General features: G+C 40.9%; 1 long non-coding RNA gene across 1 annotated transcript; it reads right to left on the bottom strand.

Moving 5' to 3' along the window:
• Positions 1–19,861: 19,861 nt before the first annotated feature.
• Positions 19,862–53,171, bottom strand: LOC126184129 (uncharacterized). Its single transcript, XR_007536826.1, has 3 exons — positions 52,969–53,171; positions 45,569–45,792; positions 19,862–21,219 (listed from the first exon to the last, which is right to left on the bottom strand). It is a non-coding gene; the product is annotated as an uncharacterized LOC126184129 (long non-coding RNA).
• Between the last annotated feature and the right edge of the window lie 18,918 nt (positions 53,172–72,089).

Raw genomic sequence — 72,089 nt, 5'->3', positions numbered from 1 at the left:
ATATTCATGACAGTGGAAACTGAAATGTCCTGTGGTGCCTCTCCTGCTCCCAGTCGGCCGGTTCGACAGCCTGCCCCTACGTAAATAAAAAATCTCGCAATTAGTAGCGGATGGGATTATTTGTAATCAGGAGAACAAGAACTCTTCAAAAAATGTGAACTCTTTATTGCCTATTAGCTAACAACTTGCTGTTTTGTGTGATAGGATACATAAAACCAATAAAGACGAGACTTAAGCAACAAATCACACATTTCTTCAATCCTTAGCTCATAGCATTTTTTTTCTCTCTAATCTTGCTACAGCTTTACATAGACTGCTTTCCTTTCTGCGAAAGAATCTATTACCTCATCAAAGCTACTCAAACGTTCTGCTACATGAAAAATCTAAACGTCGTTATCAAATACTGAAAAAGTTGTTAACCCAAATTATACCCAAGACTGGTGTGGTTTCTCGATCTGATTACGTCTATTTTGTCACTGTCTGCTAGATAAAACAAAATAGACCTTTCTAATATGGCAACAATTTTGTAACACACGCCAAATAAACGAGACTCTTTTGGCACATATTGCCATTTTTATAACACAACAGAATATAAATTCATGAAACGCAAACAGCAAATGCCTATTAGGCCTACTACAAGCAAAAAGCTTTGTTAGGAAATAGTTTCAAATTCCATTCATACGCACCAGTTTCTCGAGCATGAGATCGAAAAGTAGTATTACATATTTATATACACTACTGGCCATTAAAATTGCTACACCACGAAGATGACGTGCTACAGACGCGAAATTTAACAGACAGGAAGAAGATGCTGTGATAGGCAAATGATTAGCTTTTCAGAGCATTCACACAAGGTTGGCGCCCGTGGCAACACGTACAACGTGGTGACATGAGGAAAGTTTCCAACCGATTTCTCATACACAAACAGCAGTTGACTGGAGTTGCCTGGTGAAACGTTGTTGTGATGCTTCGTGTAAGGAGAAGAAATGCGTACCATCACGTTTCCGATTTTGATAAATGTCGTATTGTAGCCTATCGCGATTGCGGTTTATTGTTTCGCGACATTGCTGCTCGCGTTGGTCGAGATCCAATGACTATTAACAGAATATGGAATTGGTTGGTTCAGGAGGGGAATACGGAATGCCGTGCTGGATCCCAACAGCCTCGTATCACTAGCAGTCGAGTTGACAGGCATCTTGTCCGCATGGCTGTAACGGATCGTGCAGCCACGTCTCGATCCCTGAGTCAACAGATGGGGACCTTTGCAAGACGACAACCATCTGCACGAACAGTTCGACGACGTTTGCAGCAGCGTGGACTAACACCTCGGAGACCATGGTGCTGATACCCTTGACGCTGCATCACAGACAGGAGCGCCTGCGATGGTGTACTCAATGACGAACCTGGGTGCACGAATTGCAAAACGTCATTTTTGGATGAATCCAGGTTCTGTTTACAGCATCACGATGGTCGCATCCGTGTTTCGCGACATCGCGGTGAACGCATGTTGGAAGTGTGTATTCGTCATCGCCATACTGGCGTATCACCCGGCGTGATGGTATGGTGTGCCATTGGTTACACGTTTCGGTCACCTCTTATTTGCATTGAGAGCACTTTGAACAGTGGACGTTACATTTCAGATGTGTTATGACCTGTGGCTCTACGCTTCATTCGATCCCTTCGAAACCCTACATTTCAGCAGGATAACGCACGACCGCATGTTACAGGTCCTGTACAGGCCTTTCGGGTACAGAAAATGTTCGACTGCTGCCCTGGCCAGCACATTCTCCAGATCTCTCACCAACTGAAAACGTCCAGTCAATGGTGGCCAAGCAACTGACTCGTCAAAATACACCAGTCACTACTCTTGAAGTGTATCCTGTTGAAGCTGCATGAGCAGCTGTACCTGTACACGCCATCCAAGCTATGTTTGAATCAATGCCCAGGCGTATCAAGGCCGTTATTATGGCCAGAGGTGGTTGTTCTGGGTACTGATTTCTCAGGACCTATGCACCCAAATTGTGTGAAAATGTAATCACATGTCAGTTCTAGTATAATACATTTGTCGAATCAATACCCGTTTATCATCTGCATTTCTTCTTGGTGTAGCAATTTTAATGGCCAGTAGTGTAAATTTGGAATTGTCTTATTCCTCCATAATTTGTGTGATGTCCCCATTTCTTCTCCTTCCTCGTTGTGACACAATATTGTCATCAATTCTGTGGCTATTCCTGACATTGTCAAAATTTGGTTCAAATGGCTCTGAGCACTATGGGACTTAACTGCTGAGGTCATCATTCCCCTAGAACTTAGAACTAATTAAACCTAACCAACCTAAGGACATCACACACATCCATGCCCGAGGCAGGATTCGAACCTGCGACCGTAGCGGTCGCACGGCTGCAGACTGTAGCACCCAGAACTGCTCGGCCACTACGGCTGGCGTCAAAATTTGTTCGCCGATTAACTTCACTAACCCTGCCAAAACCACAGGTTTAGTTATCCCGTGATTATTTGCCGGTTAGGCGTTATTTCATGTTCGTACAATACGTTTTCCACATTACTTCCAGAACAGAACTTAAGCGGCTGCTAGTTGGGGACTGTACTACTGGTCCTCACTAGTGTACCAATCTGGCCAAAAATATGTCAAAATTTTATTTTCTTGGATACACCAAGAAGATAATACGTAATCTTTCTCACCTGTTATTCCTGTCAGTCGTTTATTTCCATTCTGGTAGTCTGTTGTTGTTATTAATAGCGAAATCCATACATTCACTGATCATTCGCAACCCGAATCAACCGTATAATCGGACAGTGATTGGCATTCATCCATTCGGCTTTACTCTGCTCAGCTCCAGCTTATATAGCCCCGTCCCATTTTGTCTGCAGAAAGTTTATTTCTAGCTGCAACGAGGATTCTCGTGACAGTGACATCACGTACACTATGCATGCATTCAAAAATTAACTTACGATTCGTTCAGAAATCAACTTAAAATGTGTTCAAAATTGTTTATAAACCAACAGAGAAGCGTTTCAAAATCATATGAATAATCGATACACCAACGAGCGCTGGATGCTAGGCGCTTTGCGAAACAAGTTTTTTCCTCAAGAACATGAATTTGGAGCCCCTTTTCCCGGTAGCATCTAGCTGCTTGCTGCGACTGCTTGCACAGCCAACAGCGACTTCCTGTAGCCAGAAGTGGGAGAACCTACTACTCATACGCGACTCAACTGCGCATGCGCATGCGCATGAGACCTCTCGTAACTGCTAAAGCAAATCTAATGTAAACAGTTGTGACTTCACGCTCATCGGAGGCAATTTGTTGTTATGAAGCATTGCATAGTCTTCCTAAAGCCTTTGACACATTTTGCAGTTGGCAGACGCTTACGAGCACTGTGTAGTCGTCGTATATGGTGCATTTCCTTTGCAATTTAAGTTTTCGTTTTTTCTCTCGTTTATGTTTTATTGTTGAAGTATTATTCTGCGGCAGCAGTGTACAGTAATATCCTGAGTATCGGTTCTTACGAGCCAAAATTACAAAAATTTAACTGAAAACTAAATTTTAAAAAATCCTGGGTTTTTCCCGGTTTTCTCCCGGGTCGTATACACCTTGTTATTTTACAGGTACTGTGTGATTTTTTTTTTTCAAGAAATGCATAAGTACATACATAGCATACAAACTGCCAGAGATTGCCACAATGTTCTTACAGTTTTGCTTTGCTTTGCTTTGCTTTGCTTTAGGGCGCAAAAAGCAACTGGGGTCACACATGACCAAGTCAAAACTATAGAACACGAACACAGAGAGGAGTTAAACGACTATATGTCAGTCATATTGGAAAGAATAGGAGACAATTAAAAACAGGGATGTGGAAAAAGTCTAAAAAAAACACCATACGGAAATGGAGGTCCAAAACTAAAAGTTAAATGGTCTTCGCCATATTGCTTTGGCAGATCAAAAGTAAAACGCAGTCGACAACTCGCGTGTCATTCACTAAAACAAACCTTAGTTGGAACCTAAATGGGTAAAAAAAGGGCATTCCAGCAGGAAGTGGCTAACAGTTAAAATTTGGGCACAATGTGTACAAAGTGGTGGGGTAGCGCCAGTCAGCAAATGACAATAACTAAAAAGGCAGTGCCCAATACGCAGCTGAGTTAAAATAACCTCCTCCCGGCGGGAGGGCGGAGAGGACGTCATCTGAGGTGCCGGGAGAGGTTGAATACACCAAAGCTTATTCCCGCGAAGGGAGGACCATAGGCGATGCCGAAGGGACAACACCTCCTGACAGATGGTAACACAGACATTGGAGGGAACATAGGTAATCGTGGGCTGAGGTACTAGGACTGAAGCCTTGGCAGCAGTGTCAGCAGCCTCGTTTCCTGGTAGACCAAAATAACCAGGGACCCACAGGAACATCACACAGGGTCCACCGAGAGTGAGCACTTGACAGTTTTCCTGGACCCACTTCACTAAGGGATGAGCAGTGTACAATGCACAGACTTTGGAGAGCTCCGAGTGAGTCTGAACTGAGGATACAAAAGAGAACACTGTCGCCAGATGTACTCTGTAGACTGATACAGGGTGAAGAGCTCTGATGTATATATTCTGATGAGTGTGCCACAAGCCAATATCAGAAGACATGGGTGCCAATGATGAAGGCACACGTGACCCCACAGTCAGTCTGAGAGCCATCACTGTATACAAAGGTACTATCGTGAAGTTCCATGAGAAGGTCATGAAACTGAAGGTGATAGACTGAGGCTGCAGTAGTGTCCTTAGGAAGTAAATGAAGGCCAAGGTTAACATGTGCCGTTTCACAAACCCAAGGTGGTGAAGGGTTCACACCCACCAGGAAAGGTGCAGGTAGCGCGTAGTTAAGCCACTGTAGTGAGTGATGAAAATGGACTCCAGGTGGTGACAGAAGGGGGATGAGTCCCCATACTGATAATCAAAGGAAGCATCAAAGAATGAGGCATAAGAGTGGCCACACATGGCAGACAAATGGCACGCATACCTGCTGAGGAGAAAGTCACAGCATTAGGACAGTGGTAGTTCAGCAGCTTCAGCATACAGACTCTCAACCGGGCTTGTGTAAAAGTCGCCTGTGGCTGAATGGATGACATGATAGTGGACAGTGTTGAGACAGCTTAAGAGGGATGGCCGTGCAGACACATGAACAAAGCACCCATAGTCAAGTTTCGAACAGACAAGGGACTGGTACTTTCCTATCGAGTGTGAGCCCCAGAAATTTTGTAGTTTCACCGAATGGGAGGGCAAAAGGCCCAGGATGAGATGGTGGCAGAAACCACTTGCGTCAGCAGAAATTCATATAGACTGTTCTGTCAGTGAGACAGGTCCATTGAGAACTGCAATAGGTGGCAAAATCATCAACAAAAAAAGTCGGAGATGCCCGGCGGGAGACAGGCCATTATAGGGTTAACGGCAATAGCAAGGACGGCGACACTCAGGATGGAATCCTGAGAAGTGTGTCCAACAAGGCAAAACTCACATGCACCATGAAATCTTATAAAAATGGCTGAAGGAAACAAGGCAAGAAGCCACGGAAGCCCCACATGTAAAGAGTATGGAGGATAACAGTTCTCTAGTAGGTGTTGTAGGCCTCATCCAAATCGAAAAACACAGCCATAGTCTGGGATTTCCACAGAAAACCATTCATTCATGCCATGCATGCACAAAGTAATGAGAGGGTAACGACAGAACACCGCACTCGAAATCCACATTATGCATTCATGAGTAAATGGCGAGACTCTAGCCACCTCACCAGCTGAACATGAATCATACGTTCCATCACCATGCAAATGCAGCTGGTAAGAGAGATGGGGCAGTAGCTAGAAGAAAGGGTTTTGTCCTTACCGGGCTTAGGTATGGGTACGACAGTGGCTTCACGCTAGCTTCTGGGAAATGTGCCCTCTGCCCAGATGTGGTTGTACATGTTAAGCAGAAACTGCTCACCCACAAGAGAAAGATGCTGCAACATCTGAATGTGGATGGCGTCTGGTCCTGGGGAGGAGGATCAGGATGAACTGAAAGCATGATCTAGTTCCCTCATAGTATAGGCGGCATTGTAGCACTCACGATTTGGAGAAGAGAAGGGTATCGTCTGATCCTCATTTCCGATGGAGGAAAGCAGGGTGATAGTGGGAAGAGCTCAAAACTTCCGTAAAATGGCTGCCCAAGGTGTTGGAGATATCAATAGGGTCCACAATGACATCGTCTGCTACTGTCAGGCCGAAATTGGGGAATGGATCTTTGATCCAGAGAGCCGTCTGAGATTGGCTCACACAACAGAGAAAGGGCTGGAACTGTTAAAAGATCTAGTAAATGAAATCCAGCTAGCTCTTCTGCTATCCAAAAGAACGTGACAGCACTTTGCATGCATCTGTTTATAATGAATGCAGTTTGCTAGCATAGGGTGGTGGTTAAAAATGCGGAGAGTATGCCTATGTGTGCAAATTGTGTCACAGCATTCCTCAGTCCACCAAGGGACTGGGACATGACAGGGTAGAAAGGAAGTGCAGGGGATGGATCGTTCTGCAGTGGCATGGATAACTTTGGTGACATAGTCCACCTCGTTATCACAACTGGGGAAATATTTTTCTTTGAAGGTCGCCAGGGAGGAGTAAAGCTGCCAGTCAGCCTTAGTAAGCTGCCATTTGGGTGCGCATGCAGATGGGGTAGGGATTAGCACACAGAGAGCACACAGGAAATGGTCGCTTGAGTATGTGTCAGAAAGAACGGACCACTCAAGACTAGGGGCAAGATGGGCAGTGCAGAAGGATAGGTCCAAATGGGAATTGGTGTGAGAGGAGTAAGAAAAGAAAGTGGGTGCTCCAGTGTTAAGGCAGAAGAGGTTAAGTTGGATAAGGGATAAGGTCAGCCAAGAGGGCACCTCTCTGACAGGCCCTGGGAGAACCCCAAAGGGGATGATGCACATTAAAGTCACTGAGTAGCAAAAATGGGGGAGGTACCTGCCTAATAAGCTGAATGAAGTCTGCCCTGGTGACATCGAATGACGGAGGTACATAAATGGTACCGAGGGAAAAAGTCCGGAGGGGAAGGAAAACATGAACTGAAACAGCTTAAAAATGGGTAGTCAGGGAGATGGATTGACAGTGTCATCCTGTATGAGCAGCTTGACACCCCCATCAGATAGAATGCTGACTTCAGGGGGAGTGTCAAAACGAATCGGTAAGAAATGTGAAAGCTCAAAGCGGTTGAGGGGGCGCAATTTTGTTTCATGAAGGCAGAGTACAAGGGGACGATGCAATGCTAAAAGCAGTCACAAATCCTCTTTGTGGGACTGAAGGCCGCAAACATTCCAATGGAGGAGAGTTATGATGAGGAAGAGATGTAGGGGTGTCATTCGGCAGCTGCCGAGAGACAACTGGGGAATAAGTGCTTCTACAGGGCACAAAAGCTGGAGGATCCTGCTCCATGGAGTCCACAGAAGCATCAGCTTGCTTGTGCGGTTGGTCTGTGGAGTCCAACGCTGAAAAACGGTTGTTAGTGTGCACCAGCAACATTGTGGCTGGCTGGCCGGCCAGCCTAAGGTATCACGTGCCGACACCATTGAAGATGATCTTTGAGGTGGTGAAAGAGAAGGCCGTTTGCCTTTGGTGGACTTCTTTAAGCCTTTCCAGTTAGATGAAGACTCAGGTGTTGTTTGGTTGGATGGATAGACGAAGTCTTCACAGGAGTACTACTCCTGCCCTTTCCGGCGTATCGGTTGTGTAGCTGGTGGTTTCGTCCCTTGAGGCGAGAGTTTGATGGCTTGTTGCACAGCTGGATGGGGGTATGGCGATCCTACCTTGACACTGGGCGATTTCACAACCTCTAAGCTGAACTGGAGGTCGCATGTCTGTGTGGCCATGTCCTTCATGGAGTGAGGGGTAAGAAGAATTTAACTATAGGTACCATATGGAAGAACACAGGTTTTGTGACTAGCCAGTAACTTGCAAGCAACTGGATAAGGCACCTTTTCCTTTACCTTGATCTCTTTAACAGCCCTCTCGTCAAGTTAACATGGGACACTCCCGAGAGGAGGCGTCATTGCCACTACTGCAGTTGATACAGCGGGGAGGAGGAGGAGGTGGAAAATCGCCCTTGTGTGCATCGTTACCACAGATGACATTTGGCTGTGTCGACAAGACGTTCTAGTGTGGTTGAAACAATGATACTAGTACCAGCACATTGGGTTTGGAAGGTAAAGTCAGACGGTAATACACTCCTGGAAATGGAAAAAAGAACACATTGACACCGGTGTGTCAGACCCACCATACTTGCTCCGGACACTGCGAGAGGGCTGTACAAGCAATGATCACACGCACGGCACAGCGGACACACCAGGAACCGCGGTGTTGGCCGTCGAATGGCGCTAGCTGCGCAGCATTTGTGCACCGCCGCCGTCAGTGTCAGCCAGTTTGCCGTGGCATACGGAGCTCCATCGCAGTCTTTAACACTGGTAGCATGCTGTGACAGTGTGGACGTGAACCGTATGTGCAGTTGACGGACTTTGAGCGAGGGCGTATAGTGGGCATGCGGGAGGCCGGGTGGACGTACCGCCGAATTGCTCAACACGTGGGGCGTGAGGTCTCCACAGTACATCGATGTTGTCGCCAGTGGTCGGCGGAAGGTGCACGTGCCCGTCGACCTGGGACCGGACCGCAGCGACGCACGGATGCACGCCAAGACCGTAGGATCCTACGCAGTGCTGTAGGGGACCGCACCGCCACTTCCCAGCAAATTAGGGACACTGTTGCTCCTGGGGTATCGGCGAGGACCATTCGCAACCGTCTCCATGAAGCTGGGCTACGGTCCCGCACACCGTTAGGCCGTCTTCCGCTCACGCCCCAACATCGTGCAGCCCGCCTCCAGTGGTGTCGCGACAGGCGTGAATGGAGGGACGAATGGAGACGTGTCGTCTTCAGCGATGAGAGTCGCTTCTGCCTTGGTGCCAATGATGGTCGTATGCGTGTTTGGCGCCATGCAGGTGAGCGCCACAATCAGGACTACATACGACCGAGGCACACAGGGCCAACACCCGGCATCATGGTGTGGGGAGCGATCTCCTACACTGGCCGTACACCACTGGTGATCGTCGAGGGGACACTGAATAGTGCACGGTACATCCAAACCGTCATCGAACCCATCGTTCTACCATTCCTAGACCGGCAAGGGAACTTGCTGTTCCAACAGGACAATGCACGTCCGCATGTATCCCGTGCCACCCAACGTGCTCTAGAAGGTGTAAGTCAACTACCCTGGCCAGCAAGATCTCCGGATCTGTCCCCCATTGAGCATGTTTGGGACTGGATGAAGCGTCGTCTCACGCGGTCTGCACGTCCAGCACGAACGCTGGTCCAACTGAGGCGCCAGGTGGAAATGGCATGGCAAGCCGTTCCACAGGACTACATCCAGCATCTCTACGATCGTCTCCATGGGAGAATAGCAGCCTGCATTGCTGCGAAAGGTGGATATACACTGTACTAGTGCCGACATTGTGCATGCTCTGTTGCCTGTGTCTATGTGCCTGTGGTTCTGTCAGTGTGATGTATCTGACCCCAGGAATGTGTCAATAAAGTTTCCCCTTCCTGGGACAATGAATTCATGGTGTTCTTATTTCAATTTCCAGGAGTGTAATTTAATAGCCTTCTTTGAGCTTAGAGGGAAGTACCACTCTATCAAAGCTGAGAAAGCGACTGCAGGTGGGCACTAAGGAAGAATCTACCTTTTTCATTATACAATGAACCCCAATGACATCCTGGTCAGAGAGGTAAGATTCTATTTCAGCTTTGGTTAGACTGTCGACAAGCCTGGTGTAATTTACAGCACGGAAAGAATTCGAAGTTCTATGGGCCTCTACACGAACAGGGTAACCATGGAGAAGTGAGGCAGCAAGCAGTTGCTGTGCTTGAGAATCGGAAGTGGTCTCCAAAAGCAAAGTGCCATTCTGTAAATGAGAACAGGATTTCACAGGGCCAGCAAATGCATCTACACCTTTGTAAATAATAAACGAATTTACCGTGGCGAAGGACTGACTGTCTTCAGTACGTAACACCACGAGGAACCGTGGTGCAGAAGGAAGGGTCTTTGAATCATTACCCCCTTGCGTTTATGTTTTGTGGATGACTGCCAGTGTCTTCAATGGCGCATTCCTTCGAACTGGGGGCCCCCTTCACAAGGGGGCGGCGCACCCACTTTAAGTGATTGTTCATACCTCAGGTCACACCTCCCGAACACCTGACAGAGGGACCAATGGGCAATTTTAGAAGGTTACAGCTCAGGCAATCACCCCTCCCTGGGCCTGGTCTGTTCCAGGGGGTATGAGCGAACCCAACCTGTCGACCCAGGGCTGGAAAACACACATTACTCAGTCACCTGTTACGCGTGAGACACGTGGGCCGGCCTTCAGGGGCACATGGGGAGGAAGACGATAAAAAAAAAGAGGATCCTCGAATGCCGAAGCAGAGGAACGAGTGGAGAAGGAAAACAAAGAAAGGAAAAGGGAGCAAAAAAACAAAGGTGACACTGTTCACACATCAGCGACAGAATGCAGAACATTCCCAATATTATCCCCGACTTGTTCCCAAAGGGAAGGGAAAAAGGAAAGGAGGAGGAAAGACATGCAGCATGAAAGGGAAAAAATGCTGGAAAGGATGGGGCTCTGTGGTTGCCAAGCACGAACACACCAAAGAGTGGCGAGCCCTGTGCGGGCCAATGTTCTCATTGTCCATACCTTCCAATATATAAATTACTTTCTAAGTGCCAAAATGTATTAGAATAAATAAAATGTCTATAAAATGCTGCGCTGTAATCCCAAAAGTAACGTCTCCTATTATTTTGTAAGTACATAGACCTGTTTATTTATACAATAGTTTACATCAGTTTACAGCTTGAACATTTAGCTATTTTTCGACATAATCGCCATTTCTGTCGATGCATTTTTGTAGACATTGTGGCAGTTTTTGTATGCTCATGTTATACCAGCTTGCCACCATGCTGTTAAGAAAGTTACGAACTGGCGTGATTGTTGCTTGGTCTCAGGTGTAAAGTGGTATGCCCAGGTTTCGTCACCCATGACAATCGAGTCCAGAAAGTTGTCCTGTTCAGCTGCAAGGCAGTGAAGAAATGCGCGGGAAGCATCAACACGTTGCCGCATGTGGTCCTCTGTCAGCATGCGTGGCACCCGTCTTGTGCACACCTCCTGCGTGGCACCCGTCTTGTGCACACCTCCTGGTAGTTCAACGTTTCCGTTAAAATTCTGTGACCAGTGCTTCGGGGAAACCTCAGGAACCAACGTGCAGAGATCATCCAGGGTGATCCGCCGATCTTCACCAATGCTTTTCTCAACCTTCTCCTCAGAAATCAACAGTCTCCCGCTCCTTTGTTCTTTGTGAATTTCGGTCCGACCAGCTGCAAACCCTCTACACCGCTTACAAACATTTTTGACATCCACGCACGACTCACCATACACTTTCGTCAATTGGCGATGGATTTCAATCAGCGCAGTCCCTTTACGTTCAAAACCCGATAAACTGCGTGCAATTCGCACTTGGCGGTAACATCCAACAGGAGCTCCATTCTCAACGGCTGCCAAGCAAAGACTGAGCGACCCAGCGGAACGTGCGCATGTTTACACACAGCATGTGAAGCACTCTTCATACCAGTGTGACCAACTGCCACACAGAGCTTTGTACTTCTAAAAAAAATAGGAGACCTTACTTTTGTGATTACCCTCGTACATTGAACTTGTGGCGAGACAGTCACACTTCATGAAATCCATCGCCTGTGGCCTCTGGTCTGCCGAGGAGCACTGCAGTCCTGGGGCCTTGGATAAACTATGAAAATCTGCCACATTATGCCACACACAAACAGACCGGTGAGACTAGATCTGGTGGGCAGGGCTTGCGCATTAGTGGGAAATGATGGGCTTCAGATCAGCAGGCCCGATCTGTTTGAGATACCCACAGAAATGGTCTGCAGTTTTGGCCTGTCATAGAAGTCCACTCGAGTGGCCAGCTATTTACATGTCAAAGACACCATGTTGACAATATGAGATCACGTTGATCAATCCATGCAACATAACTTGCGCAAATGCTCAGAATCAATACTCATGAGGATAGGTAGCAACTCACCGTAAACATGATCACCGAGTCGCAACAGGCACGTAGAACAATCACAACTAGATTTTTGGCCATAACCTTGTCAGAGAACAAGAGCATACAGACATTCACACAGTCCCTCACACAGCTGATGCATACATGGCAGCCATCTCTGGTCACTTCTTCAATTATCTCTAATAATCAGACACACACACACACACACACACACACACACACACACACACACACACACACACAAATTACAAAATGTTTCCAGCAAATGTTCTTTAGCTGTCAGGAATCAGCATGATTGCCTTCGTTGTAGCTTTATTTTTTACATAGATATGAACTGCACTTTGACTTTTTTAATTGGTGCCCTGTATTTTTTATTCAGTAATTAATTTCCTCTCCTTAAGACCCATTAAAACATGTATCACAGTGTACCATTCACTGAAAAACAACATTGTTAATTACATATCACAACACTGACTGAGCCCGGGACCATCCACTTGCTGGAGTTGTCAGAATACCAATGAAAACCAAGTAAACTGAATGAAATAATTATTTACTGCTTCCACTGTTGCCTGCTGAAGGTAAGTGCACGATAAGTTCCTGCATGTCCTCTGGAGTTGTTGGAATATAGAAATAGATAACGTCTTTAATGCATCCCCAAAGAAAAAAGTCCAGAGGATTTAAATTATGAGACCTAGCAGGCCAAGTACCTGTTCCTCCTCAACCAATCCATCTGGCAGGATACCTTTGGTTCAGAACGTGACGTGCACGCAAGGCATTATGTGCTGAACATACATTGTTTTGATACCACATAAGCATTCTGGTTCTTAGCAGCACTTCACCCAGAAGAGGAGGAAGAAGAATTCATCTGAGGAATTTGGCATACACTGTGCCATTTAGACCACAATTGATGAAATAAGGGCCAATAATTGTAGTACCAAGCATCCCACACACAAACTCTCCACTGCTGCTGATGTTCCACCTGTCTAAGCCATCGTGGGTTGTCGCTGGACCAATAATGCATGATCCTTGTATTTACCTGTCCTTTGAGAAGAAACTTTCATCAGTAAATAGAACATTGGAGAAGAAGTTCAGGTTGGTGAGGATTTGCTGCATTTCACCTACCTTCAACACCAACAATAAAAGAAACATTATGTCGATGCAGTTTGTAGGAAGGACAGCCTTTACTGTATGCCTACTGTACACAACAGCATTTAAAATGACTAAACTACTGTACTAAATGTACTCGTACATAAGAAAACAGTATTGCAATTACTGTTCTGCTAACTTACTTTCCCCATAGATGAGTAGCATTTCTACCTTCTCTTCATTGGTGTACATTCTACTCACACAACTCTTGAACTGATGATGTTTGATGGAATGACAGGTGTGCATTCTACTTATGTTTACATTTCTCCCCCGTCAACATCAGCATGTGGATGTGTTAAATTATCCTGAATACCTGCACTATGCACTGGGAGTGTCAACGTCAATGTTTTATGTAATTAATAATGTTGTGTTTCAGTGAATGGTACACTGTGATACATTTATGAATAGGTCTTTAGGAGAGGAACTGAATTTCCGAATAAAAAATACAGGGCACCATTTAAAAGAGTCATACTGCTGTTCATATCTTTGTAAAAAACAAAGGCAATCATGCTGATTGATGTCCCCCTGATGGCTAAAGAACATTTGCTTGACACATTTTCTAATTTGCATCTGGGCAAACAGTTATTTAGGGTGGTCAAGGTAAATTGGACACCCTGTATATTGTTAGTTCTTGTGTATGCCGTAAGTCCCTTCCTGGAAATTTACAATCCCAAATTTTCCATGCTTTTGCTTTTCATACCTTTAATAAAAATATTAATAAATACAATATACTGAGTATTATTCCAGTTTATTTGCAGTATAAGTTTTTGCGTGGGGACTCCACTACCACAACCCTCATATTATTGTTCTGAAGTCTTCCCATGTAGCCAACCGCTGGCTGGAAAGTAAGCTAACAAACGTGCCACACCTCATGGGACCAGTGTGAAAAATGCTATTGCTTCTAAATGCTTGGCCATCTGGATCTCTCACTTCTGTCCCTTTCAGTTCTGGCCAAGCCCTGCAGGTGCAACAAATTTAGTTTAAATCAGTAATGATGGATAGGTGTCCCATTTTATACACACATTCCACTCACTCTGCCAAAAAAAAAAAAAAAAAAAAAAAAAAAAAAAAAAAAAAAAGTGTTATTAACTAAAGTAACTATACACACAAAGTTAACTATTGTTATTATCACTAGACACACAAATGGAACTATTACAATGAATATTTATTTCTGAGTCGTGTGTTGATAAAATGATAAGCTCACAAACTTCAATGAGTTGTCCACATGATTATATTAAAGTCCCAAAACTGTGTGACACACAAAACTGATAAACAGGTACTTCATGTAAACTTTACTATTTTATTAATCATTGAAGTTACAAACTTCAGATTTTTATATAAGTTTACTAATGTTACTGCCAACCGTAAGGTGAAATAACATGACAATCTGAACAATATATGAAAACAATGAAAATGTACACAATACAGCAACCTGACAAATAGCAAATTAGCTTGTTACAGGCATCCAGCCTGACCATGTGTCACTTTGGACTGCAGCAGAACAAATTATTCTCTATAATGTGACACTGCTGGACTGCAGGACACTCCATAACACATCTAGGTGAACAGTAATAATTAAAATTTACAGCCTTCTTTAGCAACTACATTGTCACATACACCAGGCTTACAAAATAAAGAGAACACACCATGTTACTAAAAAAAAGTACACACTGCACTTTTTCCCAGGGGCAGCTAAATTGGGATTGGCTCTATGCCAGTTTCCTTACAATCTCTCAGAACTGGTTGGGTGTGCAACAGATTGAACAGTCACCATTGTCAAGCTAAGAAACTAATCTCTCAATACTGTCATTAATACATTAATGAGACTCATCGAAACAAAGTAGCTTGTTTGTTTTACAAGTTATTTCGTTCACAACATGAAGTATGTGACAGATTCACAGTAATTACCCATAATAAAATATACTGAAATTTTTGTGCGTGTGTTATAATTTTTTCAAAAATTATTTCATGTAGTATCAAGGTCAAGTGTGAAATTGTACATTTTTGTATTTGCCGTAACAGTAATGCGAAGAGGTAAGTCCAAGAGAATGATAATGTGAAATTTCACATATAGTCTCATCAGGATCAGTATCAATAGTGTGTACCTCTGAAGTGGGGAAGTACAGATGGAACAGATAAACTGAAATAGGTGGTCAATGGAGTAAGACATGGTGAGCGTGGTTGCTCTGCAGAGTCCCAACTTCAAGTATACCAGGAGTGTCTCCTAACAATTGTCAGATTTCATCTGGTGTTTTGGCACACATTTGCAATTTTGGTTCTGGAATGTGTAGCTGAAGTCAGCACAAACAAATATTGCTCATGGCCAATGTCAACAGAAAGCATCCATTTGTTTCCCCTATTACAATCATTTTTAAAGCAGAACTTAATGTGCCCATAGGACACAGCAGTGCAACATTATTGTACTGCAGTATTTATTTTAGTGATCTTTAGTAAAACAGGCAATAAAACAGAAATAGTAATTAGTACTCCAGTAGCGAGTCATGTGCCACCCTGCCACACGCTATCAGCTTCTGCCTTACTGCGGTGCATCACGGGCACTGCTGGAGTGCTCTGCATTCTTCATGTTTCATTATCCCTTTCAATAAATATCAGTAAAATGAATATCGCACTAGACCAGTGGTTCCCAGCCTTCCTGATACCATTACCTGCGAGTGTAACCCAATATTATCTATTATTCGCCCCCCTCCTCCCTCTACCACATCAATATCAGCTGATTAATTCATTTTTCCATGGCAAATTTCTTTGAACATTTATTTTTAGAATGATAAAGATATTTAGTTCTTGTAGGTCTTTTATTGAAACACAAACTAAGTCAATGAGGCGACTGGCACTTTATATTTCGAATAACCCCTTTTTATCAATGTTCAAATGTGTGCGGAATCTTATGGGACTTAACTGCTAAGGTCGTCAGTCCCTAAGCTTACACACTACTTAACCTAAACTATCCTAAGGACAAACACACACACACCCATGCCCGAGGGAGGACTCTAACCTCCGCCACCCTTTTTATTGAAAATAGCAATTCTCAGTACATCCCAAGTGCTACCTACAACTCCTCAGTAATCAAAGCTATCTACATTTAGGGTAGACACTTTACTGAACATACTTTGTATGCATCACTGCTCTTCCTAACAACACTCATTTCAAGCCTATACTGCAAACCTATTTAAAATCAATGAAGTTAAAATGTGAGTACTATCCATACTATTAGTAGATTACTTCTAAACTGACAAACTGGAGGATTTAAGACTGCCAGTGTTGTGCCTGGCCACTGCCACTAACAACAAGAACAACATTGTTTAAGCCCTACAGCACTGTAGCGGCCATATTATGTGGTTATTGATGTGTCACTATCATTTAGTTCATTATCTAGTGTGAAGTGAATGATGGAACTAATTCTGGTCCTTTGCAGGAACTAACAAACTCTGAGGAGACATTTCCTAAAGATATTTAAGGTATACTCATTTCACAAACCGTAACCTTCAGTGCATTGTGTCACGCGTTAATGATGGTATTTGTAATTATTGGTGACTTACTTATTATTACAATCTTATGAAACATTAATGATTTTTTAAAAGTATTTTTGTTTCATGACCGACAGAGAATCAAACACCTTTGTTTTTACCCCTCAGAAAATTTCATTTTATCTCTCAAGGGGTAATTACCACCATGATGGGAACCACTGCACTAGACTACTTTGGCACCACTCTATAGAATGGGCATGCAAAAGTCCACTGTAAAAATAATTGCAATGAGAAACTAAAAGTGAAATGACAAGTATCTGCCAAAACAAGAGGAAATGGACCTGCAGACTTTTTAGGAGACACACCCTGCATAATAACCTGACTGTAGCAAATTTGGTACAAAGTAAGTCATATTTACTCAGTGAAAGACTGAACTGAGCTCTGAAATGATTATTTTGTGTGTTAAGCCAATTTGTGATACCATGAGTGCAATGCTTTTCAGTACCATGACATGTGGTGTCTTAAGGGTGCGGCTAATAGATAATGTGAGTGAAACGCCTCAGAGTGAATCTATTACAGAGGATTTCTGCTCTAAATACCAATAGCCAGCCTCTGCATGTAATGATAGTTCAAGAGGCTGTGCCTGTAACTGCGTGCTATGTATTATTTGGAGCCATATCTTACAAGAACAAAAATGATCTGCACAAGGACTTAAAAGCACTTACTTTAGTTCAAAAAGGGGTCCACTACTCAGGAACACTCATCTTCAATAATTTGCCAGCAATCATAAAAAATTTAGTTACAAATAAAGATCAGTTTAAAAGGAGCCTGAAAGACTTACTAGTGGCCAACTCCTTCTACTCCATTGATGAATTTTTTAATAGAAACAAATGATGTATTGTACATATTCATACTATTAGTATTGTTATTTCAGCTAAAAAGAATTGAACTGTTCCACATCCACGAGGATCTCCTCAGCACGGATCTATGGAACGAAAAACTAATCTAATCTAAATCTAATGCAGCTGTAAATTTAGAACAATTTGTAAACCGCAATCACTAAAACTGGAAGACAAACAATGTATATATTTCTGCAACAGGGTGCAGATGAATGATTTTTGTTAGTTTTGAGAAACATACATCAAGGAAATTAGGTGTTCATTAATGACTAAAAACTACATTGTTAATTCTTTCACTTTATCTAACTGTGTGTGATTACAAGGAACTCTGAAGTATTTGCTTACATAACAAAATAATCTTTAGTATTTCTTCACAGTAACTGAGATAGTCTGCTTTTTCTAACTGATTACCTTCAAATATTTTGTATAGACCGAGTTAGATATCAAATGCCTTCAGTCATGTAGCATGTCAATACTTTTGCACAGCATTATTAAAACAAGACTTTTTTTTCACAATTTCTATAAACAAGACAGAAAGTACAGTAATTAATACCTTATTTAGAATACGTTAAAGAAATAACATTTCTGAATTGCATTTCTTCAGTAGTAGTAAAAGTAGTTACTTCACTGCTTACTGAAGCTCATGAAGGTGGTAGCAGTTGCATACATCATTTGTTAACCGATAATTTAACTCCTGTTGGTTTTACCATCTTAAAGTTTATGGTACAGAAGTGACTACAGTATTACAGTGTAAATAAATGAAATATTGTTTGAAATTGTGACATCTTAAAAGTCTTAAACATGGCTGTAAATTCAACAACTCTCTGGCATGAACTTTGAGGCATTGAAACTACAGCCACCCAGCTGCAAATAAAGGCTTATTGGAACCCTTGATCTAAGTTCTGACAATTCTGAAGTAGTCTTCTTCAGAACATATAATGGCCCTAAAAGTTACATTGGTGGTTACAGAAGTATTTTAAACAAAAAGTAACAGTTACAGACAAATATTTTAAGATAAGTGCACTCACTTGTTACATCACATGTTGATAATGTACACAGAATATAATCAAATGGCTCATCACATGGGACACTTATTTTATGAACACAAATAATCACAGCCTTGACGTAAGACTCCGGCAACATGGTACTTCAGGTATGTATATTAAATGCCAAGTATAATGGCCCTGTAATGTAAGAGTCTTGCTGACGTGTAAGTTTACTTACATTTATTAAAACAAAATCATGGCATCTGGGTTAAAACAGTATGCATATGGCAATTAGTAAAAGCCGGCTACCCAAATTTATGGGTCCTAGCACTCAGGAAAGCTATGTGCAGAGGGCACTAACTCTGTGTGCATACGAAATATGAACAGACTGCATTGAGTACACTATGTACATTAAAATGGAGATGAGAACTGTGTCTTGCATAAGCCCACTGTTAATCTAAAATGATAAAACTGAACAGACATAAGAATGTGTGTAAAAATGGAACCATAAAACCACCTTGTAAAAGTAAGAATGCATAGAAATTTTAACATGAATGTAGTAAAAAGTATTAAATTATTATAAAAACTGGAAAGAAGGGGGGAGGGGGGGGGGGGGTAAGGAGGAAGGTTAAATATGATCTAAAATTTGAAACTTCCATTTAGTATCAACGAAGTTTACAAACAGTAGCTTATGAAATGAATAGTGTGAGGAATGGGGTTGGGACCCCTGAAATAAAATCTGTTAATAGCCAATTCCCAAAATGAGAACTTCCAATTACCATTAGAGAAGTTTACAGCAGATGGAACAGGACAGACAACAAATTCCAAAATTCACATTAGGCTCAAAACAGTACAACAGTGTATCTAAAGGCTGAAAATAATGCTACATACATGTAAAAATTTTCATACAAATGAAAAAATGTTATTGAATTAATGTAGAGAGAATATGTATTGAGGAAAACGACATGTTTGTCAAAGCTAGTGAGACCAGTAAATGTGCTATATGGCCGTGAGCTGCTCATAGTGGTGACTGAATTTGTTTCATCATGTTCAAGTCTTGTTAACAATTAGTTTTCAACCAAATAAGGTGCTAGGTAACTGCATGCAGGCCATGCACAGAGGCTCTTATTGAAATGGTTAAAGAATATAGATGGGGGAGGAAGAGGGGAGGGGGAGGTGGGGGGGGGGGGAGAGAGAGAGAGAGAGAGAGAGAGAGAGAGAGAGAGAGAGAGAGAGAAGCTAATACTGCAGTTTCATTATATGGTAAATACTATTCATAAAAGGCCCACATCTGAGCAATTACAACCATTTTATTGCCATTCATGATGCAGAGCAATTTAAGGCTGAATACAGGAATAATACTGTGACACTAACCACTGATCAATAGTCAGAACACGAATACTTCAAGAAATCCAGAAAAATCAGAAGTTGACTTTCCTTCACTTACAAGTGTCACCTGAGCACACACTCATAACCAAAGGACCTCCCAAGACTGAACTCTTATTTGCAGTCTGTGGGAAATCCTTCGGATACCAAGGTGTGCTGTACAAAAAATCCTCTTCACAAGTGCACTTTCACTGTCTCTAAACAGATGTCATCCTGTATGCCACTTGGTTCAAACAAATATGTAGAAACAAAAACCAGTCTGTCAACTGCTTTTAAATGTCCTCACAATTAATACTACATACTACTTGACAGAGATTACATTCAAAATTAAAAGACAAATATTTAGTATTCCGACACACAAAATGCACTTCATGTTGACTGTTCTGGAAGTAGAAATAAACATTGCTTCACAAGCCACTACAGGCATGTGGAATCCATTACATTGAAACTTGGCTTCAGCTTCCTTGTTGTTTCTCTGCCTTATAAGTTGTCTGTACTAGGTCAGCCTGGATACTGTGCGTGTGGGAGGAAGGGAGGGGCTCAACTGCAGCTCCTCCCAGACACTTGGAGGATGCTTTATGTATGTACGTATAAATTTTGCAGCTCTTTTCATTACTATGAAACAAACTGTATCAGTTAAGTATGTTAAAAATACAATGTATTTTTTACATACAACTTGCAACTTCTATTCCAAGTAGCTACAGTTCATTTAACTAAAATCACATCACTCTTCTTCATTTTGATATAAACGCAACTTTAGCACCTCCCAACACGTAAAGGATTTGCCCAAACTGGTCAATTAACCACAGTTTGTGGCAAGTCTTTTACATGACAGAAGCCGCTGTAATAATTTTCAATACGTTCAACAAAATGTCTAAGAAGCAGGGAGGTTGACTGCCTGTATCAATGTCTTAGAATGTGGTGAAGACCTTGCCTGCTAATTACCATTTGCAACTGGCCAAGACTCAATACTGGACCATTGGTTTTCACAGGCAATGTTGCCTCCAGACAAACACATCTGATTTACCCAATAAAAAGATTTAACCTCAATCTTGACAATGGCTGTTTCCCATACCACACTGAACAAGACTGGCATATTCACAAGTTCTCTCTCAGTTCACAATATCTGGGCTCTGGCTAAGGTATCCTCCATCACACCATTTCTCCCACAAATGCTGGGCCTGCAACAGAAGAGACTGTGTAATTTGAAAAACTAAGTGTTTTGGGTGGTTACGATTTCAAAATGGACCACAATAAGATGTATTAGGGCAATGTACACAGAACAGAAAGGTCCACACTCATGACAATGTGACAATTTAATCTAAATTTGGTATATAAAGGAGTTTCATGAGCACTGTGGCAATGCCTTTCAGGAGCAACTACTAATGATCTCCAATCCTGATACATGTTTACCGAGTTTCCCCACATTACTGGCTCAGATATAATTCAACCCTTTGCTAATAACTGTCAATGGTTGGTTGAAATACCTAATGAGACAATCTGGCACTATTCCAGTAAGAAACTCATCAATGCAGCATGGTGGCCCCAATGGAATGGCATGCTGTTGTCACGAGATGGAAAACAAATTGGTGCAAGAATGTTACCAATGCCCAAGCCTGAAGAACTGCCAGCAGTGCAGTTCACTGATAAGAGCACAGTGAACCCTTGTGTTCAATAAGAACCACTAGCACCGAGGTTCAACACTACCAGGCTTCCCACCATTGAAGCCTTCACCTAGCTGTGCTACAAACAGTTGCTCTGGCCTGCAAGTGACCCACTAGCTTTAGGGGGCACTACTCAGTGCTGTGTGAAGCAGGGTACCTACCAGCATGGCGCAAGAAGTGATGTGTGCAGTGTGGCAGTGGCATGGCACACATCTGACTCGAAACCCAATAAAAGTAAGGTAGCACAATGTCTTTTTCAAAAGATTATGGTGTTCTAGATTCAGTTAACGTAATTGTTTTATGTGAACGAAAAAGCTAAATATGTTTCTGCAGTTTCTCAGTAAAACTTACTTTTCATGTAGAAAATTGAAAACAAGTTCACACATTTTATCTGCTATGCAATGTATCACATTCAATTTTGATTAAAAAACAGATTCTTTAGCACTTTTTAGTCTGACACTTCAGTTTGCTAACTTAATGTCTCCATTATTGCTTATAGTTGTCATGATACTTCAAAATAAACTAACTACTGTGTATATTTTGAAAAATTTATACTGAAAAATAATGTCACTGGTCAGTTTATGTTTGGTACATTTTAGGTAATACATTGCTGTGAACTAAACTTAATTAACATACCAAATTTTTTTTTCCTTCCCCTGGAAGGAGAGCCACACTTGTCTCCAGTCTCAAGTAAACAGGTTATATATTTTGACATTTGGCTGTGATGTGTTACAATGTGCCACTCAACTCCGGCTATACTCTATGCTGAGTTGTAGCTCGTTTTTCTCTATCATAAGGGATTTATGAAGTCAGTCACATTACCATTTTAAATTAACATCGCATTAAAGTTATTTCAAGTTTAAAACTAGAGATAGGTGAAGTTACAGTGGCAGAGTTAGCTATATAATGTATTCTCCGGTTTTTATTTTCTCCGCTAAGAGTTTCATTAATGAAGCATTCAGTAACTATTACTGTTCATGTATTATTGGACAAAAATGGTGTGGCCCAGAGACCAGTGGAAATTAAATGTATTTTCCTAATGATATACAGAACACAGTATGTTTAAGTTATGTCACCAGCATCAATACATTTGCTGTGAAGGGATTTGAGTCTGCTATGAACTTTGTTGACAGAAGAAGAAATGTTTCAGCCATAAGAAACCATTTAATTTTATCAATATTTTGCAGCTTGAAACATGACCGTATTCAATACACTGGATGTATGAATTAAAGAACGCCTTCAGTTCCAACTTTTTGTGTTTTATTAATTACAGGATGCATTTCGGACCCTGTGGGTCCATCATCAGGTGCAATTCGTGTTAATACATGCTATATTTCTTCTCTTGAATGAGGTGAAATGCATATTCATATCACGAAAAGGTTTAATGTTAAGTTGTGAATATCTCGAATCAAATGCGGCAAATATGTATGTTGTTGTTGTCTTCAGTCCGGAGACTGGTTTGATGCAGCTCTCCATGCTACTCTATCCAGTGCAAGCTTCATCATTTCCCAGTACCTACTGCAGCCTACATCCTTCATTATCTGCTTAGTGTATTCATCTCTTGGTCTCCCTCTGTGATTTTTACCCTCCACGCTGCCCTCCAATACTAACTTGGTGATCCCTTGATGCCTCAGAACATGTCCTACCAACCGATCACTTCTTCTAGTCAAGTTGTGCCACTAACTCTCCTTCTCTCCAATTCTATTCAGTACCTCCTCATTAGTTATGTGATCTACCCACCTAATCTTCAGCATTCTTCTGTAGCACCACATTTCAAAAGCTTCTATTCTCTTCTTGCCTAAACTATTTATCGTCCATGGTTTCACTTCCATACATGGCTACACTCCATACAAATACTTTCAGAAACGACATCCTGACACAAAAATCAATACTCGATGTTAACAAATTTCTGTTCTTCAGAAACGTTTTCCTTGCCATTGCCAGTCTACATTTTATATCCTCTCTACTTCAAACACCATGAGTTACTTTGCTCCCCAAATAGCGAAACTTCTTTACTACTTTAAGTGTCTCATTTCCTAATCTAATTCCCACAGCATCACCCAGTTTAATTCGACTACATTCCATTATCCTCATTTTGCTTTTGTTTATGTTCACCTTATATCCTCCTTTCAAGATACTCCATTCCGTTCAACTGCTCTTCCAAGTCCTTTGCTGTTTCTGACAGAATTACAATGTTATCAGTGAACCTCAAAGTTTTTATTTCTTCTCCATGGATTTTAATACCTACTCCGAATTTTTCTTTTGTTTCCTTTACTGCTTGCTCAATATACAGATTGAATAACATCAGGGAGAGGCTACAACCCTGTCTCACTCCCTTCCCAACCACTGCTTCCCTTTCATGCCCCTCAACACTCATAACTGCCACCTGGTTTCTGTATAAATTGTAAATAGCCTTTTGCTCCCTGTATTTTACCCCTGCCACCTTCAGAATTTGAAAGAGAGTATTCCAGTAAACATTGTCAAAAGCTTTCTCTATGTCTACAAATGCTAGAAACGTAGGTTTGCCTTTCCTTAATCTTTCTTCTAATATAAGCCGTACAGTCAGTATTGCCTCACGTGTTCCAATATTTCTACGGAATCCAAACTGATCTTCCCCGAGTTCGGCTTCTACCAGTTTTTCCATTTGTCTGTAAAGAATTCGCGTATGTATGAAATAGTGGAAAAGGTGAACAGTGTGAACTTACCACATAATCCAAGAAAAGCGTTTTTTAAGTTTTAGCACCATCAAACTTTCTTTTCTCCATTGTTTTCGTACATGTCATTTCATTCAAGAGGCACATTTTCACATACATTTCTAAACATTTCACAGATGTTTTTGTACATGGTATTGTCAAAGATGAATTTATTCTCAGTGCTGAAGATATAACTATTAAACAATTGCCATATGCAGGAGATAAATTTAGGTTACGTCTTTAATATTACTTTAGTAACTATAGCTTGCAAAATCTGTTTGTTCATTTAACATAGATTCTGATTTTTTTTTTTTTTTGATTTTATGAAGGTATATCTCCAGTTGTTCTAACACATTTAGGGTCTTACCACTGGATTCATTATGTAGTACTACCGAACTGCTTCTATACTGTTTATGACATGTTTCGTTTCCAATATATGTTTTGCAATTACTGATTTTTCGAAATGGTTTAACCTGAAAGCATTTCAGTGTTCTTGAAAATGGGTTTTGAAGTTTCTGCCTGTTTTCCCTAGATAGTAGGCAGAATAACTGGGAATGTTACTTTGTACACTCTGCCACTGTTGTATGCTTGTGTATTTGATTTTATGTTATGGACGAGTAAGTTTCCCAACTTATTATTCATTGCGAATGAAATTGTTACGTTTGTTTTTCTGGAAAGGTTAGCGATGTTTCTGTGATATGGGGCCCAGGTATTGGATATCGGCGAATATTCTCTCTTCTTTCACAGTGTGGCCATTTGTTGTCTTACTTTTGTGTACGTGTCTGTTGAAATTGTCAGTTGTTTTGGTTGTGTAGCCATTACTTATGGCAATGCTCTGTATTGCGTCTATCTCATTTTTGAGGGTGTTTTCTTCTAAATCAAGGGAGTGCACTCTGTGTAGCATGGACCTAAATGCAGCATGTTTCAGTGTTGTGGGGTGGCATAATGAGTTGTCAAGTGTTATGTCTGTATATTTCCACAAAAACATAAAATTATGTATAGAACATGAGGACAATTACTGAATCTTAAAATCACCCACAAAAAAGTAAGTTCTGCATACACAGAAAACGCACAAACACAGACGTAACACTGGACAACTCACCATGCCATCCCACCACACAAACATGCTGCTTTTAGGTCCAAGCTATACAATGTACACTACCTTGATTTAGAAGGAAACACCCTCAAAAATGAAAAGTTGTGACTAAAGGCATTTTTTTTAGTCATACCTCCTATGAATAAGAAAGATTCAGTGGCTAACTGTTCTGTAACTCTGGTAAAGTGCCTTGACAGGACAGCAAAATCTGAGGTCTTACATTAAGACAGAATATGAACTGTCATAATCATTTCCCTTCTCATGTAGGTTTCCTTTAATTTTATTGTTCATCCTGATTGCTATTTTTATAGTTTATCTGTCAATTCTTCTGAAACATAATAAAATTGATCTGCTACTGAACTTGTCCTCTCACTACGGAGTAACTTTAAAGAGCAGAGCCTAGAGCAGAGATTTGTTTAATGTTCTGTTTTTATTGATGTATCAGTTTTTCCTATAACATTATTGTCTGAGGTGATAATGTGGCTTAATTCATTTAATCCCCAGGACTGCCACTTCCTTAGGAAACAACTGTCTGAACAGTGTTCTTTGACGCACCTTTTAAGAAATTATAATGCATACTGTCACCAATGCTTCATTATTATCAGTCATTCCATGACTACATTACATATGTTTACCAGTATTAAACCACTGATCAGTCACACCAGGAATACTTCAGAAAACATTTCAAATTTTATTGTTATTTGACCTGTTTTGTCCTTCGTTACATGTTAAAGAAACTCATTACCAGATTCCATCATCACAACTGAATTGTCTGTCTGCTACATTGTGTGAGAAGCAGCACAATCCAACATATCAACAATAAGACAAATAACCAATGGAAAGTTGTTATGAATTATCCAGGGGAAGTACGCCTGTAGGATGTTCTTTCGGTAAGGTAGTGGAGAAAATCTAGGTGCTTGATGCTTCAGTAACTTTTTACACAAATAGAATTGGCACGACTAAGCTATCTGTGTGTTTCATAACTTTGTATGGATTTCCGATTATGTTCTATGTCATATGTCACCTCTTTACAAGGCAGACAGTCCTATTGAGATTTCACACCAAATGCCAGAATTCCAAAGGTGACCTATGAACAATACTATGAAATTGAGTAATACACTCCTTAGTTTCTTTCTTAATCCTAGTGGAGCACTGTCTTTTCAGAACCAAGTGTGGATGCAGTTATATACCAAAAGAATCTGATATTACATTACATCCAGCAAATTGTTGAAAATTTGCAGAGGTTTTATAGAAAGCCACCGAACGTAATTCTATTTAATTTCATGTCTCCATTAACGTTCACAAATAAATTAAATGAATTACAATTATTAAGTTATCTATTTTTTACAAGCAATCCTTTCCCATGCTTTGAGTGTTTCTGTTCTATTTCACACTGATGTGGTTGTAGATACATGGATTTTCTTCCAATATACTAACAAAGAAAGAATATTTAACTCTTATGTCTCATTTTCCTTTTCCTGTGTGGAGAGCATCGCACAATCAAGGCAGTAATGTCCTAAACAGTTAGTAGCACAGGCTTAGTGGGTGGCTATATGCTTGCCTTTTGACACATGCCACACCACTCGCCACATTCATCTGGTAGGTCTCCTGCCTACGTGCACTGCCTCCCAGAAACACGCGTGTCCTTCAGGAGTGACTGCCTCTACTGCACCAGTACAAAACTGCCATGATCCACGTCAGGCTGTACCCACCACGCTTGGGCATGCACCTGTATCTGCACTAGCTTGATGAAAAAGTAACTAGTTTTCATGAACTTGCTACCTTTGCTGTGGCCATTCTTAACACCAATGGACTTCTCTCTCCCTTGCTAGCCCATCAGACTCGCAAAAGGAAGAGCACCTACACAATCCTGATCAACCTAAAAAACAGTCCCTTTAGCTCATACAGTTTCATATTACTCCAGTCCCACAAACTAAAATAACAAGTAACCGCAAACTGTCACAACAGTGGGGGACATATACATGTTTTTCTTAGTAGTTTTAAGTAACACTGAGGTTTTATTTTGGCATTACATGCCTTCCATCAATGTTTTTGTGGGCAGAAAATGATGCCCTGTAAGTCTGGTAGGGACCCACCACTTTTATGAATTCTTTTCTTTTACTCTTAACAGTCCAGTAACTAATCCAGTCACTGCTACATTCTTTCTAGCCGTGCTCCTAGTCCAACAGTGATCCCTGAAAATATTTTGAGTCTGAAAAGTAACTCCATTTGAGAGAATGGATGTTTGGGTCATTTCAAAACTGAATCAGAATGGCCTAATGGAACATCAAACTTGCAAATCTGATTTTAGAGTTATTACTGCATTTCTTGGTTTGATGAAGGACATCAGAAATTTCCAGACAAAAAGTTTCAAATTACAGCTGCACATAACTAAGTTTTACTAGTTATGTAAGTTGGATTCCAAAAATTCAAATAATGTAAAAACCATACAAAAGCCAAGATCACACAAAATATTTCCTTATTCCAAAAAACCTGTTTCAACAGTCTTCAGGTCGCAATATTTTTTGAAGTAAAACATGTTCATTTTATGTTTACCTCACACACAAGGTGTCAAGCGTATAAAACTCAGCACATTATGGACATTTGTCATTGCTATATTATTTAAAGACACACAGTGATGACAAACTTCTAGAACATGCCGAGTTTTATTCACTTGACACTGTGAAGTTAACGTAAAATTAACAAGTTTTACTACATAACATGTTTCAGACCTAAAGATGACATCAAAGACTGTTGAAACCGACTGTCTTGAATAAAAAATATTTTGTTCAATGAAACTTCCTGGCAGATTAAAACTGTGTGCCCTAGCGAGACTCGAACTCGGGACCTTTGCCTTTCGCGGGCAAGTGCTCTACCATCTGAGCTACCGAAGCACGACTCGCGCCCGGTACTCACAGCTTTACTTCTGCCAGTATCTCGTCTCCTACCTTCCAAACTTTCAGAAGCTCTCCTGCCAAACAGATCACCCTTAATATTCTCAAAAGGAAATTCAATTAAATAATGTAATAATAAATGTATAAACCTGTCCTCCATAATTTCAACAAAAATCAGAAGTAAAAGACCCACAACATAATAAATGTGGCAAACTCACATACCTCAACACCAGTTCCAGCTTCACTCGTTCCTTTGAAGTGGAAGCTACTTGTGCACCTCCCAGCACGTAAAAGATTCGCCAAAACTGGTACATTACTTACAGTTTGTGACAAATCTTTTACATGACAGAAGAAGCTCTGATGACTGCCACAGACATGTTTAACCAAATTTCTCATCAAATTGAGACAGTTTTACTCATTTAGGTACGTGACCTAAAATTCTGATGATAAGTGACACAAAACTGCAACAATGTAACACAGGCTAAGCTCATAAAGGAAGCATTTCATAGTTTTGTAACACTCAACAAAACATCCGGATGGTATGCATTCACCGTGAAAAAGTTTCGCCATTTTGTGCAATTTCTTTAAAGCTCTTATGATTAAAGCACTGAACTGAAATAGTGTAAATATGATAAATAAGATGAAGCCTGCATGTAGAAAAAGAAACCGACAGTCACTGCAAGGAGAAACTGGAATAATGTAGAAATAAGAACCAGCACTTACGAGAATACATGATATAAGGAATGTCAAATTATTATATCAATATTCACTGCAGGTTTTTCTTGGAAAGGAAGGAAGGAAGGAAGGAAGCCACCTGGAAAGAATGTTGATCTCGATATGATGACAGCATATGACACTAGAGGGACAGTAGATGTACTGATAATTGTTTCAGTACCGTTTGCCAAGAGATAGCGTAGTAGCATAGCTACTACAGCACAATCTGTGTCTAACCTTTAATAGGAATGGCGACACCTAGAAGGCTCACTATGGCGCAAACGTGTGAAGGAAGCAGGCAACCATGACACAGAGACGCATTCTTGCTTCCTACAGCCAACTGAGCAAGTTTTAAAGGGGTCAAATTGTGGCCTTCCTAGTGACAAGATGACTCTTTTCTAAGAACTGCCATGCAAGTTGGATATGCCAGACTCACTTGTGCAACAATGCTGGTATCAGTGGTCATGTGAGCATTCTCACATCTGTAGATGAGGTTCTGGATGTCCACACAGTACAGACACTCATGAGGAGTGTTGTGTTGTAAGGGTAGTAGTGGCAGATTGTACAGCGACCACAGCACAGATAAGTGTGCTTGTAAGCCCAGACACGTCAACACGAACTGTTGCAAATGGCTGTTAGCAGGGTGACTGCAAGCATGTGCACCTCTAGCTTGTCTTCCACTCATGCCACAGCATCGACTTGCATGGCTTGACTGGTAATGTCAAAGAATCACTTGGAAAATGGAATGGCATGCCATGGTATTCAGCAATAAAAACAGATCTGCCTGCATGCAAGTGATTATCACTTGTGTCTGCGACAGACCTGCTGAGTACTGTCTTGAAGTGACCATTTGTCCTAGACACACTGACCCCATCCCAGGCTTTACAGCCTAGGGTGTGATAAGCTGCATCTCTTTCACCTTTGGTGTTTCTGGAGGGGACACTAGTGCTTGGTACATGAAGAATGTGGTTAGAACAGTTCTTTTACCATTCTTGGTAGGCCTGCACAATTTCTAGATGTCTCCAATCGAGCATGTGTGGAATATGATGGGACGACAAGGACTTGTCTTTCAGAACTATGTGAACAGGTCGAGTAGACATGGCACAACATATCTGAGGGCAGTATTCACCATCTGTGTGATTGACTGGATTTTACAGCGCCTGCACTGCCGACCTTGGAGGCTACACCACTTAGTAATATGGGTGTTTCAACATGGGCCAATATCTGGTACCTTAGAACTGCCTGTGGTTCTGATCCGTGAATATAATCATTTCACTTACTCCATGTTCAGCGATTTTGTCATTGTCCACAAAATGATTTTCTTGTTTTAAAATTTTCTCCGATCTATTTAACAACAATGTCAGCAAGAACATCCATCCCCAATGCTGGGTTACTTGACTAGTATGTTCAGTAGTTAGGTTCCTTTGGGTATCTTCCAATCAAATTATTTGCTATGAAGCAATGAATTTCACTTAATGAGAGAGAGAAATTGCATTCAGCATTTAAAAAGGCATACCATGTTGTGTCTGTCACTTCTAGTACTTCATGAGTGAACATATTGTTATGACAACGACGAACGAAGTCATTGCAAATGCTGACTGGTGGCCAATGCTAAACAGAAACACACAAATCACAACAGGTTTGTCATTAACGTCGAAAAGATGCTGGCTGCACAATAACTAAAATAATTAAGAGTCATTGGTAAAAAATTATATATATATATATATATATATATATATATATATATATATATATAGTACTTAACTGGTTGTACAGGATTCTTCTTGGCTGCATACATATGATTATGAACAGATAGCTATTGAGGTCTCACTTAGACCATACGTTACTAAGCGCCTTGTTAGAGGTTGCTTCCTATCAGCTGAAAGCTACGCTACTTTACGTTCTGAGCGGGAGCACCACTAGTGGCGCTGGTCGCAACTCGAGGGTCCAACGATACTAATAATGACTGCGGCCAATAACTGCAACCCCTAACAAGTGTGGTATTGAACGTCGATACCACACATATAGCAGTAGTAGAAATATGGTGTCTTTTCTACTGAAGGATCAATATTATTTTTGTGAACAACACAGAATGCAGGAACGTTACTAAGTCACTGTCCTTGTTTGGATACCATACAACACATGGAGGCGATGTAGAATTTGAAACTATGAAATTTGTACATGTAGTTTCACTTTTGTTGACTGAATTGCATTATAAACAGCTAAAACTTACCAACAACACTTAACACCACTATCATTGGTATCCTTATGAACATCACTGTCTTTGTCACTTGCAATCAAGTACAAAGCTGAACAGCTGGCAACATCAAATGAATCTAAAATGTGTGAAATTTCCCCTGGGCTTAAGGTTTTCCTTAAATTTATTTTTAATTATGTTGCTAGAGCAACTGTGAAACAAATAAAAGTGACAAAATAATAGAAACTGTAGAACAGTATTTCAGTATTTCACAACTGAGACATGAGTGGTTACATAATATTTCAGGTTACATTACCTTTTGCATTGTGTCCACAAATTGTGTGTGTGTGTGTGTGTGTGTGTGTAAACTATTTATATGAAATGGTGCCTAGGTATCACATAACAGTAACATTACAATAATACACATTCAAGACACACAAAACATTACTGATGCAAAATTTGCCTGTAAGGAAACAAATTATGATTTGACAATGTAGAAAAAGACAAGAGTGCTACTTACCATAAAGAAGACACATCAAGTTGCAGACAGGCACAATTAAAAGAGACATACAGCTTTTGGCCACAGCCTTCATCAGTAAACAAGACACATGCTATTCACACACAGAAGCAAGCACACCTAATGCACACATGACCACCAACTCCTGCATCTCAGGACAGAATGCATCATCATATAGGATGCAAGCAACAATCTGGGGAGGGGAGGGGAGGGGAGGGGAGGGGAAGGGATGGTGTAAGGTGGGGGGAGAGACTAATGCTGTCTGGTGGTGTGTGCAGGGACTATAATGTCAACAGGCACAGCATTAGGAGGTTGTGGGGCAAGGAGATGGGGAAAAAAGGAGCAAAAAATGAGAGAAGCAGGGAAAGATGGGCAGATGCATTGGCAGAGGTCTGCAAATAAACAGGGTAGGAGATGAAAATGGGGATAGATGGGGTGAAAACTGCTGTGAGGAAGGTGTGGGGACAGTATGTTACCGTAGGTTGAGGCCAGAGTAAGTATGGGAGTGAACAATGTGTTTTAAGGATAACTCCCATCTGCACAGTTCAGAAAAGCTGGTGATGGAGGGAAGGATCCAGATGGCTCTGGTAGTGAAGCAGTCACTGAAATCAAGTGTTATGTTCAGCTGTATGGTGTGCCACAGGGTGGTCTACTGTGCTCTTGACCACAGTTTGGCAGTAGCCATTCACTCTAGTGGACAGTTGGTGGGTAGTCATACCAATATAAAAAGCTGTGAAATGATTGCAGCAGATCTGGTAAATGACATGACTGTTTCCACAGGTGGCAAGGCCTCTGATGGGGTAGAATAAACCTGTGACAGGACTGGAAAATCAAGTGCTCGGTGGGTGGATTGGACAGGTTTTACACTTAGGTCTTCCAAAAGGATACAATAGTTGTGGCAAGGGGTTGGAACTGGGAGTGGCATATGATGGACTAGGATGTTGTGGAGGTTGAGTGGGCGATGAAACACCACTTTAGGAGGGGTGGGAACTATTTCAGGTAGGATGTCCCTCAGTTTTCCTTTTCTTATATTGTTGATATTCCTAGTTGAAGTTTCCATTGTTTGAAATTATGATTTGACACACACACACACACACACACACACACACACACACACACAGTTAACCACAGGCAGTCACTGACTATCATCAGACATCAGAACCTCCCCATCCACAGCAGTTTAAGACTGACAACTGGGAACAGAGCAGCCAACTTCTGAGAACAAAAGAGCAACAAATGTTAACACTACCTATTGCAGTATTTCATATTCTCCAACATATTCAACATCAGATTTATGGCCACACATTTGTCAATATTCTTGAAGATGATAAACTCTTCTTCACTTTGATGTGAGCGCTACTTGGCCATCTCACAGCACATGAAGGATTTGTCAAAACTGATCCATTACTTACAGTTTGTGGCAAATACTTCACATGTTGGAAGAAAATAAACTGTGACAGAAGCGTAAAGTGAAGTTCTCATAAAATCTGGCAACTTGTAGTGAGTAGATGATATTGTCGCAGAAGAAGCCAAGTAGCGCAGTCGCCGTAGTGTCGTGGTTATGATACTAGATTGTTGCATTGTGCGTTCAAAACTCACCTGACCTGAAAATTTTAATTTCTACATTCGGTTCGAGTACATTCTAGGAGTATCCACAAATGGCAAGAATCACTGTACTGGAATGTTCTGAGATTATATATGGCCAGAGGCAGTTCGCCCCACACTCTTGTATGTGCAAGTGCTGAATAAACCTTCGTTAAGTGAAGTTAGTTTTTGTCATTGATCTACTTACACCTCCCTCTAAGTGACATTATTCTGGTGGAGACACTGGGTATTGAAACTTGTGATAGTACACATTATCAACGACACATTGGCTCCCATCAGGCTACAACAGAACCGCCTTTTACATGGCAAGAAACCCGAGTTTGAGCCATATTCAACAAATCGCAATCTATCTGAGACAGAAGAAGAGGTCACGATGACAGCAACTGTGTGCCACCACATGAGACCACCTTCCAGGTTCCCTGGTGACGATGGCCAAGATCCAACCAAGTAGCTGAAGGTATACAAGCATATAGCCAAATTTAACAGATGGGATGACTAATGGCTCTGAGCACTATGCGACTTAACTTCTGAGGTCATCAGTCACCTAGAACGTGGAACTAATTAAACCTAACTAACCTAAGGACATCACACACATCCATTCCCGAGGCAGGATTCGAACCTGCGACCGTAGCGGTCGCTCGGTTCCAGACTGTAGCGCCTAGAACCACACGGCCACTCCGGCCAGCTCAAATGGGATGTCACTGTGTATTTGGCTAACGTATTTTTTTAGTTGGAGGGCACTGCCAAACAATGGTATGAAAACAGCGAGGAGAAGTTCACAAGCTAGGTAATATTCCAGGCAGAACTGTGCAAGTATTTCGGCAACACACAACAACAGAACTGCAAGGCTGAAGATTAATTAAACTGCAGGGCACAGAGTCCAGGAGAAACGTCAGCATCCTCGAATGAGGGAGGAAGATAGGGTTGCACATCTTATGAAGGGTGTTGCTGAGGACATGTATCAAGCCCTACTAATGAAGATGGTTTCACAGCAGATGACTTCATAAAATGGTGCCAGTATATCGAGACAATGTATCAAAAAAGAATTACACGCAAGAAGTTTGAACGGCTTCCAAACACCATATCGATGTCTGTGATGGAGGAAGAAACTGATTTCACAAGTGTTTGCCATCAGATAGTGAGAGAGGAAGTTCAGAAGGCACTTCGATTGCATGGCGAGCAGAAAACCGAGATGCTTCAAGATGTCACAAGAGAGGAAGGAGAACACACACTGAACCTAATCTCTCATCCTTCATTTCCCTTTGAAATGTTAAGAAAGTCGAGACTCAGGCGAAGTTACATTCCTGCATTGCTGCATGAAGAACCTGTTTGGGCACCAAGGAAAACTGATGTCTTGAGCACCCAGAATAACCAACCAGTATGTTTCCACTGCAGACAACTGGGACATGTGGTGCACTATTGCTGAAAAAGGCGGAGGATATTTGATGATGCCTGCACCGGAAGAGAGCAGACCGATCTTAGCAGACGCCAACTCCGGGACGACGAAAATCAACAAGAAGATGTGGGTGCAGGATGACGTAGGTCACCATTGCCACAAGCTAGCCACTGGAGAGTACACTCCCCAAAACGCCGATCAAGGTCTCCATCGCCGTTTAGAAGCTCCAGCCAATCACCTAACTGCCGCAACCTGGAAAACTAAAGGGTGCGACCTTCCTTGGAGGTGAGGCTGCCGAAGAGAAAAATCCTCCGCCATCAACCAATACAAAAATGACAGCAAACTACGTCGATATCTTCATGGATGGACGACCAGCCCAAGCCCTTGTGGACTCTGGAGCATCATATTCAGCCCTTTAGGAGAAGTACCATCACCAATTGCAGAAAACTATTTGTTGACAGCAAAACATCTCTACTGAAGGTGACTAATGAGAAATATGTAAAACCTACAGGAAGATGTGTCATTCATGTGGGTATAAATGGCCATACACAGCCCTTAGAATTCATTGTCTTAGAAGAGTGTAGTCATGACGTCATTCTCGGATGGGACTTTTTGAAAGCTTCTCAAGCAATTATAGATTGTGGTTGCTCGAAGATTATGCTAGACGAGATGAGATACTGTGGACAGGAAGATGCACATCCGAGTGTGTGAAGACTGTGTGCTGGATGAAGTGATCATTCCTGCAGTCAGCGCTAGAAGGGTAACTGCCATGCGTCATGCCATGCATCAACACATGGATCTTTTAGTGGAATGTGAAAGAAGCATACCATTAAATAATAACTTGGTCATCCCAGCCTCTGTCGTCTCGTTTAAGAATGGATTCAGTGAATTGTGGATAGTTAACTGTCGCAGAGAACTGCAGATCCTTCCAAGACGCATGTGCGTAGCAAATGCTGAGCCACTAATTGCAGACCAGCTGAGCGTCATAGAAACCTCCTATGCAGAGTCTGTGGACGAAATTAGCACTACCAATACGAGACAAGACCTTCGAGCTCGACAATCACCAAATCTCACTAAGGAACAACAGAAGAAGCTACTTGCCATTCTTCAAGAGTTATCTAAAGGCTTCAATCCACAGGTGAAGAGCAAATTAGACAAACTGATAGTGAAGCACCAGATCAGCACTGGAGACCATCAACCAATAAGCCAGAGATGATGATGATGATGTTTGGTTTGTGGGGCGCTCAACTGCGTGGTTATCAGCGCCCGTACAATTATCCAATCTTTGCTCAGTCCAATTTCGCCACTTTCCTGGATGATGATGAAATGATGAGGACAACACAAACACCCAGTCATCTCGAGGCAGGTGAAAATCCCTGACCCCGCCGGGAATCGAACCCGGGACCCCGTGCTCGGGAAGCAAGAACGCTACCGCGAGACCACGAGCGGCGGACAATAATAAGCCAGAGAGGATACCATGTGTCTGCAACGGAATGTCGAATAATTCGCAACAAGGTAGAGAAAATGATTAAGAATGACATTATTCAGCCTTCACAGAGCCCATGGTCATCACCAGTGGTTCTCGTCAGGAAGAAGGATGGCAGTTGGTGCTCTTGTGTTGATTACAGGAAGCTTAAGAAGGTAACTAAAAAGGACGTTTACCCTCTTCCACGAATTAACAATACACTGGAGTGTCTGAAGGGGGCTAAGTTTTGCTCAACCATGGACATGAACTCTGGATACTGGCAAATCGAAGTAGATGAGGCTGATCATGAAAAAAATGCATTCATCACCCTACAAGGGCCTGTATGAGTTTAAGATAATGCTGTTTCGTTTGTGTAATGCAGCAGCAACTTTTGAACGAATGATGGATAATCTTCTAAGGCACCTGAAGTGGACAATGTGTCTTTGTTATTTAGATGACATTATAGTGTTCTCAGACATTTGATGGACTCATAACAAGACTGAGGGCCATTCTTAAGTGTCTCCAACAAGCCAGACAAACTTAATCCACGAAAGTGTCTCTTTGGAGCAAAAGAAATCAAAATACTTGGGCACCTTGTGTCAAACAAAGGTGTGCAGCCAGACGCAGAAAAGGTGAGAACTGTAACAGAATTCCTATTCCTAAAAGTATTAGAGATATGAGAAGCTTCCTCGGATTATGTTCTTATTACCATCGTTTTATCAAAGACTTGTTTCAAAGCCAGGCCATTCCACGAGTTGTTAAAAGCCGATGCTAAATTTATCTGGGGGTGATGCTCAACAAGATTCTTTTGATGTGCTGCGAAAAGCTCTGATGACTGACCCTGTACTTGGTCTGTATGATGAGAGAGCACCTACAAACTACACACAGATGACAGTGGGTATGGGATCGGTACTGTTCTGGTGCAGATTTCGGATGGAAAAGAGAAAGTTATAACCTATGCTTCTAGGACAATTACAAAAGACGAGAGAAACTACTCAACTACAGAAAGAGAATGTCTTGCTGTGATCTGGGCCATGTGCAAATTTCGAGAGTGTCTCTATGTAAGGCCATTCACAGTTGTTTCAAACCATCATTCACTTTGTTGGTCGGCAGGTCTTAAGGATCCAACAGGACGACTCGCCAGGTGGGCACTACATCTTCAAGAGTATATGACATTACCATAGTGTACAGAAGTGGAAGAAAACACCAAGATGCCAACTGTCTCTCAAGAAACCCTGTGCAAAACCATCAAGACTTTGATGAAGATAGTGACTGTCTTGCTGCACTCCAGGATCTCTCTACTGAGCAGAAGAAGGATGCCAAGATATCTTCAATTATGCTTGCCTTAAGTCAGAGGATGTGAAAGGACAATTTAAGGTAGTTAATGGCTTACTTTGCAAGAAAAACTTTGATCTGTTTGGAAGGAGGTGGCTACCAGTGATTCCTAAACACATGTGCTTAGATGTTCTACAGAAATTCTGTGACACACCTGAGGCCAGACATTTAGGATTTATTAAGACATATGGTAGGATTTTTCTGGTCAGGTTTATTTAGGAGTGATCATCACTATGTGTCGCACTGTTGAGAGTGCCAGAGGAGAATGGCAGTTTCTCAGAAACCACCTGGCCAATTCAGACCAATTCCACCAGCCGAAACGCCTTTCCAGCGTGTTGGGATTGACCTCCTCGGACGACTTCCAACATCTGCTAGTGGCAATAGATGGATTATTGTTTGCACTGATTATCTGACATGCTAGGCCATTACAAAAGCCATGAAAACAGCCAAAGCATTCCAGGTAGGCAAATTCATCATAGAAGACTTTGTATTAAAACACGGTGCTCCAAGGTCGTTAATTACAGATCGAAGGAAAGTTTTTCAACTCAATCTTGTGACAGATAAGTCGTCGGTGCAACATTATTCATCACATGACGACTGCCTACCATCCGCAAACTAAAGGTCTTACTGAACGCCTTAATAAGATGTTGACGGACATGCTATCAGTGTTCGTCAATGTTGAGCAGAGCAATTGGGATGAGGTGCTACCTTTTGTGACATCTGCCTACAACACCGCAAAACAAGACACCACAGGATTTACACTATTTTTACTGGTGCATGGTCGTGAGGCGATAAAGTTGATGATGGACACTGTTTCCATTACATCCTGATGATGTGGACAACAACTACATCAGCCCGGTGCTAACCAGAGCTGAGGAAGCTCGGCAGTTAGCTTGACACCACACACTGCAGGCTCAAGAAAACAATCGCCAAAGGTATGACGTGAGCCACCACCCTGTTGTCTACCAGCCTGGTGACCTCATCTCGATCTTCACTTCTGTTTGGAAGGTTGGTCTCTCTGAGAATCTCCTCAGGCGCTACTTTGTACCTTATAAGGTTGTGAGACAGTTGTCTGATGCTACTTATGAAGTTGAAGATTTCGACCCCGACACAAGACGAAAGATCAGAGATACGGTCCACGTCCTTCGAATGAAGCCCTAGAAGGATCCTGCAACCCATTGTAAATTCGAAGCTCCAGCAACAGGCAACAAACAGAGAGGGAACAAAGAACGTAGCGGCAAAGGAAGTTCTAAGAAGATCACCGCCAGGGCGAACATCAGTAGTCTGAGTATGCACGACCAATGACTCATTCCCGGACTAGGGGGACATAACACAGAGATGCTGTTCTTTTAAGGAGGGAGCGATGTTGCAGAAGAAGCTGAGTAGCACAGTCGCCGTAGTGTAATGGTTATTATACTAGATTGTTGCATGGATGGTTGTGCGTTCAAAACTCACCTGAACTGAAAAATTTTAATTTCTATATTTGGTTCGAGTACATTCTAGAAGTATCCACAAATGGCAAGAATCATTGTACTGGAATGTTCTGTGGCTGTATATATACTGTATGTGTTCTGGCCGGAGGCTGTTCGCTCTGTGCTCTTGCATGTGCAAGTGCTGAATAAATCTTTGTTAAGTGAAGTTAGTGTTCGTCATTCATCTACTTACACCTTCCTCTACGTGACATTATAATATGCTTAATTGTTACTTATGACTGGCATCTTACTGTAACAGAAGGTCCTACCATGATAGGGATCTCACAAAGCACTAAAAACTTCAATGCATCAATTTTTACAGGACTTTCTTTCCACAACTTGTTTGCAATCACTACTGGACTTCTGGATAAGTTTTATGTTGTAATTGCTGCTTAGTACATTGACAGTGAGGCCATTAAGCACCAAGCACTGCCTTAGTTTCAGAATTACAAGGAAAGAACGGACTGTCAGATTGAAAGAACAACCTCCCCCCCCCCCCCCCCAAAAAAAAAAATTTAAATGATTTAAGAGTCAACAAAATTTGTATGCTGGATGGATGATAGAAAATTAACAATGTAACGTATAAAGATCAAATGCATGATTTAATACAAATCACAGCATTGTACTTTTGAAGTACCCAATGGTTCATCTAAGCCACTAAAGGCAGATTTGACTTCCCTTTTCACTGAGATGAAAATATTTGGGCTCCTCCAAGCACCTGTAGGAGCTGTCAAGACTGATATACACTGAAGAACCAAATAAACTGGTATAGGCATGTGTATTCAAATACAGAGATACATAAATAGGCAGATCACAGTGCTGCAGTCAACACCACTTACACAAGACAACAAGTGTCTGGCGCAATTGTCAGACTGCTACAATGGCAGCTTATCAACATGTAAGACAATGGTAGCTTAACATGTAAGCAAGTTTGAACGCAGTGTTATAGTCTGCGTACGAGCAATCTCTGAGGTAGCAATGAAGTGGGGATTTTCCCGTATGACCTTTCAGGAGTGTACTGTATCAGGAATCTGGTGAAACATCAAATCCCTGATATCGCTGCAGCCAGCGAAAGATCCTACAAGAACGGAACCAACAACAATTGAAGTTAATCGTTCAATGTGACAAAAGTGCAACCGTTCCACAAATTGCTGCAGATTTCAATGCTGGGTCAACAACGTGTGTCAGCGTGCGAATCATTCAACGCAACAGGGTTATGGGCTTTTGGAGCCAAAGGCCCACTCGTGTACCCTTGATGACTGCACGACACAAAGCTTTACACCTCACCTGGGCCCACCAACGCCGACATTGGACTGTTGTTGACTGGAAACACGTTGCCTGGTAGGACTAGTCTTGTTTCAAGTGGTATTGAGTGGATGGACATGTACAGGTATGGAGACAACCTCACGAATCCATGGACCCTGCATGACAGCAGGGGACTGTTCAAGCTGATGGAGACTCTGTCATGATGTGAGGCATGGGCAGTTGGAGTGATGGATGTCTAGGTAAAACTCTAGACAGGTGACACATACATAAGCATCCTGTCTGATTACCTGCATCCATTCATGTCCATTGTGCATTCTGATGGACTTGGGCAATTCCAGAAGGACAATGCAACACCCCACATCACTACCGAGTGGCTCCAGGAACACACTTTTGAGTTTAAACACTTTTGCTGGCCACCAAACTCCCCAGACATGAACATTATTGAGCATATCTGGGATGCTTTGCAACTTGCTGTTCAGAAGAGATCTCCGCTCTTCCAGGATTATGGAAAGCCCTGCAGGATTCATAGGGTCAATTCAATCCAGCACTAGTTCAAACATTAGTCGAGTCCATTCCACATTGTGTTGCAGCACTTCTGTGCACTGGTGGGAGCCCTATACGATATTAGGCAGGTGTACCAGATCGTTCGGCTCTTCAGTGTATTACTTGCAGTTGACAGCAAATCCCGCAGATGACAGAAGTTGTGGCAACAACCATGGACCCAATTAATGAAAGCTCTTGCAGAAACTTTCAAACTTTACTGTGAAATGAGAATGTCTTAGAATGCTGAAAATGTAGGGAAGCAGTGAAGCTTCCCAACATCTAAAAACTATACCTAACTCAAGACCTGACCTTTTGCATTTCACAGGTTTTTGCAGGAAAACTTCCGTCTTGTAGTACCCCTATTCTACAATCCAAGCACAACAAAGGTTTCCCTCTGCAAGTTGGACTAGTATTTATGGAAGACACATTCTCTTACTCTTAGTCCATTCTTTACCCTTCCACTCATGGTATGGAGGACAGCTTCTGTGCATTTTCAAAAGTAGTAAAAATGTGATTTCAGGAGGTTTGAGTTGTGCCACAAGTTGTGCTCATCTAGCTCCAGTACAGCACTGATTGTGGTAAGTAAGATTCCTAGTTCAATGCGGTCAAACATTCATTTGTACGAAAATTTATTTTAAAATAAGCATTTCTATATGCACAGTATTAATTGGTGTAATCCTTCAAAAAATCGATAATGGCCTGAAAACAATGACACGTTGACAATTTATCACATTTTGCTCTCATGCCCCAGATGAAACTGCAAGATTTACCAGTATTTATTAAAAACTGGGGGCAATGCCCACTCGATCTAATGGTTTTCTCAGTCCACTAATGTGATATCCAACTTAAGTCTTCTCTACTTTGATAGATAAGCTGTAACAGCATCTCCTTGCACCTTTTTTTTTTCCTTTTCAAGTAGTCTAACACTCTCATCACTGCACTACTACTTTGGAAGAAGAATCATGATCCAGAATGAAAAGGAGAACTGTCACGGGAAAAATTTGGGTTCCACATTAAATTACATATTTATACATAATCACAATATTGCTTATTGGATATGACTAACATTTTAAAAAACTTCCACATTTTTGAATATCAATATGGGTGCCATATGATCATATTATGAAATGGAAATTACTTGTGAGGAACAAAAAATGTTTGTGTATCCAACATTTCTACATTAAGCAGACATGTGGCTATCCACAGAAGTAGCAACTCCTGTTTAATTCTACTAAATGTTTCAGGATGTATTATTTTGTGAAACATGGAGAAAAAGGCCATGGTAGTAGATATCAGGAATGAGCTCCATATACTCAGTTTAAACTTGTCACCATGTGCTCTTAGACTCAACTCGGAAGTTTCCACTGCAACCCACTCATCACCTGTCTGTTTCTGACTACAAGTGGACTCTACTTGCTTAGAAACTAGAGTGAGCAGACAGAATCTAAAGTATAATCACTGACTCAGTATTCCTCCTATATACACATCTGTTTAGAAAGGATTTTTGTCATTTAACTGTACATTACTGTTCTTGTATTTCACACAACTGTGATTTTGGCTTTATAGCCATTCTCAAGTTCAAGTTGAACGATCACAAAATGCCCAACATAACTAAATGAAAGAAGCAAGCTATATACCAATATAATGGTGAACTGATTAACAGTCAATACTGTTCTGTTTATACCATCATTTATACAGATAAAACTTTTTCTAAGACTGCTGTAATATTTTAATGTTTAATATCTATTTAGAGAATGTTTAACAATTACGATGAACTATACACACATTTTTGAGGCATTACTGAGGCGTTACCAAGCCTAGAATGACAGAACCAGGTAACTTGAGGATTAAGTGCAATCTCTAAATAATGATTAATTATGAAAATTACAGAAATGAATGATAAGCTACACAACTTGCTGTTAGCTGTGCACCTCAGAGTGGTCTGCAGAGTATAGATGTAAGTGATCCATCATTCCCAACCTATGTCCTTCCCACTGACGCGTGACTATCTGAGAGTGTTGACATAATGCAAAGTGATTGTACACTGAGCTGTGGAACTATCATTACACAATTCCTAGGTTACCACATCTGCTAATTCATTTTCATGAGTACTCATGCACAGTAGTACTCAGCAGAATTATACGAATAAATTTATATTTATAATAAATGTATTTTGAACTTTATCAGCTGCGAATGTGTATTGTGAAGACTGAAGAGCACTCCAGGAGCAGGAGCGGATTATGATTTCTGTATCTAGAACCACACCCTGCAAACCACTACTAAGTGCATGGCAGAGGCACTTCCCACTGAGCCAGTTATTCAGGCTTTTCCCTCACTCCAGTTGTGTATGGGATGTAGGCTGAATGATTGCTTGAATGCCTGTGTGTGCACTGAAAATACATTTAACCCCTATGAGAACCATAGGTAGTGAGTTTTTGTAGAGTATTAATCTTATCATTAAAAGTTGGTTCTTTAAAGTTGCTACATAAACTTTCAAATTTTAGTAGCAACTAATTTGAAGTTAGTTTAGTTTTTAATATCTCCATGACTCTCTCCCATTGGTCAAACAAACGGGAAGGGTCCCTCGAGTTCTTGAAAGTACTCATGGTATGGACTTATAGCAGGTCCCTATTATTCTACCAATGAATCGAAGTCTGCCATCTGCTTTACGTATGACTGAACCTATGTGATTGCTCCAATTCATATCCCTATAAGTTGTTACACCCAAGTATTTGTACAGGTTGAGTGATTCCAGCTATGACACTCTGATATTTTAATTGTTGGATACGTTAACGAACATTAGTTGGGATCATACAAAAAAGAACCCACTTTGTTCACTGCTATTTTGGATGCCCATTTTAGTTGGCAAACATTGGCTAGTTTGGGAATGGGCATAGTCTGAAACCGGTCACCAACTAAAGGAACATCCATTTTAGTTACAACTCTGGCTGTCCCATTTTACATCACAATCTAAAAATGAGTTGCTGTCCCACTATACCCAGCACACTGAAGTTATGTAGGTTTCTTTCATTTTGTGAAACGCAAAATTTTATTAATATACAATATGAACAGCAAGGGCTCCAACACACTTCCCTGGAGCACACCTGAAGTTCCTTCTGTACTTATCAATGACTCTCCATTCAAGGCAGTATGCTGTGTTCTCTGTAACAAGAAATCTTCAATCCACTCACTAATTCCATTCGATACTCCATATGCCTGTGCTTTTGTTAGTAAGCCTTAGTGTGATACAGAGTCAAATGCTTTGGAAGTCTGGAAACACTGACTACCTTGATCCACAAATTTCAGGATGTTTTCAAAAACCATGCTGGCTGTTATGGAGGTGATATTGATCAAGGTACATCATATACTCTAAGATTCTACAAGAAATGGGTGTCAAGGACATTGGATGGTAGTTTTGTGGATCACTTCTGTTACCCTTCTCATAGCTGGGTGTCACCTGGTTGCTTCCAACTTTTTGTAAGGAGTCTATGGTAGATTGAAGTTAAGGAGGTGTGTGTGTGTGTGGGGGGGGGGGGGGGGGGGCTAACTCAAACTCAGCCACATATTCTATATAGGATCTAATAAGGATCCTATCAGGCCCCAGAGAGTCTGGGATTGTATCAGGCCATAGAGATTCAGTCAATTTTGAATATTTCAACTGTTTCTCAACACCAATGTCACCAATATCTACCACATATCTTTGTAATGATGGAGTTAAACTGGGGGAAACACCTCTGCATTTTCTGCTGTAAAGGAACATTTACAACAGTTTAGTGTTTCTGCTTTTGCTTTCCTTCCTTTAATCTCAGTTCCTGTTTCCTCCACGAGTTTCTGGACCCTAACTTTGGTACTCTTACAAACCTTTATATACAACTGGAATATATATTTGGGTTTTGCGAGAGATCTTTCCACAATATTTTGCTATGCTAGTTCTTGGAAGCTTAACACATTGCCCTCTTAGACTGCCTAACACGTTTAATTCAGAATTTCCCTCTCTTGAGCATTATGCTTTGTTTTACACCTATTATACAGTAGCAACTTTCTTTGCAGTGAGTTTATACCCCCCCTCCCCCAAAGGGGCCCCTCCCACCATGAACTGTTCTATTACAGAAATATCTGTTAAGCACATGGTAACCGTTCTTCTCAACTTTAGTCACAGCAGTTCTACACAATCCTTTCCAGAGGTAAATGTTTGGAGTTCCTTACTGAGATATGACAACTGCCTCTATCTATTTTGCTGAAAATATAAATCCTACTTGCTTTAGTTGCCCTACGTCCAATACCAGTTCCTATGTGGATGTCGCCAAAGAGATGAGGTCAGGTTTGTTTATTGCTATTAGGCACAATATATTTCTATCATTAGTGGGCTTCCAAAAACTCTGGTCTAGGTAGTTCCCAGAAATACATTTAGTAATGTTTTGCATGATGCCCTGTCATGCCCACCACTTACAAAAATGTGATTCTCAACTTACTGATTGTTGGGAGAATTAAGTATTCTACTATTAAATTATGATTGGCAAACTTGCATAATAGCAAATTGAGGTTCTATCTTAAGTTTTTAGTTACACCTAGGTGGCGAGACTGGTGGTTAAGCCAATATTGAAGACACATTCAAGCGAAACTACTGTGATGAAGATAGTTCCCTGTCTTAAGCGATCTGCAAAAATAAATACCTTACAGTTTTCCACAGCTAGTTGTTAGCATTGCTGCCTCTACATGGTGAAGTTCCGGGCTCGATTCCTGGCCAGTTCACAGACTTTCTTCACTCAGTGACGAGATGTTTGTGCTGTTCTAACAATTTCATCTAATCCTCATCCCAGAGATGCACAAGTCATTGGAGTGGCATCGAACAAACTTGTGTCAGGTGGATGAATATCCCCAGACAGCGTCTCCTGGCCTATAAAGCAGTATGATCACTTTATTTCACCTTATAGAAGTGGTGCCCATTTAAAATATCATTAAATGTCTACCACCTATCCAAAGTATCTCCACCCACTTACCCCAAATCTAAAAACTTCTGAGCCTCTTCGGTAACCTGTAAACAACTGTAGGTTACAGTTACAGGTTATTGCAGCAGCATACAAAATGATCAATAAAAACAAGGTAATTAATTTTTATGTTTTTCCCAACAATGTCCTATAAAATAGAATATTACATCACATTTTGAATAAGTGGAGTACCCGCCAGGTTAGCAGAGAGCACTAATACACTGCTTCTTGGACTCTGGAGATGCGCCAGCCCCGACTCGAATCGGCCGGGTTGACTAAAGACGAGGGCCAGTGTGCCGACCAGCCTGGATGTGGTTTTTAGGCGATTTTCCACATCCCACTACGTGAATACCAGGCTGGTCCCCATGTCCTGCCTCAGTTACAAGACTTGCAGACATCTGAACACATTTGCACTATTACATGGCTTACACTAGACGCAGACAGCTGGGGTATACTAGTTCTGTCTCGGGGGGGGGGGGGGGGGGGGGGGGGCGAGGGTGGCAACAGGAAGGGAATCAGGCCACCACTTAAAGCGCAACATGCAGGACAAAGGCACTAGAGATAGAAGAAGATTTGGAATAAGTGGAGTACTGAAGAAAAGAAGGATAGAATTTCAGAGTAACTTCTGATCCATTAGTGTTATGAGCAGTGCATTACCTCATGTATCACTTTTACCTTGATGAGGAAATTGGCCATATCCTTTAACCAAACTTCTACTATATCAATTACAAGCCAACAGAGGCAGACTGCCCGAGTGGTTTTTCAGTCCAGACCGTAATTTGCGTATGATTTAATTGCAATGCAAAACACAAAAATCACACAAATCATTTTACAGAACTTTTGAAGGCATTCCGAACAGTATGGAAACCCGAAAATTCTGCACTTGTGGCTTTAGTGGGCCAGGCTGTTGTCTTCTGTTAGTCATCAGTTCTCTGACTGGCCTGCCACAAATTCATCTAATTCCATATGTTTAGCCCCACAGCAGCAGTTGCGCCTTGTGTTTTCAATACGATCACACAGCTTTAAATGCATAATGAATGCCTTGCTGGAGTTTGGGCTGGTTTTGGTCTGACCAATGTAATTTTCCGTATCATCCGAGTTTCTGAATAAACTTCAAAGTTGTTTCACCAGGTTACAAGAACTGAACATAGAGTAGTAGCGAAGTTGCACAACAAAAGTTGCACAACAAACTTAAGGGCAGAATGACAGTGGGGAAATATGCCAACCATATTGCACCCATAGAGCTAATTAGCCAAAAGGGGTCAAATGTTCAACAAGAGTTGCTTTGAAGTTGTGAAATTGACGAATTTCTTATGCATCCACAAAGATGTAAGAAAACAGCTTGACAAGACCAGCATATGGAATATTATCCACAGTGTCAGAGTTTCATATACCAAAATTATGCTGTATGAATAGCTGTTCAGCACTTGTGACATGCCACGTTGAGGGTACAGGTCAATCACTTAAGACTGAAGTCATAGTTCAAAATGAATATCAAAGTTACGACCAGAAATATGAAAATGGACAAAGATATTTTTATCAGCATAGAAATGAAACCAATCTAAAACCACGATAAATATTTATACACTCACAGAGACAAAAATCGGAAAAAGCCAAGTTTAAATTAATGCAAAATCTCCAAGACTGGCAATCTTTTACAGAAGCTTCAAGGTTAGCACAGACATCAATGTGAGATGCTTATAATAGTTTCACAATGAAACTTTATCTCTAAATTTGGCAGAAAATTCCAAAGAGTCTGATAGAATGTAAAGTATGCTAATGGCAAGACAAAGTCAATGCCTTCTCTGCACGATAGCTATGGAAATACTATCAATGACAGTGCTGCGAAAGCAGAGTTATGAAACACAGCCTTTCAAAATGCCTTCAACACAGAAGACTAAGAAAATATTCCAGAATTCAAATCAAGAACAGCTACCAACATAAGGAACTTAGAAGTAGATATGCTCAGAGTAGTGAAGCAACTTAAATCACTTAATAAAAGCAAGTTTTCTGCTCCAGACTATACCAATTAGGTTCCTTTCAGAGCATGTTTAAGAAATAGCTCCATACTTAATCATATACAACTGCTTGCTTGATGGCAGACTGGAAAGCTGAACTGATCACACCATTATTCAAGAAAAGTAGCATGAGTAATCCACTATATTACAGTCACATCATTAATGCTGATATGCAAGAGGACACACACACACACACACACACACACACACACACACACACACTCTTCTTGATTTCTGAAAGGCTTCTGACACTATTACACGAACGACTTTTAATAAAACTGTGTGCTTATGGAATATCGTCTCAGTTATGTGACTGGACTCCTCATTCCTGTCAGAGGGGTCACAGTTTGTATTAACTAAGGAAAATCAAACAGAAGTGATTTCTGGTATTCCTCAAGGTAGTGTTACATGCCCTCTGCTCTTCGTTAAACAATTTAGGAGAAAATTTGATAAGCTGTCTTGGGTTGTTTGCAGATGATGCTGTCATTTGTCATCTAGTAAAGTCCTCAGGAGATGAAAAATAGCAGAACGATTTAGGAAAGATATCTGTATGGTGCAAAAAACTGGCAATTGATCCTAAATAACAAAAAGTGAGAGTTTGTACACATGAGTGCTAAAAGGAATCCATTAAACTTTGGTTACATGATAAATCAGTTATCTAAATGTCGTAACTTCTACTAAATACCCAAGAATTACAATTATGAACAACTTCAACGGTAATGAACACCGAAAATGTTGTGGGAAGGCAAATCAAGAACTGTGATTTATTGGAAGAATACTTAGAAGATGCAACTGCTACTAAAGAGACTGCCTACACTATGCTTATCCATCCTGTTAGGGAATACTGGTGTGCAGTGTGGGCCCTTACCAGATAGATTTAAAGGAATACACCAAGAAAGTTCAAAGAGCAGCAGCACACATTGTATTATTGACAAAGGGGGGGAGACAGTGTCATGGACATGATACTGGATTTGGGATGAACACCATTAAAACAAAGGTGTTTTCCATTGCGGCAGAATCTGCTCACTAAATTTGAATCGCCAACTTTCTCGTCATAACGCGAAAATATTTTGTTGACACTTACCTACATAGGGAGAAACAATCATCATAAAATAAGGGAAATCAGAGCTCACACAAAGAGATACAGGTGTTCATTTTTTCTGTGCGCTGTTTGAGAGTGGAATAATAGACTATTATTGTGAATGTGGTTTGATGAACCTTTTGCCAGGCACTTACGTGTTATTTGCAGAGTATCCACATGGATCCAGATGTAGATGTAGGTGAGAAAATTAAGGCAATGCAGTTGCATGTAAACAGAAATGGGACTTTGTTCAAACCTACAAAGAGAGTAGTATACATTAAAAAGGAAAGTCAGTGTCTTTGATTATGGTACTGACAAGGACAATATGATCATGTGATTTACTGACATGGGACAAAGTGGGAAGAAATGCTCTGGAGCTTCATGAAACCTTTCTATTAATTACAGCAAAGCACATTTTTGAACTAAGGCAGAAGTAAAATGCCTTCTCAGTGGCCAGAACTGACAGGATAATGTCAACTACAGCAAATTTTATTACTGATATTTAACAGTTGGGCTTACAGTGCAAAATCTGTAAGATGATGGTTTGATGAGATACTTCCACCTGAATATTATTTCAAGTCAAAAATGAAAGGAATGGGAAAATTAACAACTCACAACTGCAATCACTTTAATGAAGAACAATAAAACTAAGAGCTGTTTGCATCATTGAGATAAGTGGTGTCACAGCTTTCGGCAAACAAAAATAAAAATATTTAGTTTGCATTAAAATTTCAGTTTGTAAAACCTGAATTCTACCTAAAGAATGATGAAAACCTAAAGAGAATATAGCACTTTTTATAAACAGCCACCAGTCAGGACAGTCACTGACAACAAAGGTACTAAAATTAATTCAAGGAATAAGATCACGTCAGTTCTTCCATCCAGTTTTACACATAAGACAAAAATTGTTACAAAGATAAACTTTAAATAGTAATTAGTCCAGAGCATGTTACCAAGTCACAGCAGTAGACAAATATCCCATGTGATTAACAGGGTTTAGAATCAGTGCAGTGAAACCCGAAGTACCTTCAGAACTATGTCACTGATAACAGTCCACTGTGGAGAAGAATAGTTCTGTGCTCTGATGAGAGCTATTACACTGAAACTCTTATTCATTTCTGAAATAATGCATTCCTCTTTTTATGCAGCCTCCAAGAGGGAACTATTTAAAATCAAAGGAAGCAATAGGATTAGAGTTTAACATGCCATCAGTGACATGTTCATTATAATCTGAGCAAGGCTGGAAAAGTAAATAGCACCATTCCTTCCTCAGAGGAACCACCCTAGCCTTCATCTCAATCATTTCCAGAAAAAGACTAATCTGAGCCTCATTTCTCCCAGACTTAAGTCTAGTGCCTTAGTCATGACAGTACTTCATTTTGTGTTCAGAACTGTACAAACGTACTTTAAGTACAACCCCCACTCTCTCTCTCTCTCTCTCTCTCTCTCCCCAACATTGTGCTCATTTGACTGCCAGCTCTTTCTTGGCCTACTGTGAGTACTGAGTGAGGTGGGGGTGCAGCGTGAGAGATGGACAGAGGCGGGAGGGGACATTTTTATTTGTATTTCTGCTTGTGTTATGAAGGCATGAAGGAAGAAACATGAGAGAAAGAAAGCAATGGACAACAGAGGGCAGCTACATAAAGGAGATAGTGACAAAGGCCGGACAACACTAGGTTTGGACAGAAAGGAGCCAGTAGGCGGTATAATAATTCATGGAAAGTTCTGCCTTCTGGCTCTCTCCCCATCCCTCACTCCACCCCAACACTCACCATTGGCCAATAAGGAATTGGGAGTCGAATGAGCACCATGTAGAGAGACAGGCCCACACATGTTTCTCTTACACCTTGAGAAAGAAATCTCATTCCAAAAGCTAGCAAACCAAAGCTTTGTACCTTTTGTTTGTGTATCTGTCTATGGCAAAGCACTTCTGTCTTTCAGTAAGTCGTCGTCTATTCCCAAATAAAAAAATCCAATATTAAATATTTATGTACAACACAAGCTTATTGTTTATTATTATTATTATTATTATTATTGGCATGTTTACCATAAAGTGTAACAACGATCTTAAGCTGTATAAAAAGAGTCTCAGTTGTGAAGTCATTTTTATTACAAGTAACACATTTTGCCCAGTTAAGGCAGTATTAGATTTTATGGAATGCTATCAAGAGAATTTCATCAGCTGGAAAAGCAGTGGGTGAGAAACTGATGGTGAAGAGACCATCTAAAAGACATTTCCACTAGACTAGATACACTTTCAAATCGTGAACACTGAATGAAGCTCAGCTTGGGGCTGAAATACAGGGTGTCCAAAAAGACTTTCCCCGATTACATAAATTGATAACTCAGGCTAGAAGTACGATACAAATATGAAACTTGTGTCGAATTGTTTACAACTATCAAAGTTTTTATCTGTGTTAGGTTCGCAGTATGTAAGTAGTGGATGAGGTGCAGTGCCCAAGAAGCCATGTTAACCAATCAGAAGAAGGCACAGTGTGTCCTGTGGTACCATGAGACACGATCACCAACCACAGTGCAGAGAGACTTCCAGACAACATTTGGAAGGAATCCACCTGATGTCAAGAGCATTATAGCCTGGTATGAGAAGTTCAAGAACACAGGATTGGTTGCTGACCTTCCGAGGTCTAGTCGACCAAGAACCTCAGCAGACAGGGTGTAAGCCGTAAGGCAGTCTTTTCAGTGAAGTCTGAAGAAATCGGTGCGCAGGGCCTCACGTGAATTACAGATGCCAAAAAGCTCTCCCCATGACATTTTACACAAACGTTTATTGTTTCGTGCATACAAAGTGCAAAGCGTTCAGGCCCTGTTGCCCAATGACAGTACACATCGATATGACTTTGCGGTCGAAATGCTATCACGTATTGAGGACGATGATGGTTATCTCAGACGAATTGCCTTTTCCGCCGAAGTGACCTTTTTTTGTCAGTGGAGTCGTGAATCGCCATAATGTGCGCATGTGGGGTTCACAACCCCCTGGCGAGGTCACTGAGTGCACCAGAGGTAGTCCAAAGGTGAATGTTTTGTGCGCGTTATTGCACGATCGAATTATCGGGCCATTCTTCTTCGCTGAGGCTACCATCACATCTGCAGTGTATCTGGACATGTTGCAACTCTACGATGTTCCTCAGCTGCTTCAGTATCACCCTGATGTCTTGTTTCAGCAAGATGGTGCACTGCCTCATTGGGGTTTGGACGTCCGTGCCTATCAGTACTGTAGCTGAAATTAACCACCACTTGGCACTTTTATTTCAGGTTGTTTTACTGGATACCTATCAGCTCATTGGAAGTTCTTACTGAATATATATGGTGATCAAAAACAGTCTGAAAACCTTTTGAACATGGTTCAGGGTAGTTTGCACTGCGAAACAATTGACAAGAAAAAAAATGTTACACTGTGCCATCTCCAAGTTAACTAGCACTGAAGTTATCCAACCAGGCCACTGCACCTGCAAATTCAACCCAAGATCAATACAAAAATTGAACATGTGACAATAGGAAGAATTGAATCTTGTGTGCCATCATCTACACAATAAGGGCAACAGACAATCTTATATGATGAACTGTTTGAATTTTCATGCACTAAGGCCTGATTGATCAACTTCAATGTTAATTAACTTGGAAACAGCATGATTTATCTAATTTCTTCTTAAAATTACTTCTCAGCAAAACCTACCCTGCAACACCCGTACAAGCTTTTCAGACCATTCCCGACCACCTTGTACATGTGTTGCACATTTTTAACTGTCAATCAAGATTAAATTTATATACTGTGTATAAAATATCTGAAGTATCACTCCCTCCTCTGGTGATGGCAGAAATGACGCTAACCACTATTTGGTGCTGAAAAAATAAGGTATGTCACCTTTAAATTCTTAATTGGATCATATCTAAGGATGAGATTCTGTACCCATTCTGTAAAAATCCACCAAAATTTTAAGTCTGTGTGCTATTTAATTCCCACTTACCTGAATATTTTCTCAACAACATTATATTTGGTTTTGTGACCTGGCCAAGTTCACAAATTAAATTCATCACTGCTGCTTATTTGACAATTCTGAGAAGATTCAGCTCTTTCAGTAGTTTCATCACACTTGTCACCAAAATCCAATACATCATGAACATCAACAACCACTGAATTCCCAGTGAGGTAAATCACTATCAATCACCATCAAAATGATGATGATGATGATGATGTTTGGTTTGTGGGGCGCTCAACAGCGTGGTTATCAGCGCCCGTACAATTACCCAATCTTTGCTCAGTCCAATTGCGCCACTTTCCTGGATGATGATGAAATGATGAGGACAACACAAACACCCACTCATCTCGAGGCAGGTGAAAATCCCTGACCCCAATCACCATCAAAAATCCAAACAGCAGGATATACGGAGACGGCTTTGATCATAATCTGGTGTCTGTAAGGCAACATTTAACTCATTTATATCAATCTGTCTTCAAATTAACACACAAAAATGAAATTTACACTTATTGTTTTCAAGGAACATCATGCTTTGCCCTATGTAGAAATTAATAGATAAGTATAATGTATAAGCAACTTTTATTAAAATTCCCACTGCAAATGAAAATTATTTCATTTTAAAATTAAGCATAAAACTCAAACATATTGGCAGGATACTGCAAAAAGGTGGGAATTTAAGGATATGGGACCTGGACAAACTGAAAGAACCAGAGGTTGTGCAGAGTTTCAGGGAGAGCATAAGGGAACAATTGACAGGAATGGGGGAAAGAAATACAGTAGAAGAAGAATGGGTAGCTTTGAGGAATGAAATAGTGAAGGCAGCAGAGGATCAAGTAGGTAAAAAGACGAGGGCTAGTAGAAATCCTTGGGTAACAGAAGAGATACTGAATTTAATTGATGAAAGGAGAAAATACAAAAATGCAGTAAGTGAAGCAGGCAAAAAGGAATACATATGTCTCAAAAATGAGATCAACAGGAAGTGCAAAATGGCTAAGCAGGGATGGCTAGATGACAAATGTAAGGATGTAGAGGCTTATCTCACAAGGGGTAAAATAGATACTGCCTACAGGAAAATTAAAGAGACCTTTGGAGAAAAGAACCACTTGCATGAATATCAAGAGCTCAGACGGAAACCAAGTTCTAAGCAAAGAAGGGAAAGTAGAAAGGTCGAAGGAGTATACAGAGGGTCTACAGAGGGGCGATGTTCTTGAGGACAATATTATGGAAACTGAAGAGGAGGTAGATGAAGATGAAATGGGAGATATGATACTGCGCGAAGAGTTCGATAGAGCACTGAAAGACCTAAGTCAAAACAAGGCCCCGGGAGTAGACAACATTCCATTAGAACTACTGACAGCCTTGGGAGAGCCAGTCCTGACAAAACTCTACCATTTGGTGAGCAATACGTACAAGACAGGCGAAATACCCTGAGACTTCAAGAAAAATATAATAATTCTAATCCCAATGAAAGCAGGTGTTGACAGATGTGAAAATTACCAAACTATCAGTTTAATAAGTCACAGCTGCAAAATACTAACACGAATTCTTTACAGACGAATGGAAAAAATTGTAGAAGCCGACTCGAGAGCGGTCAGTTTGGATTCCGTAGAAATGTTGAAACACTTGAGGCAATACTGACCTTACGACTTATCTTAGAAGAAAGATTAAGGAAAGGCAAACCTACATTTCTAGCATTTGTGGACTTAGAGAAAGCTTTTGACAATGTTGACTGGAATACTTTATTTCCAATTCTAAAGGTGACGGAGGGTAAAATACAGGGAGCGAAAGGCTATTTACAATTTGTACAGAAACCAGATTGGAGTTAGAGTCGTGGGGCACGAAAGGGAAGCAGTGGTTGGTAAGAGAGTGAGACAGGGTTGTAGTCTCTCCCCGATGTTATTCCATCTCTATATTGAGCAAGCAGTAAAGGAAACAAAAGAAAAATTCGGAGTAGGTATTAAAATCCATGGAAAAGAAATAAAAACTCTGAGGTTCGCCGATGATATTGTAATTCTGTCAGAGACAGCAAAGGACTTGGAAGAGCGGTTGACAGTGTCTTGAATGGAGGATATAAGATGAACGTCAACAAAAGCAAAACGAGGATAATGGAATGTAGTCGAATTAAGTCGGGTGATGCTGAGGGAATTAGATTAGGAAATGAGACACTTAAAGTAGTAAAGGAGTTTTGTTATTTGGGGAGCAAAATAACTGATGATTGTCGAAGTAGAGAGGATATAAAATGTAGACTGGCAATGGCAAGGAAAGCGTTTCTGAAGAACAGAAATTTGTTAACATCGAATATTGATTTAAGTGTCAGGAAGTCGTTTCTGAAAGTATTTGTATGGAGTGTAGCCATGTATGGAAGTGAAACATGGACGATAAATAGTTTAGGCAAGAAGAGAATAGGAGCTTTCGAAATGTGGTGCTACTGAAGAGTGCTGAAGATTAGATAGGTAGATCACGTAACTAATGAAGAGGTATTGAATAGAATTGGGGAGAAGAGGAGTTTGTGCCACAACTTGACTAGAAGAAGGGATCGGTTGGTAGGACATGTTCTGAGGCATCAAGGGATCACCAATTTAGTACTGGAGGGCAGCATGGAGGGTAAAAATCGCAGAGGGAGACCAAGAGATGCATACACTAAGCAGATAATGAAGGATGTAGGCTGCAGTAGGTACTGGGAAATGATGAAGCTTGCACAGGATAGAGTAGCATGGAGAGCTGCATCAAACCAGTCTCCGGACTGAAGACAACAACAACAACAACAACAACAACAACAACAACAACAACAACATTGGCACGATCTTCTCCATTATTGGTTTCCTCCTCCTCCTCATCATAAGTTGCTGCCTACTGACAATAACAGTTAAAAGTTGCAAATGCAATTAAGTAAAGAAGGGTTGAAATTTGATTGATGTTAAATATACTGACTAACACCTTGTCCTTAACACAATGCTGGGCTGGTAATTTTTTTAAGTATTTAATGATGACACCAACTTTCAGAAACAAGTTATATAGCAGTACAAAAATTTAATTCTTATGAAGCTGGGAGTCCAACTGAATGGTTTTGGTCAGTTATATAACAAATTACTTTATACGAGCACCGATGCTAATCTACGTATTGAAAACTTGATCATGAGAAAAATTCAAGGTGCTTAATCAACATTATCTTAATGTCCTAACCACACTCAAATGACCAGCATCAACTCAGTTTTACAATAATCAAAACTTTTGAGGAGAAGTAATTAACTTTATACATAATGTCGAACCACTGGAACTTATTTTACACGTGTCACGTCTTAATCAAATGGAATAACTGAGTTTTCAGTATCACACGGAATGCACTCTGTCCCAATGAGCAAAATGGCAATGTGGAGATACAGTCGTTATATAAATATCAAAAATACTTCTATGGCATAAGAGGTGCCGCTGAACTTGTCTTCATTGTGTGTCTGAATTTAATTTCTTATATATCTGAGCCACTCCTTTCTGTGCCAAGCTAAGGCTGAGTGATTTATTGTGCAAGTGATTTCTCCTAGTATTATATTTATGAGCATTACTATTGTTTTTGAACTGCAATTGTTAACAGCAAACATACTATACCCAACTGTTTAAATTGTTGAGTGCACACCTATCCAGACTGGGTAACATATATCCTTACAAAACACTTCTGTGCAACAATACTTACTTCTTCAATTGAGAGTTACCCAGAATATGTCTTGAGACACTAGTGAGTTAAAATATGAAAATTAGACTGCTATTACCCATAATGCAAGTTGCAGACAGAGAAAAACAATTTATACCACAAGTTGCACTTAGGAAATATTTACATTGGGAGGGCTGAAGAGAGACTTTGAATTGCATAGCGGACAACAAACATTCTGGAAACTACAGGAAGGGAAAGTCTGTGCTCTCCAGGCACAGTTTGAGGAAGCAAGGAACAATTTGATCAGGTAAACACCATACAGGGGAGGTGGTGCTCGGCAACTGGCAGTGGTAGAAAGACAGGGGAAAAGTTTTATGATAAATACTAAGAACAGCTGTCAAACAATGGAAAATCCATGATGGAATGTGGCAATTTAATGAAAAGGATAGATGCTACTCACCACATAGCAAGAGTGTCACACAATTAGCTTTCAGCCAACAAGGCCTTTGTCAAAATTAGACAACATACCCACACACCTGCACCCATGGAAACAACTCGCAGTTCTCTGTCCTTTTAAAATCTTCTGCAGCAAGCACTCAGAAACTGACACACCCAAGGGCCGTTTACAAGATGCTATGAAGAGGAAGAAATGACTGGGACAAGCAACATAGCATATTGTTCAAAACATGCAACTTTAAGTTGAGCTTCAGTCTTTGAACTATACAATAGTTTCTGTCACTAGGCACAGGTGTACACATACCCATAAACCCCACATGTTCTCATTCTAAGAAAGGACAAGACATGACCTTAGTACAATTAATGAAGAGAACATTTTGAAATGCTGTTGAGTGAGCTTACAAGATCCGTAACCAGTCATTCCCATTGGGGTACTTTACGAAGCAGTGTCGTTACTAAGAGCCCATTTCCCTGCTATAATTCTCAAAAATAATATTTATCAAAGGCACATTAATGAATTACTAGTGTAAATACAACCTATGTGGATCACACTGTTCTGAAATGGCCCCAGTAGAGAATTGGTCATATTGGAATTTACAGAAGTGGTACCTAATGCTCTTAAAGATGAGTGTCAGACATTTTCTTAGATCTGTATATGTTTTTGGTACTTTGTCCATAAGATTCTACTTATTACATTAGAATCATTAGGATTAAAAGATTTAACTAACAATTGTTTTGAATCATTCCCTTCAAATAGGGTACAGATAACATGAACTTCAACCTCACATAAGGACAAGCTTTTCATTCGACACTTTCCAAATTAAAATGTTAATTTATGAGTTCCTCAGTATAGCAAATTGAGATCAATATTGTTCCTGATAAACATCAATGATTTTTCCAACCATTTTTGTCATGGGGAAGAAGTTACCTTCAGTGATGGCAAACGTTACATTCACTGCAAAAGTTACGGAAATTCTCATGAAGAATGAAAATTAAACCCTCAAAAAGTTAACAGTTTTCACTTTGCAATAAAGTTATATTGCATACAAAGAAAATAAATGCCACAAATTTCAGTTTGAAGAGAGATAACAAATTTATGTAGACAGTACATCTACATACTGCACAAAAAAAAAATTTTTAGGAATGAATACAGATTCTCAGTGTAGTTGTTTGAATGCTCAAAGCCAGATGCCAAAAGAATGCAATACATAAATGATCATCATATAGCCAAGTAGCAGAAATTGTTCTCTTTGTTGATCCAAGTATTTTAATCAAGCATAGTGCATTAACTTCAATGTCTGAAAATGTAAACATTTTCTTGAAAATGCAAATGCACAACACTGAACTAGTAATGAAAGTGCTGGGTGGTAGAATGCAGGGTTTCAGGTTTGTCAACAACTTGCAAGTGAATGGGTAAGGCACTTTTTCCTTCACTCGGATCTCCTGGACAGCTTGCTCATCAATATACACAGGACACTCTTGAGAGAAGCAGACAATTGCCCCTGTGAGCATCCTTAAAACATTTTATGTATTTGACCAGGTGTTGACGGGACATTCGAGTGTGGTAACGATGACACTGGTAGCAGCACACTGGGTTCAGAATGTACAGCCTGACTGTGATGATTTCATAACCAGCTTTGATCTTTGACAGAAGCAACACTCTATCAAAAGTGAGAAAGAGGGTACGTGTGGGCACTAAGGATGCATCTACCTTTTTCATCACATGATGGACTGCAATGTCACCCTCATCAGAGGGGTACATTTGGATTTCTGCCTCTGAGACCTTTTAGCACCCTAGTGTAAATAATACGACAGGAAGAATTCAACATTTGATGGGCCTCGACACGATCAGGATAGCCAAGGAGGAGTGAACCTGCAAGCAGTTGTTGTGCTTGAGACTCAGAAGTAGTCTCCACAAGCAAAGTGCCATTGGGTGGATGACAGCAGGATTTCACAACGTCGGCAATTGCATCAATGCCCTTCTGAAAAATAAATAGATTTACCGTAGCAAAGAACTGACCGTCTTCGGTATGTGAAACCACGAGGAACTGTGGTACAACTGGGTGGGTCTTTGAATCGTTAGCCCCATTTCATTTATGTTCAGTACACACTGACTGGGAAGAAGAAGACTGACTCATTGCGAGAAAATCCCCGTAATTGCCAGCATCTCCAACGGCACGCTCCTTCCATCTGTCCCCTCCCCCTTCTCAGAAGATGACACACCTGCCTTGGGTGACTTCACACCTAAGGTTACACCTCCCAAAAACATGACAGAGGGACCTATCGGAAATTTGGGAAGGTAGCAGCTGAGGCAATCACCCTTCCCTGGGCCTGGCCTGTATCAGGGGTACGTGCGAACCCTACCTATCAACCTGGGGTTGGGAATTGCTCATTACCCAGCCACCTGTTATGCATCAGACATGAGGGCTGGCCTTCAGGAGTGCACAGCGAGGAAGAGGAAAAGAGGAATCTCAAATGCCGAAGCAGAGAAAGATAAGGGCAATGAAGAAAGAAAAAAAAAGGAATGAAAAACAGTGGAGACTGTTCTGATCTTGGCTACTGAAAATGCAGAACACATTTCCAAAAATATCCCAGACATGTTCCCCAAGGGAGGGGAAGAGAGTACCAAGAGAACAGACATGCAGCACGGAAGGGAGAAGATGGTGCAAAGGCTGGGACCCCATAGTAGCCAAGCACAAACCCGCCAAAGAGCGGTGAGCCCTCTGGGGTGTATCCATCTTTGGCACGGGTAACAGCAGCGACATGTCGTGGCATGGCAGCAGTGATGCCTTGGTAGATTGCTGGATGGAGTTGGCACCACTCTGCACACGCAAGTCACGTAATTCCCTAAATTACAGGGAGGGGATGGGGGGGGGGGCAGTGGTAGTGAGCTCTGACGTTGCATTCAATCACATCCCAGATGTGTGCGATGGGGTTCAGATCTGGCAAGTTGTGGGGCCAGCACATCACATGGAACTCACCACTGTATTTCTTGAACCATTCCACCACACTTCTGGCATTGCAACATGGACCATTATCTTACTGAAAAATGCCACTGCTATCAGGAAACATGATAGTCACGAAGGGCGTATGTGGTCTGTAACCAGTGTGAGATACTTCTTGGCCGTCATGGTGCCTTGCACAAGCTCCACTGGACCCATGGATTCCCACGTGAATGTTCCCCTGAGCATAATGGAGCCACCACCAGCTTGTCTCCATCTTGCAGTACAGGTGTTAAGGAGCTGCTCCCCTGGAAGACAATGGATTCAAGCTCTCCCATCGACATGATGAAGGTATCACGATTCATCAGATCCTGTGCCCCAATGTCCAGTGTCAATGGTCGCACGCCCATTTCAGTTGTAGTTGCCAATGTTGTGGTAATAACATTGGCACATGCTTGGGTCATCAACTGTGAACACCCATCGTCAGGAGTTTTCGGTGCACTGTGCGTTGAGACACACTTTTACTCTGCTCAGCATTGCAGTCTGGTGTTAGTTCCAGAACAGTTCGCCACCTGTCCTGTTTTATCAGTGTGCCCAGCCTACAACATCTGACAGGAGGGGTGGCCACCCAACCCTGCAACATCTGGACATGGTTTCACAACATGTTGAAGACACACACCACGGCACTCCTAGAAGACCCGACAAGTCATGCAGTTTCTGAAATGCTCATACCGAGCCTCCGGACCATGACAATCTGCCCTCTGCCAAACTTACACCATCTGTCTTCCTAATTCTGCACATGACCACCACACTCACTAACTACCTACATGCACTGTGCTTGTGTTCATACCTGTCATACCTCACCAGGTGATGCTGCTATTGCCTCGATGCGTTTGTACCTATTGCAGGCCAGTAGTCATAATGTTATGGCTGATCAGTGTATGATGTATTTTCTTTTTAACCATTGCCCTGTTTTTGCATTTCTATTTTTTTAGAAATGCCCTTTTTTACATAAAAAATCTGGTCCCTCTAACCTAATGACAATGACAATCTTCCAATAATGGGAGGAAAGGAAGTGAGCCACTTATGTATAAATGGTACGTACAGAAGATGAGAAATTATAATGAAATACATCAACTGTAGTGTTTGGGAGTTTGTACCTAAACATTGTGTAAGTGAAACTGTTGTTGTTGTTGTTGTTGTTGTTGTTGTGGTCTTCAGTCCTGAGACTGGTTTGATGCAGCTCTCCATGCTACTCTATCCTGTGCAAGCTTCTTCATCTCCCAGTATCTACTGCAACCTACACCCTTCTGAATCTGCTTAGTGTATTCATCTCTTGGTCTCCCTCTACGATTTTTACCCTCCACACTGCCCTCCAATGCTAAATTTGTGATCCCTTGATGCCTCAAAACATGTCCTACCAACCGATCCCTTCTTCTAGTCAAGTTGTGCCACAAACTTCTCTTCTCCCCAATCCTATTCAATACCTCCTCATTAGTTACGTGATCTACCCACCTTATCTTCAGCATTCTTCTGTAGCACCACATTTCGAAAGCTTCTATTCTCTTCTTGTCCAAACTAGTTATCGTCCATGTTTCACTTCCATACATGGCTACACTCCATACAAATACTTTCAGAAACGACTTCCTGACACTTAAATCTATACTCGATGTTAACAAATTCCTCTTCTTGAGAAACGCTTTCCTTGCCATTGCCAGTCTACATTTTATATCCTCTCTACTTCGACCATCATCGGTTATTTTACTCCCTAAATAGCAAAACTCCTTTACTACTTTAAGTGTCTCATTTCCTAATCTAATTCCCTCAGCATCACCCGACTTAATTCGACTACATTCCATTATCCTCGTTTTGCTTTTGTTGATGTTCATCTTATATCCTCCTTTCAAGACACTGTCCATTCCGTTCAACTGCTCTTCCAAGTCCTTTGCTGTCTCTGACAGAATTACAATGTCATCGGCGAACCTCAAAGTTTTTACTTCTTCTCCATGAATTTTAATACCTACTCCGAATTTATCTTTTGTTTCCTTTACTGCTTGCTCAATATACAGATTGAATAACATCGGGGAGAGGCTACAACCCTGTCTTACTCCTTTCCCAACCACTGCTTCCCTTTCATGCCCCTCGACTCTTATAACTGCCACCTGGTTTCTGTACAAACTGTAAATAGCCTTTCGCTCCCTGTATTTTACCCCTGCCACCTTCAGAATTTGAAAGAGAGTATTCCAGTTAATATTGTCAAAAGCTTTCTCTAAGTCTACAAATGCTAGAAACGTAGGTTTGCCTTTTCTTAATCTTTCTTCTAAGATAAGTCATAAGGTCAGTATTGCCTTACGTGTTCCAACATTTCTACAGAATCCAAACTGATCTTCCCCGAGGTCGGCTTCTACCAGTTTTTCCATTCGTCTGTAAAGAATTCGCGTTAGTATTTTGCAGCTGTGACTTATTAAACTGATAGTTCGGTAATTTTCACATCTGTCAACACCTGCTTTCTTTGGGATTGGAATTATTATATTCTTCTTGAAGTCTGAGGGTATTTCGCCTGTCTCATACATCGTGCTCACTAGATGGTAGAGTTTTGTCATGACTGGCTCTCCCGAGGCCATCAGTAGTTCAAATGGAATGTTGTCTACTCCCGGGGCCTTGTTTCGACTCAGGTCTTTCAGTGCTCTGTCAAACTCTTCACGCAGTATCTTATCTCCCATTTCGTCTTCATCTACATCCTCTTCCATTTCCATAATATTGTCCTCAAGTACATCGCCCTTGTATAAACCCTCTATATACTCCTTCCACCTTTCTGCCTTCCCTTCTTTGCTTAGAATTGGGTTGCCATCTGAGCTCTTGATATTCATACAAGTGGTTCTCTTCTCTCCAAAGGTCTCTTTAATTTTCCTGTAGGCAGTATCTATCTTACCCCTAGTGAGACAAGCCTCTACATCCTTACATTTGTCCTCTAGCCATCCCTGCTTAGCCATTTTGCACTTCCTGCTGATCTCATTTTTGAGACGTTTGTATTCCTTTTTGCCTGCTTCATTTACTGCATTTTTATATTTTCTCCTTTCATCAATTAAATTCAATATTTCTTCTGTTACCCAAGGATTTCTACTAGCCCTCGTCTTTTTACCTACTTGATCCTCTGCTGCCTTCACTACTTCATCCCTCAAAGCTACCCATTCTTCTTCTACTGTATTTCTTTCCCCCATTCCTGTCAATTGTTCCCTTATGCTCTCCCTGAAACTCTCTACAACCTCTGGTTCTTTCAGTTTATCCAGGTCCCATCTCCTTAAGTTCCCACCTTTTTGCAGTTTCTTCAGTTTCAATCTGCAGTTCATAACCAATAGATTGTGGTCAGAATCCACATCTGCCCCAGGAAATGTCTTACAATTTAAAACCTGGTTCCTAAATCTCTGTCTTACCATTATATAATCTATCTGATACCTACTAGTATCTCCAGGATTCTTCCAGGTATACAACCTTCTTTTATGATTCTTGAACTTGAAACTAATTAATGTATTTTTGAAATTAAATTAAGTTTTACTTCTTCAGATATCACAAAATACAATTTTGATGAAAAATGAGTAGTGCTCTCTTGTTACATAAGAAAATGTTATTTAATGTTTCTCTTAATCCTGTCATCAATTGCACACGTACCAAAAATTTACTCAAGGGCATGATGAAGGTATTAGACGGGAAGTAAGTGCACAAAATGTAACCTGTAACATTTTGAACTGGAACATGTTATTTTAATTATTTCACTAAAAAGAAATTTGTGCTGAATCATTTCATTAAGAGGATGCAAAGCTGTGATAATGTATGAAGTGAACTAACAATTTAAAAATAATTTTGTAAATATTACATAGTGAAATATTGAATGTGAATAAAATAAAATTGTTCTTTGATACACAAGGAAATGTAAAGCTATTTCCCTTTTTCCACTTCTCACATCATTTTTCACTGGTTTTGGTTTAAAACATCTAGCTGTTATAACACAATCAGTCTCTGTAGCTCTTTGTTTGATAAATTTTTGGTTTCCCCCATCTCCATGGTCACTGTCATCTTGTAGCCAAAACAGGTGAAAAAGCAGCTATTGTCACTTCAGGACCCATTCTATATCGGGAGGGTCTTCAATTGCAGTTGGCAGCACTTGCAAAAATGACTGCACATTGAAGTACCTAGCAACTTCCCTCTGGAGAAAGCAAATGATCTCGATGCCCCTACTACAAAAGCTCCTAAGACTAAAAATTAAAAACCACCAGTAAATGTAATATGTCTCATGACTGTTTTTAAGTGAGTATATCTAGCAAGCATGGTTATCCAGTAATTTGGGAGGGATCTGTCCAATTTTACGCACACTCCACTGTACTAGGTTTACCAAACGATAAACCACTTTTACCTAAGACTGTTTCATTTTTGCATAATAAAAATAATACATATTTTCCTATCTTCTTTAAATACATCTTTACACTTTAGTTGTGCCTTCACATTACACATTTTTTTGTTTTTAAATATTTAAACACCTGTAATGTTTTTTTTCTGAACTCTGCATGTATCCTTGCTTAATTTGTTTCATCTTTCTCTTATGGCAATGGGCACCTGAAACTTGCTAATGATAGCTGAATAATCTTATTTTACTAACAAACACACATTCTAACTCTTCCATTTAGTGAGCACAACATACACTTTGCCTACGCAAACGTAATCTTAACACTCTTCACCTTTGGCAGACAAATGTAAACATGAGAACAAAAGATTCGATTTTAACCTCCTTGCTGAGAACTTACTCAAGGAGGGGTGGCAGTGAGAAAGTACCGTCTCATCAGAGAATACGCTTCGAATTTTTTATTCATACAAAAATGAAAGCTCTTATGGCCAGCATTCTCATTAACTAAAACTTCTGGGTAAGAGGTCGTGGTTGAGCAATAGAAATTCTTCCTCCTGATGTTTCATTGTCAACTGAGGGCAACATCATCTGAGGTGAGTCAACAACTGGCCACTGGGACTTTGAGGTCCCATTTATGTAGAGCACACAGAGTGCGGCACCACTCCTCATGTGCTTTCGACAATGAAACTCTTTCTGATTATCATCATTACTGTTGATCACGTGTACAAAATCAACCACCATATATTACATAACTTTAAGCATTCTTTTCTGCCAAAATTACTGTGGTATTTATAAATGTCTGTGGCTTCTCCGTACATACTTGCATAATAATGCCATGTCCTAGCTAGCATGCTTGTCTCTCTAAACTTTATTTCATGATCAACATCTTCTAAAACATGTTCCACTACAGCCAAGGAACTGACTAGGAGACACAGACAAATCAGCTGGATGATGACTGGTCTGGCCTTTTAACATCAGAAACCGCCTTTCTGTGCTGGCACTGCGAACAGTTGAAAGCAAGGGGAAACTACAGTCCTAACTTTTCCTGAGGGCATGCAGCTCTACTGTATGGCTAAATGGTGGCCACCTCTTTTGCAAAATATTCCCAAGGTACGAGTGTCCCCATTCAGATCTCCGGGCAGGGACTACTCAGGACGACATCAGTATCAGGAGAAACGAAACTGGTGTTTGGGTAAGAAAGTTCTATACAGTGGAAATTAGTGAAGGTAGATGGCAGGAGGAACACACCTTCTGATAGGGTGAATACAGGGTTATAAATACCAAATCAAAGAGGGGTAATGCAGGAGCAGGTTTGACAATGAATAAAAGTAGGAATGTGGATAAGCTACTATGAACAGCATAGTGAACACATTATCGTAGCCAAGATAAACACGAAGCCCACACTTATCACAGTAGTAGAAGTTCATATGCCAACTAGCTCCAGAGGTAAGATAATGAAGAAATGTATGATGAAATAAAAGAAATTATTCAGATAGTTACAGAAGATGAAAAATTTAATAGTCATGTGGGACTGGAATTTGATAGTAGGAAAAGGGAGAGAAGGAAAAATAATAGGTGAATATGGACTGGGGGAAGGTATGAAAGAGAAAGCCACCTCATAGAATTTTGCACAGAGCATAATTTAATCATCACTAGCATTTGGTTTGAGAATCATGAAAGAAGGTTGCATACATGGAAGACACCTGGAGACACCAGAAGGTTTCAGACTGATTATATACTGGTAAGACAGATCCCAGAACCAGGTCTTAAATTAAGACATTTCCCGGGGCAGATGTCGACTGACCGTAGCTTATTGGTTATGAAGTGTAGATTAAAACTGAAGAAGCTGCAAAAAAGCAGGAATTTAAGGACATGGGACCTGGATAAACTGAAAGAACCAGAGGTAGTGGAGTGTTTCAGGGAGTGACTGACAAGAACACAGGGGAAGGAGTGCAGTAGAAGAACAATAGGTAACTTAGAGATCAAATAGTGAAGGCAGCAGAGGGTCAAATAGGTAAAAAGTCAAGGGCTAGTGGAAATCCTCCGGTAACACAAGTGATTGAATTTAATCGATGAAAGGAGAAAATATAAAAATGCAATGAATGAAGCAGGAGAAGAGCAATACAAACTTCTAAAAAATGGGATTGACAGGAAGAGCAAAATGGCTTAGCAGGAATGGCTGGAGAACAAATTTAAGGATTTAGAAGCATATACTGCCTACAGGAAAATTGAAGAGACCTTCGGAGATAAAAGACCACCTGTAGGAATATGAAGAGCTCAGATAGAAAACCAGTCCTAAGCAGAAAGGAAGAATTAGTGTATAGAGGGTGTATACAAGGCAGATTTACTTGAGGCCAATATTACAGAAGTGGAAGAGGATGAAGACGAGGAGAGAGATACGATACTGCATGAAGAATTTGACAGAGCACTGAAAGACTTAAGTTTAAACAATGCCTCAGGAGTAGACAACATTTCGTTAGAGCAACTGAAAGCCTGGGGAGAGCCAGCTGTGACCAAAGTTTTCAATGTGGTGTGCAAGATGTAAGAGACAGGTGTAATACCCTCAGACTTCAAGAAGAATATAACTATTCCAGTTCCAAAAAAAGCAGGTGCTGACAGGTGTGAAAAATCACCAAATTATCAGTTTAATAAGTTTAAAATACTAACACAAATCACTTACAGAAGTAGAATGGAAAAACTGGTAGAAGCCAACCTCTGGGAAGATCAGTTTGGATTCCAAAGAAACGTAGGAATATGCGAGGCAATACTGACCTTACAACTCCTCATCAAAGATAGGTTAAGGAAAGGCAAACCTACATTTCTAGCATTTGTAGCATTAGAGAAAAAAATTGTTCAAATGGCTCTAAGCACTATGGGACTTAACATCTGAGGTCATCGGTCCCCTAAACTCACAACTACTTAAACCTAACTAACCTAAGGACATCACACACATCCATGCCCAAGGCAGGATTCGAACCTGCGACCGCAGCAGCATTGTGGATCGGGGCTGAGCGCCTAGAACAGCTCGGCCACAGCGGCTGACTAGTTATTTAGGTCCAAGGAGAAGCAGTAAGAACTCTGAGGTTTGCCAATGACATGTATTTTATTATAGAAAGCAGAGCACTCTGAAGATCAGTCGAATGGAATGGACAGTGTCTTGAAGAGAGTATACAGGGTGTTACAAAAAGGTACGGCCAAACTTTCAGGAAACATTCCTCACACGCAAAGAAAGAAAATATGTTATGTGGACATGTGTCCGGAAACGCTTACTTTCCATGTTAGAGCTCATTTTATTACTTCTCTTCAAATCACATTAATCATGGAATGGAAACACACAGCAGCAGAACGTACCAGCGTGACTTCAAACACTTTGTTACAGGAAATGTTCAAAATGTCCTCCGTTAGCGACGATACATGCATCCACCCTCCATCGCATGGAATCCCTGATGCGCTGATGCAGCCCTGGAGAATGGCGTATTGTACCACAGCCGTCCACAATACAAGCATGAAGAGTCTCTACATTTGGTACCGGGGTTGCGTGAAAGTCAAGAGGGTTGAGGTCAGGAGAGCGTGGAGGCCACGGAATTGGTCCGCCTCTACCAATCCATCGGTCACCGAATCTGTTGTTGAGATGCGTACGAACACTTCGACTGAAATGTGCAGGAGCTCCATCATGCATGAACCACATGTTGTGTTGTATTTGTAAAGGCACATGTTCTAGCAGCACAGGTAGAGTATCCCGTATGAAATCATGATAATGTGCTCCATTGAGCGTAGGTGGAAGAACATGGGGCCCAATCAAGACATCACCAACAATGCCTGCCCAAACGTTCACAGAAAATTGTGTTGATGACGTGATTGCACAATTGCGTGCGGATTCTCGTCAGCCCACCCAACTGGCGGTGAATCGACGATGTACAGTACATACTGACAAAACTAAAATGATCTCTAACACGGAAATTAAGCATTTCTGGACACATGTCCACGTAACTCTTTTCTTTATTTGTGTGTGAGGAATGTTTCCTGAAAGTATGGCCGTACCTTTTTGTAACACCCTGTATAAGATGAACATTAACAAAAGCAAAATGAGGATAATGGAATGTTGTCTAGTTAAATCAGGTGATGCTGAGGGAATTAGATTAGGCAATGAGACACTTAAAAGTGTAAATGAGTTTTGCAATTTGGGAATCAAAATAACTGATGATGGTCAAACAAGGGAGGATAAAAAATTTAGACCAGCAATGGCAAGAAAATCATTTCTGAAGAGAAATTTGTTAACATCGAGTACAAATTTAAGCATCAGGAAGTCCTTTCTGAAAGTATTTGTATGGAAGGGAAACATGGAAAATAAACAGTTTAGACAAGGAGAGGAATAGAAGGCTTTGAATTGTGGTCTACAGAAGAATGTTTAAGATTAAATGGTAGACTACTTAAATAATGAGGAGATACTGAACAGAACTGGGGAGAAGAGAAATTTGTGGTACAACCTGACTAGAAGAACCGATTGGTTGGTAAGACACTTTCTGTGCCATCAAGGGATCACCAATTTAGTAGTGGAGGGAAGCATGGGATGTAAAAACTGCAGAGGGAGACCAAGATATGAATACAGTAAGTAGATTAAGGAGGATGTAGGTTGCAGTAGTTACTAGGAGATGAAGAGGCTTGCACAGGATGGAGTACCCTGGAGTACTCCATCAAACAAGTCTGGAGTGAAGATGAGAACAACAAGCCAGACTACTTTGTCAACGAGTATCTGCAATGAACAGCTCAACATCTTTCATATACTGTAATAACAAAATTGCACTCAAAAATGTACGAGAAAAGAAAAATAGGTATCTGAACAGGGTGCATTTGAGATTCCCAAACAGCCCACTTTGCTCAATGGTTGTCCAGCAAATACAACTATAATCAAAGCTTTTACTTTTACAAGTTTCATATTATCACTAAGCATATTTTAATAAAAATCAGCATAATTCAGTGGTCCCCAGTAGAATAGCTTACAAAATTCAGTAAAAAATTAGAGATGCCTTCCATATTGTAACTTTTAAGTATATGTTGGTAATGCCTGTTGCAAGTAGTCATTGAAAGCTGTGATAGTAGAACACCCAATAAAGTAATGAATATTTTAGTTTCCATGGCACGAAAAATATTAAGCATTTAATGTAACCGTAATCTTACACTATGTGCCAGAGAGCAATCAAACAATGCTCTAAGAAAAACATTAGTTTGCAGGGGTAAACACACATGCATATATAATGTAATTCAATATAGAGTTTCCATTTTCTGTCTTTGCCATTATCTTTGTGTTTGTTATCAATATACCAATATGTACTGCACGATTCTGGATGCAACTAAACAGAAAATGAAACTATCAGTTTCCACACTAACTGACTTCCAGCTAAGCTACAGACCTGTGTCATCAGGATCTAGATTGAGTATTCACATTTGTTGACTTCATCAATTTGTGACCAAACTCAACTTTCCACCCAACCCAGACCTCTGGCTACTGAATGGATCAGTCTGCCACCACAAACTAGACATACACCTTTGAGACGAAACAATTAATGTATTATAATATGTTAGCACAGATAGTGTGTAAGTGCCCTGTATCAGCAACAGAAATGCTGGTAAGCAGCAAAAGAAGAAAGTGAAGTCTACACAATTTCAGGAATTTGTGTAATTTTCTCACCACAACCAAGAGCTGTATTTCAGAAAAATCAGTAATAATGTTTCAATATAAACAGTAATTTACACAATATATATTAAAGTCAATATGCAGCGAACACAGAATATCATTGGCTACCTCCAACTTGACACAGAAGCACTGCCAACATCTGCACACATAATGAACAAGTGCAGAGTAAGATGGTCCTTTGTGAAGTTTAGCCAACAATTCAGACATTCCACTCTCCAACAAGGATTCCAGAATACAACAACTTTCACACCACCATAATCTTCTTCAAAAGTACAAGGCAGTAACGCTTATCAGATTATAGCCCAAAATGTGAAGATAATTTATCCTAATATCACAGTATGTCATTAACAATAATGCTAATGCAGTAATTGATATTAGAGCACTCAGCATCTTTAACGAAAGTTTCTCTTACGAGTCAGGCGTCAGCAGAACAATCTTTAGGGTATAACTTCTAAGCACAGAATTTCCTTAGCTGCTTTGAACTGATAGCCAGAAAGCTGCTTCAAGTACTTACCACTAGTGGGTATTGCTCATCTTTATCATATTGGGGCCATATACCAAACAGCCCAGCTTTTCTAGCAAATACAGTAATACTGCAACTAATTTACATGTAGAAGTTTATGTACTCACACTGAGCACCCAGAAGCTCTACTTCCACAAGTATTCACTGGATTGCAGTTTTGTACATCTAATTAAACAATTTTTCCACACTCTGATAAAAACACGTCAGTAGTACCATTGGTGGGCTGGCATTATCTGCATGCACCCCATTTCACTATTGTATGAACCATACTGAGTTATTTATAAAATCATTCTATTAGTAGTGGCATTAATTCCGGACATTTTTCTGGAATGTTCGCTTTAACATCTTAAAATTTACGTAATTTGTGGCACACTAAATTAATGAATAATGTTTCTATTTTTTTGCTTACAATACTTATCCTAAGTAGTTATTTTTTATAGGAAACAGGCTCTCTTTGTTAGTTGGTTGGTCAATTTGGAGGAAGAGACCAAACAGTGAGGGCATCGGTCCCATCAGAGTAGGTAAACATGGGGAAGGAAGATGGCTGTGCCCTTCCAAACGAACCATTCTGGCATCTCACGAAACCCTAAGTCTGGATAAGGATTTGAGCCGCCATCCTCTTGAATGCGAGTCCAATGTGCTCATCACTGCACCGCCTCACTTGATATATTTTTGCAACTTCCTGCCAGATTAAAACCATGTACTGGGCCAAGACTAACTCTGGTCTGCAGGAGAGCTTCTGGTACTGGCGGAATTGAAACTGAGGATGGGTCGTGAGTCGTGCTTGGGTAGTTCAGATGGCAGAGAACTGCCCATGAAAGGCGAAGGTCCTGAGTTCAAGTCTCAGTGCAGCACATGGTTTCACTCTGCCATGAAGTTTCATATCAGCGCACACTCCACTGCAGAGTGAAAATTTCATTCAATATATTTTTATTAACAATGAATACACTCAACTGTAATTTAAAAACTTTATTTTACACGTTTGTGCAGCTGAACTCTTCAAAAACTCTGATAAAGGTTGCACACTTGCATATGTGAGCTTTAGCACAAAGCTGCCACGAATCAGTTTCGCTGTAATGATACAAGAAGGGATAGTGGCTGTCCTCACCATTAGCATGTCCAGCACTTTGTGGAACACAAGGCAGAGGCTCACAAAGTTAAACAGGCCAGTATGGGGAGAAGCTGGGGAGTTCAAAGTCAGGTTTGCTCCCTAGCACAAAGCACAGCACTTGGTGGAAATACAGAGGAGTAGGAAGAAGAGTATTTGTGTGAGGAAATGTGGTCCAGAGTAGTGATGACTGAAAAAAGTTTACCCTTTGCGTTAAAGAGTGAAAAGTAGTATATTGTACATCTCAGGGTTTGTTTTATTTTGTTTTGTTTGAGGGCACAAAAACAACTGGGGTCATATGCACCCAAGTCAAAACTATAGAACACAAAGACAAAGAGAA

The sequence above is a fragment of the Schistocerca cancellata genome, chromosome 4 (assembly GCF_023864275.1).
Source record: "Schistocerca cancellata isolate TAMUIC-IGC-003103 chromosome 4, iqSchCanc2.1, whole genome shotgun sequence".
Classification (NCBI taxonomy): Eukaryota; Metazoa; Arthropoda; class Insecta; order Orthoptera; family Acrididae; genus Schistocerca; species Schistocerca cancellata.
Note: the sequence above shows the minus strand (reverse complement) of the source record. Positions and strands in the feature narration are given on the sequence as shown.